A 72089-nucleotide genomic window follows, 5' to 3' on the forward strand; every position below is an offset into this window, starting at 1 on the left:
AATGGAATGGAATGGATTTGAATGGAATGGAATGGAATACAATGGAATCAACCCGAGTAGAATGGAATGGAATGGAATGGAATGGAATGGAATGGAGTGGAATGGAATGGAATGGAACGGAACGGAACGGAATGGAACGCAACGGAACGGAATGGAACGGAATTCAAAGGAATGGAGCGGAATTCAATGGAATGGAACGGAATGGAACGGAATGGAATGGAATGGAACGGAATGGAATGGAATGGAATGGAACGGAATTAAATGGAATGGAATTCAATGGAATTCAATGGAATGGAATGGAATGGAATGGAATGGAATGGAATGGACTTCAATGGAATGGAATGGAATGGAATGGAATGGAATCGAATGGAATCGAATGGAATCGAATGGAATGGAATGGAATAGAATGGAATCAACCCGAGTAGAACGGAAGGGAACGGAACGGAACGGAACGGAACGGAACGGAACGGAATGGAATGGTATAGAATGGAATCAACCCGAGTAGAACGGAACGGAACGCAACGGAACGGAACGGAACGGAACGGAACGGAACGGAACGGAATGGAACGGAATGGAACGGAATTCAATGGAATGGAATGGAATGAAATGGAATTCAATGGAACGGAATGGAATGGAATGGAATGGAATGGAATGGAATTCAATGGAATGGAATGGAATGGAATGGAATGGAATGGAATGGAATGGAATTCAATGGAATTGAATGGAATGGAATTCAATGGAATGGAATTCAATGGAATTCAATGGAACGGAATGGAATGGAATGGAATGGAACGGAATTCAATGGAATGGAATGGAATGGAATGGAATTCAATGGAATCGAATGGAATGGAATGGAATGGAAAGGAATAGAATGGAATCAACCCGAGTAGAACGGAACGGAATGCAACGGAACGGAACGGAACGGAATGGAACGGAACGGAATGGAATGGAATGGAACGGAATTCAATGGAATGGAATGGAATGAAATGGAATTCAATGGAATGGAATGGAATGGAATGGAATGGAATGGAATGGAATTCAATGGAATGGAATGGAATGGAATGGAATGGAATGGAATTCTATGGAATTGAATGGAATGGAATTCAATGGAATGGAATTCAATGGAATTCAATGGAATGGAATGGAATGGAATAGAATGGAATCAACCCGAGTAGAACGGAACGGAACGGAACGGAACGGAACGAAACGGAACGGAATGTTATGATCAACCCGAGTGGAATGGAATGGAATGGAATGGAATGCAATGGAATAGAATGGAATCAACCCGAGTAGAACGGAACGGAATGCAACGGAACGGAACGGAACGGAACGGAACGGAACGGAATGGAATGGAATGGAACGGAATTCAATGGAATGGAATGGAATGAAATGGAATTCAATGGAATGGAATGGAATGGAATGGAATGGAATGGAATGGAATGTAATTCAATGGAATGGAATGGAATGGAATGGAATGGAATGGAATGGAATGGAATGGAATGGAATGGAATTCAATGGAATTGAATGGAATGGAATTCAATGGAATGGAATTCAATGGAATTCAATGGAATGGAATGGAATGGAATAGAATGGAATCAACCCGAGTAGAACGGAACGGAACGGAACGGAACGGAACGAAACGGAACGGAATGTTATGATCAACCCGAGTGGAATGGAATGGAATGGAATGGAATGCAATGGAATAGAATGGAATCAACCCGAGTAGAACGGAACGGAATGCAACGGAACGGAACGGAACGGAACGGAACGGAATGGAATGGAATGTAACGGAATTCAATGGAATGGAATGGAATGAAATGGAATTCAATGGAATGGAATGGAATGGAATGGAATGGAATGGAATGGAATGGAATTCAATGGAATGGAATGGAATGGAAAGGAATGGAATGGAATGGAATGGAATGGAATTCAATGGAATGGAATGGAATGGAAAGGAATGGAATGGAATGGAATTCAATGGAATAGAATGGAATGGAATTGAATGGAATCGAATGGAATCGAATGGAATCGAATGGAATCGAATGGAAAGGAATGGTATAGAATGGAATCAACCCGAGTAGAACAGAATCGAATGGAATGAAATGGAATGGAATGGAATGGAATGGAATTCAATGGAATTCAATGGAATGGAATGGAATGGAATGGAGTGGAGTGGAGTGGATTGGAGTGGAGTGGAGTGGAGTGGAGTGGAGTGGAATGGAATGGAGTGGAATGGAATGGAATGGAATGGAATCGAATGTAATCGAATGGAATCGATTGGAATCGAATGGAATGGAATGGAATAGAATGGAATCAACCCGAGTAGAGCGGAACGGAACGGAACGGAACGGAACGGAATGGAATGGAATTCAATGGAATGGAATTCAATGGAATTCAATGGAATGGAATGGAATGGAATGGAATGGAATGGAATGGAATGGAATGGAATGGAATTCAATGGAATGGAATGGAATGGAACGGAATTCAATGGAATGGAATGGAATGGAATGGAATTCAATGGAATCGAATGGAATGGAATGGAGTGGAATGGAATTCAATGGAATCGAATGGAATGGAATGGAATGGAATTAAATGGAATGGAATTCAATGGAATTCAATGGAATCGAATGGAATGGAATGGAATGCAATGGAATGGATTTCAATGGAATGGAATGGAATGGAATCGAATGGAATCGAATGGAATCGAATGGAATGGAATGGAATAGAATGGAATCAACCCGAGTAGAACGGAAGGGAACGGAACGGAACGGAATGGAACGGAACGGAATGGAATGGAATAGAATGGTATCAACCCGATTAGAACGGAATGGAATGGAATGGAATGGAACGGAATGGAACAGAATGGAATGGAACGGAACGGAACGGAAAGGAATGGAATGGAATGAACCCGAGTAGAACGGAATGGAATGGAATGGAATGGAATGGATTCGAATGGAATGGAATGGAATACAATGGAATCAACCCGAGTAGAATGGAATGGAATGGAATGGAATGGAATGGAATGGAATGGAATGGAATGGAATGGAATGGAACGGAATGGAATGGAACGGAATGGAACGGAATGGAACGGAATTCATAGGAATGGAACGGAATTCAATGGAATGGAACGGAATGGAACGGAATGGAATGGAATGGAACGGAATGGAATGGAATGGAATGGAACGGAATTCAATGGAATGGAATGGAATGGAATGGAATTCAATGGAATCGAATGGAATGGAATGGAGTGGAATGGAATTCAATGGAATCGAATGGAATGGAATGGAATGGAATTAAATGGAATGGAATTCAATGGAATTCAATGGAATGGAATGGAATGGAATGGAATGGAATTCAATGGAATGGAATGGAATGGAATTCAATGGAATGGAATGGAATGGAATCGAATGGAATCGAATGGAATCGAATGGAATCGAATAGAATGGAATGGAATAGAATGGAATCAACCCGAGTAGAACGGAACGGAATGCAACGGAACGGAACGGAACGGAACGGAACGGAAAGGAACGGAATGGAATGGAATGGAACGGAATCAACCCGATTAGAACGGAATGGAATGGAATGGAATGGAATGGAACTGAATGGAACAGAATGGAATGGAACGGAACGGAACGGAAAGGAATGGAATGGAATGAACCCGAGTAGAACGGAATGGAATGGAATGGAATGGAATGGAATGGATTCGAATGGAATGGAATGGAATACAATGGAATCAACCCGAGTAGAATGGAATGGAATGGAATGGAATGGAATGGAATGGAATGGAATGGAATTCAAAGGAATGGAAGGGAATTCAATGGAATGGAACGGAATGGAACGGAATGGAATCGAATGGAACGGAATGGAATGGAATGGAATGGAACGGAATTCAATGGAATGGAATGGAATGGAATGGAATTCAATTTAATCGAATGGAATGGAATGGAGTGGAATGGAATTCAATGGAATCGAATGGAATGGAATGGAATGGAATTAAATGGAATGGAATTCAATGGAATTCAATGGAATGGAATGGAATGGAATGGAATGGAATGGAACGGAATTCAATGGAATGGAATGGAATGAAATGGAATTCAATGGAATGGAATGGAATGGAATGGAATGGAATGGAATGGAATTCAATGGAATGGAATGGAATGGAATGGAATGGAATGGAATTCTATGGAATTGAATGGAATGGAATTCAATGGAATGGAATTCAATGGAATTCAATGGAATGGAATGGAATGGAATAGAATGGAATCAACCCGAGTAGAACGGAACGGAACGGAACGGAACGGAACGAAACGGAACGGAATGTTATGATCAACCCGAGTGGAATGGAATGGAATGGAATGGAATGCAATGGAATAGAATGGAATCAACCCGAGTAGAACGGAACGGAATGCAACGGAACGGAACGGAACGGAACGGAACGGAACGGAATGGAATGGAATGGAACGGAATTCAATGGAATGGAATGGAATGAAATGGAATTCAATGGAATGGAATGGAATGGAATGGAATGGAATGGAATGGAATGTAATTCAATGGAATGGAATGGAATGGAATGGAATGGAATGGAATGGAATGGAATGGAATGGAATTCAATGGAATTGAATGGAATGGAATTCAATGGAATGGAATTCAATGGAATTCAATGGAATGGAATGGAATGGAATAGAATGGAATCAACCCGAGTAGAACGGAACGGAACGGAACGGAACGGAACGAAACGGAACGGAATGTTATGATCAACCCGAGTGGAATGGAATGGAATGGAATGGAATGCAATGGAATAGAATGGAATCAACCCGAGTAGAACGGAACGGAATGCAACGGAACGGAACGGAACGGAACGGAACGGAATGGAATGGAATGTAACGGAATTCAATGGAATGGAATGGAATGAAATGGAATTCAATGGAATGGAATGGAATGGAATGGAATGGAATGGAATGGAATTTAATGGAATGGAATGGAATGGAAAGGAATGGAATGGAATGGAATGGAATGGAATTCAATGGAATGGAATGGAATGGAAAGGAATGGAATGGAATGGAATTCAATGGAATAGAATGGAATGGAATTGAATGGAATCGAATGGAATCGAATGGAATCGAATGGAATCGAATGGAAAGGAATGGAATAGAATGGAATCAACCCGAGTAGAACAGAATCGAATGGAATGAAATGGAATGGAATGGAATGGAATGGAATGGAATTCAATGGAATTCAATGGAATGGAATGGAATGGAATGGAGTGGAGTGGAGTGGATTGGAGTGGAGTGGAGTGGAGTGGAGTGGAGTGGAATGGAATGGAGTGGAATGGAATGGAATGGAATGGAATCGAATGTAATCGAATGGAATCGATTGGAATCGAATGGAATGGAATGGAATAGAATGGAATCAACCCGAGTAGAGCGGAACGGAACGGAACGGAACGGAACGGAATGGAATGGAATTCAATGGAATGGAATTCAATGGAATGGAATGGAATGGAATGGAATGGAATGGAATGGAATGGAATGGAATGGAATGGAATGGAATTCAATGGAATGGAATGGAATGGAACGGAATTCAATGGAATGGAATGGAATGGAATGGAATTCAATGGAATCGAATGGAATGGAATGGAGTGGAATGGAATTCAATGGAATCGAATGGAATGGAATGGAATGGAATTAAATGGAATGGAATTCAATGGAATTCAATGGAATCGAATGGAATGGAATGGAATGCAATGGAATGGATTTCAATGGAATGGAATGGAATGGAATCGAATGGAATCGAATGGAATCGAATGGAATGGAATGGAATAGAATGGAATCAACCCGAGTAGAACGGAAGGGAACGGAACGGAACGGAACGGAACGGAACGGAATGGAATGGAATAGAATGGTATCAACCCGATTAGAACGGAATGGAATGGAATGGAATGGAACGGAATGGAACAGAATGGAATGGAACGGAACGGAACGGAAAGGAATGGAATGGAATGAACCCGAGTAGAACGGAATGGAATGGAATGGAATGGAATGGATTCGAATGGAATGGAATGGAATACAATGGAATCAACCCGAGTAGAATGGAATGGAATGGAATGGAATGGAATGGAATGGAATGGAATGGAATGGAATGGAATGGAACGGAATGGAATGGAACGGAATGGAACGGAATGGAACGGAATTCATAGGAATGGAACGGAATTCAATGGAATGGAACGGAATGGAACGGAATGGAATGGAATGGAACGGAATGGAATGGAATGGAATGGAACGGAATTCAATGGAATGGAATGGAATGGAATGGAATTCAATGGAATCGAATGGAATGGAATGGAGTGGAATGGAATTCAATGGAATCGAATGGAATGGAATGGAATGGAATTAAATGGAATGGAATTCAATGGAATTCAATGGAATGGAATGGAATGGAATGGAATGGAATTCAATGGAATGGAATGGAATGGAATTCAATGGAATGGAATGGAATGGAATCGAATGGAATCGAATGGAATCGAATGGAATCGAATAGAATGGAATGGAATAGAATGGAATCAACCCGAGTAGAACGGAACGGAATGCAACGGAACGGAACGGAACGGAACGGAACGGAAAGGAACGGAATGGAATGGAATGGAACGGAATCAACCCGATTAGAACGGAATGGAATGGAATGGAATGGAATGGAACTGAATGGAACAGAATGGAATGGAACGGAACGGAACGGAAAGGAATGGAATGGAATGAACCCGAGTAGAACGGAATGGAATGGAATGGAATGGAATGGAATGGATTCGAATGGAATGGAATGGAATACAATGGAATCAACCCGAGTAGAATGGAATGGAATGGAATGGAATGGAATGGAATGGAATGGAATGGAATTCAAAGGAATGGAAGGGAATTCAATGGAATGGAACGGAATGGAACGGAATGGAATCGAATGGAACGGAATGGAATGGAATGGAATGGAACGGAATTCAATGGAATGGAATGGAATGGAATGGAATTCAATTTAATCGAATGGAATGGAATGGAGTGGAATGGAATTCAATGGAATCGAATGGAATGGAATGGAATGGAATTAAATGGAATGGAATTCAATGGAATTCAATGGAATGGAATGGAATGGAATGGAATGGAATGGAACGGAATTCAATGGAATGGAATGGAATGAAATGGAATTCAATGGAATGGAATGGAATGGAATGGAATACAATGGAATGGAACGGAACGGAACGGAAAGGAATGGAATGGAATGAACCCGAGTAGAACGGAATGGAATGGAATGGAATGGAATGGAATGGATTCGAATGGAATGGAATGGAATACAATGGAATCAACCCGAGTAGAATGGAATGGAATGGAATGGAATGGAATGGAATGGAATGGAATGGAATGGAATGGAATGGAATGGAATGGAACGGAATTTAATCGAATGGAACGGAATGGAATGGAATGGAATGGAACGGAATTCAATGGAATGGAATGGAATGGAATGGAATTCAATTTAATCGAATGGAATGGAATGGAGTGGAATGGAATTCAATGGAATCGAATGTAATGGAATTGAATGGAATTAAATGGAATGGAATTCAATGGAATTCAATGGAATGGAATGGAATGGAATGGAACGGAATTCAATGGAATGGAATGGAATGAAATGGAATTCAATGGAATGGAATGGAATGGAATGGAATTCAATGGAATGGAATGGAATGGAATGGAATGGAATGGAATGGAATGGAATGGAATGGAATTCAATGGAATTGAATGGAATGGAATAGAATGGAATCAACCCGAGTAGAACGGAACGGAACGGAACGGAACGGAACGAAACGGAACGGAATGTTATGATCAACCCGAGTGGAATGGAATGGAATGGAATGGAATGGAATGGAATAGAATGGAATCAACCCGAGTAGAACGGAACGGAATGCAACGGAACGGAACGGAACGGAACGGAACGGAATGGAATGGAATGTAACGGAATTCAATGGAATGGAATGGAATGAAATGGAATTCAATGGAATGGAATGGAATGGAATGGAATGGAATGGAATGGAATTCAATGGAATGGAATGGAATGGAAAGGAATGGAATGGAATGGAATGGAATGGAATGGAATGGAATGGAATGGAACGGAACGGAACGGAATGGAACGGAACGGAACGGAATGGAACGGAATTCAAAGGAATGGAAGGGAATTCAATGGAATGGAACGGAATGGAACGGAATTTAATCGAATGGAACGGAATGGAATGGAATGGAATGGAACGGAATTCAATGGAATGGAATGGAATGGAATGGAATTCAATTTAATCGAATGGAATGGAATGGAGTGGAATGGAATTCAATGGAATCGAATGTAATGGAATGGAATGGAATTAAATGGAATGGAATTCAATGGAATTCAATGGAATGGAATGGAATGGAATGGAACGGAATTCAATGGAATGGAATGGAATGAAATGGAATTCAATGGAATGGAATGGAATGGAATGGAATTCAATGGAATGGAATGGAATGGAATGGAATGGAATGGAATGGAATGGAATGGAATGGAATTCAATGGAATTGAATGGAATGGAATAGAATGGAATCAACCCGAGTAGAACGGAACGGAACGGAACGGAACGGAACGAAACGGAACGGAATGTTATGATCAACCCGAGTGGAATGGAATGGAATGGAATGGAATGGAATGGAATAGAATGGAATCAACCCGAGTAGAACGGAACGGAATGCAACGGAACGGAACGGAACGGAACGGAACGGAATGGAATGGAATGTAACGGAATTCAATGGAATGGAATGGAATGAAATGGAATTCAATGGAATGGAATGGAATGGAATGGAATGGAATGGAATGGAATTCAATGGAATGGAATGGAATGGAAAGGAATGGAATGGAATGGAATGGAATGGAATTCAATGGAATGGAATGGAATGGAAAGGAATGGAATGGAATGGAATTCAATGGAATAGAATGGAATGGAATGGAATGGAATCGAATGGAATCGAATGGAATCGAATGGAATCGAATGAAAAGGAATGGAATAGAATGGAATCAACCCGAGTAGAACGGAATCGAATGGAATGAAATGGAATGGAATGGAATGGAATGGAATGGAATTCAATGGAATTCAATGGAATGGAATGGAATGGAATGGAGTGGAGTGGAGTGGATTGGAGTGGAGTGGAGTGGAGTGGAGTGGAGTGGAATGGAATGGAGTGGAATGGAATGGAATGGAATGGAATCGAATGTAATCGAATGGAATCGAATGGAATCGAATGGAATGGAATGGAATAGAATGGAATCAGCCCAAGTAGAGCGGAACGGAACGGAACGGAACGGAACGGAATGGAATGGAATTCAATGGAATGGAATTCAATGGAATTCAATGGAATGGAATTCTATGGAATTCAATGGAATGGAATGGAATGGAATGGAATGGAATGGAATGGAATGGAATGGAACGGAATGGAATGGAATGGAATGGAATGGAATGGAATGGAATGGAACGGAATGGAATTCAATGGAATTCAATGGAATGGAATGGAATGGAATGGAGTGGAGTGGAGGGAATTGGAGTGGAGTGGAGTGGAGTGGAGTGGAATGGAATGGAGTGGAATGGAATGGAATGGAATGGAATGGAATAGAATGGAATGGAATAGAATGGAATTCAATGGAATGGAATGGAATGGAATAGAATGGAATGGAATTCAATGGAATGGAATGGAATGGAATCGAATGGAATCGAATGGAATCGAATGCAATGGAATGGAATGGAATGGAATAGAATGGAATCAAACCGAGTAGAACGGAACGGAATGCAACGGAACGGAACGGAACAGAACGGAACGGAACGGAATGGAATGGAACGGAATTCAATGGAATGGAATGGAATGGAATGGAATTCAATGGAATGGAATGGAATTCCATGGAATGGAATGGAACGGAATGTAATGGAACGGAATTAAATGGAATGGAATGGAATGGAATGGAATGGAATGGAATGGAATGGAATCGAATGGAATCGAATGGAATCGAATGGAATCGAATGGAATGGAATGGAATGGAATGGAATAGAATGGAATCAACCCCAGTAGAACGGAAGGGAACGGAACAGAACGGAACGGAACGGAACGGAGCGGAACGGAATGGAATGGAATAGAATGGTATCAACCCGATTAGAACGGAATGGAATGGAATGGAATGGAATGGAACGGAATGAAACAGAATGGAATGGAACGGAACGGAACGGAAAGGAATGGAATGGAATGAACCCGAGTAGAACGGAATGGAATGGAATGGAATGGAATGGAATGGAATGGAATGCAATGGATTCGAATGGAATGGAATGGAATACAATGAAATCAACCCGAGTAGAATGGAATGGAATGGAATGGAATAGAATGGAATGGAATGGAATGGAATGGAATGGAATGGAACGGAACGGAACGGAACGGAATGGAACGGAATGGAACGGAATGGAACGGAATTCAAAGGAATGGAACGGAATTCAATGGAATGGATCAGAATGGAACGGAATGGAACGGAATGGAACGGAATGGAATGGAATGGAATGGAACGGAATTCAATGGAATGGAATGGAATGGAATGGAATTCAATGGAATCGAATGGAATGGAATGGAGTGGAATGGAATTCAATGGAATCGAATGGAATGGAATGGAATGGTATTAAATGGAGTGGAATTCAATGGAATTCAATGGAATGGAATGGAATGGAATGGAATGGAATGGAATGCAATGGAATGGAATTCAATGGAATGGAATGGAATGGAATCGAATGGAATCGAATGGAATCGAATGGAATCGAATGGAATGGAATGGAATAGAATGGAATCAACCCGAGTAGAACGGAACGGAATGCAACGGAACGGAACGGAACGGAACGGAACGGAACGGAATGGAATGGAATGGAACGGAATCAACCCGATTAGAACGGAATGGAATGGAATGGAATGGAATGGAACGGAATGGAACAGAATGGAATGGAACGGAACGGAACGGAAAGGAATGGAATGGAATGAACCCGAGTAGAACGGAAGGGAATGGAACGGAATGGAATGGATTTGAATGGAATGGAATGGAATACAATGGAATCAACCCGAGTAGAATGGAATGGAATGGAATGGAATGGAATGGAATGGAATGGAATGGAATGGAATGGAATGGAACGGAACGGAACGGAATGGAACGGAACGGAACGGAATGGAACGGAATTCAAAGGAATGGAGCGGAATTCAATGGAATGGAACGGAATGGAACGGAATGGAACGGAATGGAACGGAATGGAATGGAATGGAATGGAACGGAATTCAATGGAATGGAATGGAATGGAATGGAATGGATTTCAATGGAATGGAATGGAATGGAATCGAATGGAATCGAATGGAATCGAATGGAATGGAATGGAATAGAATGGAATCAACCCGAGTAGAACGGAAGGGAACGGAACGGAACGGAACGGAACGGAACGGAACGGGATGGAATGGAATAGAATGGTATCAACCCGATTAGAACGGAATGGAATGAAATGGAATGGAATGCAACGGAATGGAACAGAATGGAATGGAACGTAACGGAACGGAAAGGAATGGAATGGAATGAACCCGAGTAGAACGGAATGGAATGGAATGGAATGGAATGGATTCGAATGGAATGGAATGGAATACAATGGAATCAACCCGAGTAGAATGGAATGGAATGGAATGGAATGGAATGGAATGGAATGGAATGGAACGGAACGGAATGGAACGGAATGGAACGGAAAGGAACGGAATTCAAAGGAATGGAACGGAATTCAATGGAATGGAACGGAATGGAACGGAATGGAACGGAATGGAACGGAATGGAATGGAATGGAATGGAACGGAATTCAATGGAATGGAATGGAATGGAATGGAATTCAATGGAATGGAATGGAATTCCATGGAATGGAATGGAACGGAATGTAATGGAACGGAATTAAATGGAATGGAATGGAATGGAATGGAATGGAATGGAATGGAATCGAATGGAATCGAATGGAATCGAATGGAATCGAATGGAATCGAATGGAATGGAATGGAATAGAATGGAATCAACCCCAGTAGAACGGAAGGGAACGGAACGGAACGGAACGGAACGGAATGGAGCGGAACGGAATGGAATGGAATAGAATGGTATCAACCCGATTAGAACGGAATGGAATGGAATGGAATGGAATGGAACGGAATGAAACAGAATGGAATGGAACGGAACGGAACGGAAAGGAATGGAATGGAATGAACCCGAGTAGAACGGAATGGAATGGAATGGAATGGAATGGAATGGAATGGAATGGAATGGAATGCAATGGATTCGAATGGAATGGAATGGAATACAATGAAATCAACCCGAGTAGAATGGAATGGAATGGAATGGAATAGAATGGAATGGAATGGAATGGAATGGAATGGAATGGAATGGAACGGAACGGAACGGAATGGAATGGAACGGAATGGAACGGAATGGAACGGAATTCAAAGGAATGGAACGGAATTCAATGGAATGGATCGGAATGGAACGGAATGGAACGGAATGGAACGGAATGGAATGGAATGGAATGGAACGGAATTCAATGGAATGGAATGGAATGGAATGGAATTCAATGGAATCGAATGGAATGGAATGGAGTGGAATGGAATTCAATGGAATCGAATGGAATGGAATGGAATGGTATTAAATGGAGTGGAATTCAATGGAATTCAATGGAATGGAATGGAATGGAATGGAATGGAATGGAATGGAATGGAATGCAATGGAATGGAATTCAATGGAATGGAATGGAATGGAATCGAATGGAATCGAATGGAATCGAATGGAATCGAATGGAATGGAATGGAATAGAATGGAATCAACCCGAGTAGAACGGAACGGAATGCAACGGAACGGAACGGAACGGAACGGAACGGAACGGAATGGAATGGAATGGAACGGAATCAACCCGATTAGAACGGAATGGAATGGAATGGAATGGAATGGAACGGAATGGAACAGAATGGAATGGAACGGAACGGAACGGAAAGGAATGGAATGGAATGAACCCGAGTAGAACGGAAGGGAATGGAACGGAATGGAATGGATTTGAATGGAATGGAATGGAATACAATGGAATCAACCCGAGTAGAATGGAATGGAATGGAATGGAATGGAATGGAATGGAATGGAATGGAATGGAACGGAACGGAACGGAATGGAACGGAACGGAACGGAATGGAACGGAATTCAAAGGAATGGAGCGGAATTCAATGGAATGCAACGGAATGGAACGGAATGGAACGGAATGGAACGGAATGGAATGGAATGGAATGGAACGGAATTCAATGGAATGGAATGGAATGGAATGGAATTCAATGGAATCGAATGGAATGGAATGGAGTGGAATGGAATTCAATGGAATCGAATGGAATGGAATGGAATGGAATTAAATGGAATGGAATTCAATGGAATTCAATGGAATGGAATGGAATGGAATGGAATGCAATGGAATGGATTTCAATGGAATGGAATGGAATGGAATCGAATGGAATCGAATGGAATCGAATGGAATGGAATGGAATAGAATGGAATCAACCCGAGTAGAACGGAAGGGAACGGAACGGAACGGAACGGAACGGAACGGAACGGAACGGAACGGGATGGAATGGAATAGAATGGTATCAACCCGATTAGAACGGAATGGAATGGAATGGAATGGAATGGAACGGAATGGAACAGAATGGAATGGAACGTAACGGAACGGAAAGGAATGGAATGGAATGAACCCGAGTAGAACGGAATGGAATGGAATGGAATGGAATGGATTCGAATGGAATGGAATGGAATACAATGGAATCAACCCGAGTAGAATGGAATGGAATGGAATGGAATGGAATGGAATGGAATGGAACGGAACGGAATGGAACGGAATGGAACGGAATGGAACGGAATTCAAAGGAATGGAACGGAATTCAATGGAATGGAACGGAATGGAACGGAATGGAACGGAATGGAACGGAATGGAATGGAATGGAATGGAACGGAATTCAATGGAATGGAATGGAATGGAATGGAATTCAATGGAATCGAATGGAATGGAATGGAGTGGGATGGAATTCAATGGAATCGAATGGAATGGAATGGAATGGAATTAAATGCAATGGAATTCAATGGAATTCAATGGAATGGAATGGAATGGAATGGAATGGAATGGAATGGAATTCAATGGAATGGAATGGAATGGAATTCAATATAATGGAATGGAAAGGAATCGAATGGAATCGAATGGAATCGAATGGAATCGAATGGAATGGAATGGAATAGAATGGAATCAACCCGAGTAGAACGGAACGGAATGCAACGGAACGGAACGGAACGGAACGGAACGGAAAGGAACGGAATGGAATGGAATGGAACGGAATCAACCCGATTAGAACGGAATGGAATGGAATGGAATGGAATGGAACGGAATGGAACAGAATGGAATGGAACGGAACGGAACGGAAAGCAATGGAATGGAATGAACCCGAGAAGAACGGAATGGAATGGAATGGAATGGAATGGAATGGAATGGATTCGAATGGAATGGAATGGAATACAATGGAATCAACCCGAGTAGAATGGAATGGAATGGAATGGAATGGAATGGAATGGAATGGAATGTAATGGAATGGAATGGAACGGAACGGAACGGAATGGAACGGAACGGAACGGAATGGAACGGAATTCAAAGGAATGGAAGGGAATTCAATGGAATGGAAAGGAATGGAACGGAATGGAATCGAATGGAACGGAATGGAATGGAATGGAATGGAACGGAATTCAATGGAATGGAATGGAATGGAATGGAATTCAATTTAATCGAATGGAATGGAATGGAGTGGAATGGAATTCAATGGAATCGAATGGAATGGAATGGAATGGAATGGAATGGAACGGAATTCAATGGAATGTAATCGAATGGAATCGAATGGAATCGAATGGAATCGAATGGAATGGAATGGAATGGAATGGAATAGAATTGAATCAACCCGAGTAGAACGGAACGGAATGCAACGGAACGGAACGGAACGGAACGGAACGGAACGGAATGGAATGGAATGGAACGGAATTCAATGGAATGGAATGGAATGAAATGGAATTCAATGGAATGGAATGGAATGGAATGGGATGGAATGGAATGGAATGGAATGTAATTCAATGGAATGGAATGGAATGGAATGGAATGGAATGGAATGGAATGGAATGGAATTCAATGGAATGGAATGGAATGGAATGGAATGGAATCGAATGGAATCGAATGGAATCGAATGGAATGGAATGGAATAGAATGGAATCAACCCGAGTAGAACGGAACGGAATGCAACGGAACGGAACGGAACGGAACGGAACGGAATGGAATGGAACGGAATTCAATGGAATGGAATGGAATGGAATGGAATGGAATGGAATCGAATGGAATCGAATGGAATCGAATGGAATCGAATGGAATGGAATGGAATGGAACGGAATTCAATGGAATGGAATGGAATGGAATGGAATTCAATTTAATCGAATGGAATGGAATGGAGTGGAATGGAATTCAATGGAATCGAATGGAATGGAATGGAATGGAATTAAATGGAATGGAATTCAATGGAATTCAATGGAATGGAATGGAATGGAATGGAATGGAACGGAATTCAATGGAATGGAATGGAATGAAATGGAATTCAATGGAATGGAATGGAATGGAATGGAATACAATGGAATGGAATGGAATGGAATTCTATGGAATGGAATTCAATGGAATTCAATGGAATGGAATGGAATGGAATAGAATGGAATCAACCCGAGTAGAACGGAAAGGAACGGAACGGAACGGAACGAAACGGAACGGAATGTTATGATCAACCCGAGTGGAATGGAATGGAATGGAATGGAATGGAATGGAATGGAATAGAATGGAATCAACCCGAGTAGAACGGAACGGAATGCAACGGAACGGAATGGAACGGAACGGAACGGAACGGAATGGAATGGAATGTAACGGAATTCAATGGAATGGAATGGAATGAAATGGAATTCAATGGAATGGAATGGAATGGAATGGAATTCAATGGAATGGAATGGAATGGAAAGGAATGGAATGGAATGGAATGGAATGGAATTCAATGGAATGGAATGGAATGGAAAGGAATGGAATGGAATGGAATTCAATGGAATATAATGGAATGGAATTGAATGGAATCGAATGGAATCGAATGGAATCGAATGGAATCGAATGAAAAGGAATGGAATAGAATGGAATCAACCCGAGTAGAACGGAATCGAATGGAATGAAATGGAATGGAATGGAATGGAATGGAATGGAATTCAATGGAATTCAATGGAATGGAATGGAATGGAATGTAGTGGAGTGGAGTGGATTGGAGTGGAGTGGAGTGGAGTGGAGTGGAGTGGAATGGAATGGAGTGGAATGGAATGGAATGGAATGGAATCGAATGTAATCGAATGGAATCGAATGGAATCGAATGGAATGGAATGGAATAGAATGAAATCAACCCGAGTAGAGCGGAACGGAACGGAACGGAACGGAATGGAATGGAATTCAATGGAATGGAATTCAATGGAATTCAATGGAATGGAATTCAATGGAAATCAATGGAATGGAATTCAATGGAATTCAATGGAATGGAATGGAATGGAATGGAATGGAATGGAATGGAATGGAATTCAATGGAATGGAATGGAATGGAACGGAATGGAATGGAATGGAATGGAATGGAATGGAATGGAATGGAACGGAATGGAATTCAATGGAATTCAATGGAATGGAATGGAATGGAGTGGAGTGGAGGGGATTGGAGTGGAGTGGAGTGGAGTGGAGTGGAATGGAATGGAATGGAATGGAATGGAATGGAATGGAATAGAATGGAATTCAATGGAATGGAATGGAACGGAATGGAATGGAATGGAATGGAATGGAATTCAATGGAATGGAATGGAATGGAATGGAATGGAATGGAATGGAATGGAATTCAATGGAATGGAATGGAATGGAATCGAATGGAATCGAATGGAATCGAATGGAATGGAAAGGAATGGAATGGAATATAATGGAATCAAACCGAGTAGAACGGAACGGAATGCAACGGAACGGAACGGAACAGAACGGAACGGAACGGAATGGAATGGAACGGAATTCAATGGAATGGAATGGAATGGAATGGAATTCAATGGAATGGAATGGAATTCCATGGAATGGAATGGAACGGAATGGAATGGAACGGAATTAAATTGAATGGAATGGAATGGAATGGAATGGAATGGAATGGAATCGAATGGAATCGAATGGAATCGAATGGAATCGAATGGAATCGAATGGAATGGAATGGAATAGAATGGAATCAACCCCAGTAGAACGGAAGGGAACGGAACGGAACGGAACGGAACGGAACGGAGCGGAACGGAATGGAATGGAATAGAATGGTATCAACCCGATTAGAACGGAATGGAATGGAATGGAATGGAATGGAACGGAATGAAACAGAATGGAATGGAACGGAACGGAACGGAAAGGAATGGAATGGAATGAACCCGAGTAGAACGGAATGGAATGGAATGGAATGGAATGGAATGGAATGCAATGGATTCGAATGGAATGGAATGGAATACAATGAAATCAACCCGAGTAGAATGGAATGGAATGGAATGGAATAGAATGGAATGGAATGGAATGGAATGGAATGGAACGGAACGGAATGGAACGGAATGGAACGGAATGGAACGGAATGGAACGGAATTCAAAGGAATGGAACGGAATTCAATGGAATGGATCGGAATGGAACGGAATGGAACGGAATGGAACGGAATGGAATGGAATGGAATGGAACGGAATTCAATGGAATGGAATGGAATGGAATGGAATTCAATGGAATCGAATGGAATGGAATGGAGTGGAATGGAATTCAATGGAATGGAATGGAATGGAATGGAATGGTATTAAATGGAGTGGAATTCAATGGAATTCAATGGAATGGAATGGAATGGAATGGAATGGAATGGAATGGAATTCAATGGAATGGAATGGAATGGAATCGAATGGAATCGAATGGAATCGAATGGAATGGAATGGAATAGAATGGAATCAACCCGAGTAGAACGGAACGGAATGCAACGGAACGGAACGGAACGGAACGGAACGGAACGGAATGGAATGGAATGGAACGGAATCAACCCGATTAGAACGGAATGGAATGGAATGGAATGGAATGGAACGGAATGGAACAGAATGGAATGGAACGGAACGGAACGGAAAGGAATGGAATGGAATGAACCCGAGTAGAACGGAAGGGAATGGAACGGAATGGAATGGATTTGAATGGAATGGAATGGAATACAATGGAATCAACCCGAGTAGAATGGAATGGAATGGAATGGAATGGAATGGAATGGAATGGAATGGAATGGAATGGAACGGAAAGGAACGGAATGGAACGGAACGGAACGGAATGGAACGGAATTCAAAGGAATGGAGCGGAATTCAATGGAATGGAACGGAATGGAACGGAATGGAACGGAATGCAATGGAATGGAATGGAACGGAATTCAATGGAATGGAATGGAATGGAATGGAATTCAATGGAATCGAATGGAATGGAATGGAGTGGAATGGAATTCAATGGAATCGAATGGAATGGAATGGAATGGAATAAAATGGAATGGAATTCAATGGAATTCAATGGAATGGAATGGAATGGAATGGAGTGGAATGCAATGGAATGGATTTCAATGGAATGGAATGGAATGGAATCGAATGGAATCGAATGGAATCGAATGGAATGGAATGGAATAGAATGGAATAAACCCGAGTAGAACGGAAGGGAACGGAACGGAACGGAACGGAACGGAACGGAATGGAATGGAATAGAATGGTATCAACCCGATTAGAACGGAATGGAATGGAATGGAATGGAATGGAACGGAATGGAACAGAATGGAATGGAACGTAACGGAACGGAAAGGAATGGAATGGAATGAACCCGAGTAGAACGGAATGGAATGGAATGGAATGGAATGGATTCGAATGGAATGGAATGGAATACAATGGAATCAACCCGAGTAGAATGGAATGGAATGGAATAGAATGGAATGGAATGGAATGGAATGGAATGGAATGGAACGGAACGGAATGGAACGGAATGGAATGGAATGGAACGGAATGGAACGGAATTCAAAGGAATGGAACGGAATTCAATGGAATGGATCGGAATGGAACGGAATGGAACGGAATGGAACGGAATGGAATGGAATGGAATGGAACGGAATTCAATGGAATGGAATGGAATGGAATGGAATTCAATGGAATCGAATGGAACGGAATGGAGTGGAATGGAATTCAATGGAATCGAATGGAATGGAATGGAATGGTATTAAATGGAGTGGAATTCAATGGAATTCAATGGAATGGAATGGAATGGAATGGAATGGAATGGAATGGAATTCAATGGAATGGAATGGAATGGAATCGAATGGAATCGAATGGAATCGAATGGAATCGAATGGAATGGAATGAAATAGAATGGAATCAACCCGAGTAGAACGGAACGGAATGCAACGGAACCGAACGGAACGGAACGGAACGGAACGGAATGGAATGGAATGGAACGGAATCAACCCGATTAGAACGGAATGGAATGGAATGGAATGGAATGGAACGGAATGGAACAGAATGGAATGGAACGGAACGGAACGGAAAGGAATGGAATGGAATGAACCCGAGTAGAACGGAAGGGAATGGAACGGAATGGAATGGATTTGAATGGAATGGAATGGAATACAATGGAATCAACCCGAGTAGAATGGGATGGAATGGAATGGAATGGAATGGAATGGAATGGAATGGAATGGAACGGAATGGAATGGAATGGAACGGAACGGAACGGAATGGAACGGAATTCAAAGGAATGGAGCGGAATTCAATGGAATGGAACGGAATGGAACGGAATGGAACGGAATGGAATGGAATGGAATGGAACGGAATTCAATGGAATGGAATGGAACGGAATGGAATTCAATGGAATGGAATGGAATGGAATGGAATGGAATGGAATTCAATGGAATGGAATGGAATGGAAAGGAATGGAATCGAATGGAATCGAATGGAATCGAATGGAATCGAATGGAATGGAATGGAATAGAATGGAATCTACCCGAGTAGAATGGAACGGAACGCAACGGAACGGAACGGAACGGAACGGAACGGAATGGAACGGAACGGAACGGAATGGAACGGAACGGAACGGAATGGAACGGAATTCATAGGAATGGAACGGAATTCAATGGAATGGAACGGAATGGAACGGAATGGAACGGAATGGAACGGAATGGAATGGAATGGAATGGAACGGAATTCAATGGAATGGAATGGAATGGAATGGAATGGAATTCAATGGAATCGAATGGAATGGAATGGAGTGGAATGGAATTCAATGGAATCGAAAGGAATGGAATGGAATGGAAATAAATGGAATGGAATTCAATGGAATTCAATGGAATGGAATGGAATGGAATGGAATAGAATGGAATGGAATGGAATGGAATTCAATGGAATGGAATGGAATGGAATCGAATGGAATCGAATGGAATCGAAAGGAATGGAATTCAATGGAATGGAATCGAATGGAATAGAATGGAATCGAATGGAATCGAATGGAATGGAATGGAATAGAATGGAATCAACCCGAGTAGAACGGAACGGAATGCAACGGAACGGAACGGAACGGAACGGAACGGAACGGAATGGAATGGAATGGAACGGAATTCAATGGAATGTAATGGAGTGTAATGGAATTCAATGGAATGGAATGGAATGGAATGGAATGGTATGGAATGGAATTCAATGGAATGGAATGGAATGGAATGGAATGGAATGGAATGGAATTCAATGGAATGGAATGGAAAGGAATCGAATGGAATTGAGTGGAATCGAATGGAATCGAATGGAATCGAATGGAATGGAATGGAATGGAATGGAATCCACCCGAGTAGAACGGAAAGGAACGCAACGGAACGGAAGGGAACGGAACGGAACGGAATGGAATGCAACGGAATTCAATGCAATGGAATGGAATGGAATGGAATGGAATGGAATGGAATGGAATGGAATGGAATCGAATGGAATCGAATGGAATGGAATGGAGTAGAATGGAATCAACCCCAGTAGAACGCAAGGGAACGGAACGGAACGGAACGGAACGGAATGGAATGGAATAGAATGGAATCAACCCGATTAGAATGGAATGGAATGGAATGGAATGGAATGGAACGGAATGGAACAGAATGGAATGGAACGGAACGGAACGGAAAGAATGGAATGGAATGAACCCGAGTAGAACGGAATGGAATGGAATGGAATGGAATGGATTCGAATGGAATGGAATGGAATACAATGGAATCAACCAGAGTAGAATGGAATGGAATGGAATGGAATGGAATGGAATGGAATGCAACGGAATGGAACGGAACGGAACGGAATGGAACGGAACGGAACGGAATGGAACGGAATTCAAAGGAATGGAACGGAATTCAATGGAATGGAAAGGAATGGAACGGAATGGAACGGAATGGAACGGAATGGAATGGAATGGAATGGAACGGAATTCAATGGAATGGAATGGAATGGAATGGAATTCAATGGAATCGAATGAAATGGAATGGAGTGGAATGGAATTCAATGGAATCGAATGGAATGGAATGGAATGGAATTAAATGGAATGGAATTCAAAGGAATTCAATGGAATGTAATGGAATGGAATGGAATGGAATGGAATGGAATGGAATGGATTTCAATGGAATGGAATGGAATGGAATCGAATGGAATCGAATGGAATCGAATGGAATGGAATGGAATGGAATGGAATAGAATGGAATCAACCCGAGTAGAACGGAAAGGAATGCAACGGAACGGAACGGAATGGAATGGAATGGAATGGAACGGAATTCAATGGAATGGAATGGAATGAAATGGAATTCAATGGAATGGAATGGAATGGAATGGAATGGAATGGAATTCAATGGAATGGAATGGAATGGAATCGAATGGAATCGAATGGAATCGAATGGAATTGATTGGAATGGAATGGAATCGAATGGAATGGAATGGAATATAATGGAATCAACCCGAGTAGAACCGTATGGAATGGAATGGAATGGAATGGAATGGAATGGAATGGATTGGAATTCAATGGAATGGAATGAAATGGAATGGAATCGAATGGAATGGAATGGAATAGAATGGAATCAACCCGAGTAGAACGGAATGGAATGGAATGGAATGGAATGGAATGGAATGGAATGGAATGGAATGGATTGGAATTCAATGGAATGGAATGGAATCGAATGGAATAGAATGGAATGGAATTAAATGGAATGGAATTCAATGGAATTCAATGGAATGGAATGGAATGGAATGGAATGGAATGGAATGGAATGAAATTCAATGGAATGGAATGGAATCGAATGGAATCGAATGGAATCGAATGGAATCGAATGGAATCTAATGGAATGGAATGGAATAGAATGGAATCAACCCGAGTAGAACGGAACGGAACGCAACGGAACGGAACGGAACGGAACGGAACGGAATGGAATGGAACGGAATTCAATGGAATGGAATGGAATGGAATGGAATTCTATGGAATGAAATGGAATGGAATGGAATGGAATGGAAAGGAATGGAATGGAATGGAATGGAATGGAATGGAATTCAATGAAATGGAATGGAATGGAATAGAATGGAATCGAATGGAATCGAAAGGAATCGAATGGGATCTAACGGAATGGAATGGAATGGAATGGAATGGAATGGAATTCAATGGAAAGGAATTCCATGGAATTCAATGGAATGGAATGGAATGGAATGGAATGGAATGGCATGGAATTCAATGGAATTGAATGGAATGGAATGGAATCGAATGGAATGGAATGGAAACGAATGGAATCGAATGGAATCGAATGGAATCGAATGGAATCGAATGGAATCGAATGGAATCTAATGGAATGGAATGGAATAGAATGGAATCAACCCAAGTAGAACGGAACGGAACGCAACGGAACGGAACGGAGCGGAACGGAACGGAATGGAATGGAATGGAATGGAACGGAATTCAATGGAATGGAATGGAATGGAATGGAATTCTATGGAATGGAATGGAATGGAATGGAATGGAATGGAATGGAATGGAATGGAATGGAATGGAATGGAATGGAATGGAATTCAATGGAATGGAATGGAATGGAATGGAATGGAATGGAATAGAATGGAATCGAATATAATCGAAAGGAATCGAATGGGATCTAATGGAATGGAATGGAATGGAATGGAATGGAATGGAACGGAATTCTATGGAATGGAATGGAATGGAATGGAATTCAATGGAATGGAATGGAATGGAATGGAATGGAATGGAATGGAATGGAATGGAATGGAATTCAATGGAAAGGAATTCAATGGAATTCAATGGAATGGAATGGAATGGAATGGAATGGAATGGCATGGAATTCAATGGAATTGAATGGAATGGAATGGAATGGAATCGAATGGAATGGAATGGAAACGAATGGAATCGAATGGAATCGAATGGAATCGAATGGAATGGAATGGAATTGAATGGAATCAACCCAAGTGGAACGGAACAGAACGGAACGGAACGGAACGGAACGGAACGGAATGGAGTGGAACAGAATGGAATCAAACCGAGTAGAACGGAATGGAATGGAATGGAATTGAATGGAACGTAATGGAACATAACAGAATTGAACGGAACGGAACGGAACGGAATGGAATGGAATGAACCCGAGTAGAACGGAATGGAATGGAATGGAATGGAATGGAATGGAATGGAATGGAATCGAATGGAATGGAATGGAATAGAATGGAGTCAACCTGAGTAGAACGGAATGGAACGGAATGGAACGGAATGGAACGGAATGGAATGGAATTCAATGGAATCGAACGGAATGGAATGGATTTCAATGGAATGGAACGGAATTCAATGGAGTGGAACGGAATGGAATGGAACGGAACGGAACGGAATGGAACGGAACGGAACGGAATGGAATTCAATGGAATGGAATGGAATGGAATGGAATGGAATGGAATGGAATGGAATCGAATGGAATCGAATGGAATCGAATGGAATCGAATGGAATCGAATGTTATCGAATGGAATGGAATGGAATAGAATGGAATCAACCCCAGTAGAACGGAAGGGAACGGAACGGAACGGAACGGAACGGAACGGAATGGAAGGGAATAGAATGGAATCAACCCGATTAGAACGGAATGGAATGGAATGGAATGGAATGGAACGGAATGGAACAGAATGGAATGGAACGGAACGGAACGGAAAGGAATGGAATGGAATGAACCCGAGTAGAACGGAATGGAATGGAATGGAATGGAATGGAATGGAATGGAATGGATTCGAATGGAATGGAATGGAATACAATGGAATCAACCCGAGTAGAATGGAATGGAATGGAATGGAATGGAATGGAATGGAAAGGCACGGAACGGAACAGAACGGAACGGAATGGAACGCAATTCAAAGGAATGGAACGGAATTCAATGAAATGGAACGGAAAGGAACGGAATGGAACGGAATGGAACGGAATGGAATGGAATGGAATGGAATTCAATGGAATCGAATGGAATGGAATGGAGTGGAATGGAATTCAATGGAATCGAATTGAATGGAATGGAATGGAATTAAATGGAATGGAATTCAATGGAATTCAATGGAATGGAATGGAATGGAATGGAATGGAATGGAATGGAATGGAATGGAATGGAATGGAATTCAATGGAATGGAATGGAATGGAATCGAATGGAATCGAATGGAATCGAATGGAATCGAATGGAATGGAATGGAATAGAATGGAATCAACCCGAGTAGAACGGAACGGAATGCAACGGAACAGAACGGAACAGAACGGAACGGAATGGAATGGAATGGAACGGAATTCAGTGGAATGGAATGGAATGGAATCGAATGGAATCGAGTGGAATCGAATGGAATCGAATGGAATCGAATGGAATCGAATGGAATGGAATGGAATAGAATGGAATCAACCCGAGTAGAACGGAACGGAACGCAACGGAACGGAACGGAACGGAACGGAACGGAACGGAATGGAACGGAATTCAATGGAATGGAATGGAATGGAATGGAATGGAATCGAATGGAATCGAATGGAATCGAATGGAATCGAATGGAATCAACACGAGTAGAACGGAACGGAACGCAACGGAACGGAACGGAACGCAATGGAATGGAACGGAATTCAATGGAATGGAATGGAATGGAATGGAATGGAATGGAATCGAATGGAATTGAATGGAATCGAATGGAATCGAATGGAATGGAATGGAATAGAATGGAATCAACCCCAGTAGAACGCAAGGGAACGGACCGGAACGGAACGGAACGGAATGGAATGGAATAGAATGGAATCAACCTGATTAGAACGGAATGGAATGGAATGGAATGGAATGGAATAGAACGGAATGGAACAGAATGGAATGGAACGGAACGGAACGGAAAGGAATGGAATGGAATGAACCCGAGTAGAACGGAATGGAATGGAGTGGAATGGAATGGATTCGAATGGAATGGAATGGAATACAATGGAATCAACCCGAGTAGAATGGAATGGAATGGAATGGAATGGAATGGAACGGAACGGAACGGAATGGAACGTAACGGAACGGAATGGAACGGAATTCAAAAGAATGGAACAGAATTCAATGGAATGGAAAGGAATGGAACGGAATGGAACGGAATGGAACGGAATGGAATGGAATGGAATGGAACGGAATTCAATGGAATGGAATGGAATGGAATGGAATTCAATGGAATCGAATGGAATGGAAAGGAGTGGAATGGAATTCAATGGAATCGAATGGAATGGAATGGAATGGAATTAAATGGAATGGAATTCAATGGAATTCAATGGAATTCAATGGAATGGAATGGAATGGAATGGAATGGAATGGAATGGAATCGAATGGAATCGAATGGAATCGAATGGAATGGAATGGAATGGAATGGAATAGAATGGAATCAACCCGAGTAGAACGGAAAGGAATGCATCGGAACGGAACGGAACGGAACGGAACGGAACGGAATGGAATGGAACGGAATTCAATGGAATGGAATGGAATGAAATGGAATTCAATGGAATGGAATGGAATGGAATGGAATGGAATTCAATGGAATGGAATGGAATGGAATCGAATGGAATCGAATGGAATCGAATGGAATCGATTGGAATGGAATGGAATGGAATCGAATGGAATGGAATGGAATAGAATGGAATCAACCCGAGTAGAACGGAATGGAATGGAATGTAATGGAATGGAATGGAATGGAATGGATTCGAATGGAATGGAATGGAATACAATGGAATCAACCCGAGTAGAATGGAATGGAATGGAATGGAATGGAATGGAATGGAATGGAATGGAACGGAACGGAACGGAATGGAACGGAACGGAACGGAAAGGAACGGAATTCAAAGGAATGGAACGGAATTCAATGGAATGGAAAGGAATGGAACGGAATGGAACGGAATGGAACGGAATGGAATGGAATGGAATGGAACGGAATTCAATGGTATGGAAAGGAATGGAATGGAATTCAATGGAATCGAATGGAATGGAATGGAGTGGAATGGAATTCAATGGAATCGAATGGAATGGAATGGAATGGAATGGAATGGAATGGAATTCAATGGAATTCAATGGAATTCAATGGAATGGAATGGAATGGAATGGAATGGAATGGAATCGAATGGAATCGAATGGAATCGAATGGAATCGATTGGAATGGAATGGAATGGAATGGAATCGAACGGAATGGAATGGAATAGAATGGTATCAACCCGATTAGAACGGAATGGAATGGAATGGAATGGAATGGAACGGAATGGAACAGAATGGAATGGAACGGAACGGAACGGAAAGGAATGGAATGGAATGAACCCGAGTAGAACGGAATGGAATGGAATGGAATGGAATGGAATGGATTCGAATGGAATGGAATGGAATACAATGGAATCAACCCGAGTAGAATGGAATGGAATGGAATGGAATGGAATGGAATGGAATGGAATGGAATGGAACGGAACGGAACGGAATGGAACGGAACGGAACGGAATGGAACGGAATTCAAAGGAATGGAACGGAATTCAATGGAATGGAACGGAATGGAACGGAATGGAACGGAATGGAACGGAACGGAATGGAATGGAATGGAACGGAATTCAATGGAATGGAATGGAATGGAATCGAATGGAATGGAATGGAATGGAATGGAATGGAATGGAATGGAATGGAATGGAATAGAATGGAATCAACCCGAGTAGAACGGAACGGAATGCAACGGAACGGAACGGAACCGAACGGAACGGAACGGAATGGAATGGAATGGAACGGAATTCAATGGAATGGAATGGAATGAAATGGAATTCAATGGAATGGAATGGAATGGAATGGAATGGAATTCTATGGAATGGAATGGAATGGAATGGAAAGGAATTCAATGGAATGGAATGGAATGGAATCGAATGGAATCGAGTGGAATCGAATGGAATCGAATGGAATCGAATGGAATGGAATGGAATAGAATGGAATCAACCCGACTAGAACGGAACGGAACGCAACGGAACGGAACGGAACGGAACGGAACGGAACGAAACGCAATGGAATGGAACGGAATTCAATGGAATGGAATGGAATGGAATGGAATGGAATGGAATGGAATCGAATGGAATCGAATGGAATCGAATGGAATCGAATGGAATGCAATGGAATAGAATGGAATCAACCCCAGTAGAACGCAAGGGAACGGAACGGAACGGAACGGAATGGAATGGAATAGAATGGAATCAACCCGATTAGAACGGAATGGAATGGAATGGAATGGAATGGAATGGAACGGAATGGAACAGAATGGAATGGAACGGAACGGAACGGAAAGGAATGGAATGTAATGAACCCGAGTAGAACGGAATGGAATGGAATGGAATGGAATGGAATGGAATGGAATGGAATGGAATGGAATGGAATGGAATTCAATGGAATGGAATGGAATGAAATGGAATTCAATGGAATGGAATGGAATGGAATTCAATGGAATGGAATGGAAAGGAATCGAATGGAATCGAATGGAATCGAATGGAATCGATTGGAATGGAATGGAATGGAATGGAATCGAATGGAATGGAATGGAATAGAATGGAATCAACCCGAGTAGAACGGAATGGAATGGAATGGAATGGAATGGAATGGAATGGATTGGAATTCAATGGAATGGAATGGAATGGAATGGAATGGAATGGAATGGAATGGAATCGAATGGAATGGAATGGAATAGAATGGAATCAACCCGAGTAGAACGGAACGGAACGCAACGGAACGGAACGGAACGGAACGGAACGGAATGCAATGGAATGGAATGGAACGGAATTCAATGGAATGGAATGGAATGGAATGGAATTCTATGGAATGGAATGGAATGGAATGGAATGGAATGGAATGGAATGGAATGGAATTCCATGGAATGGAATGGAATGGAATGGAATGGAATGGAATTCAATGGAATGGAATGGAATGGAATGGAATGGAATAGAATGGAATCGAATGGAATCGAAAGGAATCGAATGGGATCTAATGGAATGGAATGGAATGGAATGGAATGGAATGGAACGGAATTCTATGGAATGGAATGGAATGGAATTCAATGGAATGGAATGGAATGGAATGGAATGGAATGGAATGGAATGGAATGGAATGGAATTCAATGGAAAGGAATTCAATGGAATTCAATGGAATGGAATGGAATGGAATGGCATGGAATTCAATGGAATTGAATGGAATGGAATGGAATGGAATCGAATGGAATGGAATGGAAACGAATGGAATCGAATGGAATCGAATGGAATCGAATGGAATGGAATGGAATTGAATGGAATCAACCCAAGTGGAACGGAACAGAACGGAACGGAACGGAACGGAACGGAACGGAATGGAGTGGAACAGCATGGAATCAAACCGAGTAGAACGGAATGGAATGGAATGGAATTGAATGGAACGGAATGGAACAGAACGGAATGGAACGGAACGGAACGGAATGGAATGGAATGAACCCGAGTAGAACGGAATGGAATGGAATGGAATGGAATGGAATGGAATGGAATCGAATGGAATGGAATGGAATAGAATGGAGTCAACCTGAGTAGAACGGAATGGAACGGAATGGAACGGAATGGAACGGAATGGAACGGAATTCAATGGAATCGAACGGAATGGAATGGATTTCAATGGAATGGAACGGAATTCAATGGAGTGGAACCGAATGGAATGGAACGGAACGGAACGGAATGGAACGGAACGGAACGGAATGGAATTCAATGGAATGGAATGGAATGGAATGGAATGGAATGGAATGGAATGGAATGGAATCGAATGGAATCGAATGGAATCGAATGGAATCGAATGTTATCGAATGGAATGGAATGGAATAGAATGGAATCAACCCCAGTAGAACGGAAGGGAACGGAACGGAACGGAACGGAACGGAACGGAATGGAAGGGAATAGAATGGAATCAACCCGATTAGAACGGAATGGAATGGAATGGAATGGAATGGAACAGAATGGAACAGAATGGAATGGAACGGAACGGAACGGAAAGGAATGGAATGGAATGAACCCGAGTAGAACGGAATGGAATGGAATGGAATGGAATGGAACGGAATGGAACAGAATGGAATGGAACGGAACGGAACGGAAAGGAATGGAATGGAATTAACCCGAGTAGAACGGAATGGAATGGAATGGAATGGATTGGATTGGATTCGAATGGAATGGAAGGGAATACAATGGAATCAACCCGAGTAGAATGGAATGGAATGGAATGGAATGGAATGGAATGGAATGGAATGGAATGGAACGGAACGGAATGGAACGTAACGGAACGGAATGGAACGGAATTCAAAGGAATGGAAAGGAATTCAATGGAATGGAACGGAAAGGAACGGAATGGAACGGAATGGAACGGAATGGAATGGAATGGAATGGAATTCAATGGAATCGAATGGAATGGAATGGAGTGTAATGGAATTCAATGGAATCGAACTGAATGGAATGGAATGGAATTAAATGGAATGGAATTCAATGGAATTCAATGGAATGGAATGGAATGGAATGGAATGGAATGGAATGGAATGGAATGGAATGGAATGGAATGGAATGGAATGGAATTCAATGGAATGGAATCGAATGGAATCGAATGGAATCGAATGGAATCGAATGGAATCGAATGGAATGGAATGGAATAGAATGGAATCAACCCGAGTAGAACGGAACGGAATGCAACGGAACGGAACGGAACGGAACGGAACGGAACGGAATGAAATGGAATGGAACGGAATTCAATGGAATGGAATGGAATGAAATGGAATTCAACGGAACGGAATGGAATGGAATGGAATGGAATGGAATGGAATGGAATGGAATGGAATTAAATGGAATGGAATGGAATTCAATGGAATGGAATGGAATGGAATGGAATGGAATGGAATGGAATGGAATGGAATCGAATAGAATCGAATGGAATCGAATGGAATCGAATGGAATCGAATGGAATGGAATGGAATAGAATGGAATCAACCCCAGTAGAACGGAAGGGAACGGAACGGAACGGAACGGAACGGAACGGAACGGAATGGAAGGGAATAGAATGGAATCAACCCGATTAGAACGGAATGGAATGGAATGGATTGGAATGGAACTGAATGGAACAGAATGGAATGGAACGGAATGGAACGGAAAGGAATGGAAAGGAATGAACCCGAGTAGAACGGAATGGAATGGAATGGAATGGAATGGAATGCAATGGATTCGAATGGAATGGAATGGAATACAATGGAATCAACCCGAGTAGAATGGAATGGAATGGAATGGAATGGAATGGAATGGAATGGAACGGAACGGAACGGAACAGAACGGAACGGAATGGAACGCAATTCAAAGGAATGGAACGGAATTCAATGAAATGGAACGGAAAGGAACGGAATGGAACGGAATGGAACGGAATGGAATGGAATGGAATGGAATTCAATGGAATCGAATGGAATGGAATGGAGTGGAATGGAATTCAATGGAATCGAATTGAATGGAATGGAATGGAATTAAATGGAATGGAATTCAATGGAATTCAATGGAATGGAATGGAATGGAATGGAATGGAATGGAATGGAATGGAATGGAATTCAATGGAATGGAATGGAATGGAATCGAATGGAATCGAATGGAATCGAATGGAATCGAATGGAATGGAATGGAATAGAATGGAATCAACCCGAGTAGAACGGAACGGAATGCAACGGAACAGAACGGAACAGAACGGAACGGAATGGAATGGAATGGAACGGAATTCAGTGGAATGGAATGGAATGGAATCGAATGGAATCGAGTGGAATCGAATGGAATCGAATGGAATCGAAAGGAATCGAATGGAATGGAATGGAATAGAATGGAATCAACCCGAGTAGAACGGAACGGAACGCAACGGAACGGAACGGAACGGAACGGAGCGGAACGGAATGGAACGGAATTCAATGGAATGGAATGGAATGGAATGGAATGGAATCGAATGGAATCGAATGGAATCGAATGGAATCGAATGGAATCAACCCGAGTATAACGGAACGGAACGCAACGGAACGGAACGGAACGCAATGGAATGGAACGGAATTCAATGGAATGGAATGGAATGGAATGGAATGGAATCGAATGGAATCGAATGGAATCGAATGGAATCGAATGGAATGGAATGGAATAGAATGGAATCAACCCCAGTAGAACGCAAGGGAACGGAACGGAACGGAACGGAACGGAATGGAATGGAATAGAATGGAATCAACCTGATTAGAACGGAATGGAATGGAATGGAATGGAATGGAATAGAACGGAATGGAACAGAATGGAATGGAACGGAACGGAACGGAAAGTAATGGAATGGAATGAACCCGAGTAGAACGGAATGGAATGGAATGGAATGGAATGGAATGGAATGGATTCGAATGGAATGGAATGGAATACAATGTAATCAACCCGAGTAGAATGGAATGGAATGGAATGGAATGGAATGGAATGGAATGGAACGGAACGGAACGGAACAGAACGGAACGGAATGGAACGCAATTCAAAGGAATGGAACGGAATTCAATGAAATGGAACGGAAAGGAACGGAATGGAACGGAATGGAACGGAATGGAATGGAATGGAATGGAATTCAATGGAATCGAATGGAATGGAATGGAGTGGAATGGAATTCAATGGAATCGAATTGAATGGAATGGAATGGAATTAAATGGAATGGAATTCAATGGAATTCAATGGAATGGAATGGAATGGAATGGAATGGAATGGAATGGAATGGAATGGAATGGAATGGAATGGAATTCAATGGAATGGAATGGAATGGAATCGAATGGAATCGAATGGAATCGAATGGAATCGAATGGAATGGAATGGAATAGAATGGAATCAACCCGAGTAGAACGGAACGGAATGCAACGGAACAGAACGGAACAGAACGGAACGGAATGGAATGGAATGGAACGGAATTCAATGGAATGGAATGGAATGGAATCGAATGGAATCGAGTGGAATCGAATGGAATCGAATGGAATCGAATGGAATCGAATGGAATGGAATGGAATAGAATGGAATCAACCCGAGTAGAACGGAACGGAACGCAACGGAACGGAACGGAACGGAACGGAACGGAACGGAACGGAATGGAACGGAATTCAATGGAATGGAATGGAATGGAATGGAATGGAATGGAATGGAATGGAACGGAACGGAACGGAATGGAACGGAACGGAACGGAATGGAACGGAATTCAAAGGAATGGAACAGAATTCAATGGAATGGAAAGGAATGGAACGGAATGGAACGGAATGGAACGGAATGGAATGGAATGGAATGGAACGGAATTCAATGGAATGGAATGGAATGGAATGGAATTCAATGGAATCGAATGGAATGGAAAGGAGTGGAATGGAATTCAATGGAATCGAATGGAATGGAATGGAATGGAATTAAATGGAATGGAATTCAATGGAATGGAATGGAATGGAATGGAATGGAATGGAATGGAATGGAATCGAATGGAATCGAATGGAATCGAATGGAATGGAATGGAATGGAATGGAATAGATTGGAATCAACCCGAGTAGAAAGGAAAGGAATGCATCGGAACGGAACGGAACGGAACGGAACGGAATGGAATGGAACGGAATTCAATGAAATGGAATGGAATGAAATGGAATTCAATGGAATGTAATGGAATGGAATGGAATGGAATTCAATGGAATGGAATGGAATGGAATCGAATGGAATCGAATGGAATCGAATGGAATCGATTGGAATGGAATGGAATGGAATGGAATCGAATAGAATGGAATGGAATAGAATGGAATCAACCCGAGTAGAACGGAATGGAATGGAATGGAATGGAATGGAATGGAATGGAATGGATTCGAATGGAATGGAATGGAATACAATGGAATCAACCCGAGTAGAATGGAATGGAATGGAATGGAATGGAATGGAATGGAATGGAATGGAATGGAATGGAACGGAAAGGAACGGAATGGAACGGAACGGAACGGAAAGGAACGGAATTCAAAGGAATGGAACGGAATTCAATGGAATGGAAAGGAATGGAACGGAATGGAACGGAATGGAACGGAATGGAATGGAATGGAATGGAACGGAATTCAATGGTGTGGAATGGAATGGAATGGAATTCAATGGAATCGAATGGAATGGAATGGAGTGGAATGGAATTCAATGGAATCGAATGGAATGGAATGGAATGGAATTGAATGGAATGGAATTCAATGGAATTCAATGGAATTCAATGGAATGGAATGGAATGGAATGGAATGGAATGGAATGGAATGGAATGGATTTCAATGGAATGGAATGGAATGGAATCGAATGGAATCGAATGGAATCGAATGGAATGGAATGGAATGGAATGGAATAGAATGGAATCAACCCGAGTAGAACGGAAAGGAATGCAACGGAACGGAACGGAACGGAACGGAACGGAATGGAATGGAATGGAACGGAATTCAATGGAATGGAATGGAATGAAATGGAATTCAATGGAATGGAATGGAATGGAATGGAATGGAATGGAATTCAATGGAATGGAATGGAATGGAATCGAATGGAATCGAATGGAATCGAATGGAATCGATTGGAATGGAATGGAATGGAATGGAATCGAACGGAATGGAATGGAATAGAATGGTATCAACCCGATTAGAACGGAATGGAATGGAATGGAATGGAATGGAACGGAATGGAACAGAATGGAATGGAACGGAACGGAACGGAAAGGAATGGAATGGAATGAACCCGAGTAGAACGGAATGGAATGGAATGGAATGGAATGGAATGGATTCGAATAGAATGGAATGGAATACAATGGAATCAACCCGAGTAGAATGGAATGGAATGGAATGGAATGGAATGGAATGGAATGGAATGGAATGGAATGGAATGGAACGGAATGGAACGGAACGGAACGGAATGGAACGGAATTCAAAGGAATGGAACGGAATTCAATGGAATGGAACGGAATGGAATGGAATGGAATGGAATGGAATGGAACGGAATGGAATGGAATGGAACGGAATTCAATGGAATGGAATGGAATGGAATAGAATGGAATGGAATGGAATGGAATGGAATGGAATGGAATGGAATGGAATGGAATGGAATGGAATAGAATGGAATCAACCCGAGTAGAACGGAACGGAATGCAACGGAACGGAACGGAACGGAACGGAACGGAACGGAATGGAATGGAGTGGAACGGAATTCAATGGAATGGAATGGAATGAAATGGAATTCAATGGAATGGAATGGAATGGAATGGAATGGAATTCTATGGAATGGAATGGAATGGAATGGAATGGAATGGAATTCAAAGGAATGGAATGGAATGGAATCGAATGGAATCGAGTGGAATCGAATGGAATCGAATGGAATCGAATGGAATGGAATGGAATAGAATGGAATCAACCCGACTAGAACGGAACGGAACGCAACGGAACGGAACGGAACGGAACGGAACGGAACGGAACGAAACGCAATGGAATGGAACGGAATTCAATGGAATGGAATGGAATGGAATGGAATGGAATGGAATGGAATGGAATGGAATCGAATGGAATCGAATGGAATCGAATGGAATGCAATGGAATAGAATGGAATCAACCCCAGTAGAACGCAAGGGAACGGAACGGAACGGAACGGAATGGAATGGAATAGAATGGAATCAACCCGATTAGAACGGAATGGAATGGAATGGAATGGAATGGAATGGAACGGAATGGAACAGAATGGAATGGAACGGAACGGAACGGAAAGGAATGGAATGTAATGAACCCGAGTAGAACGGAATGGAATGGAATGGAATGGAATGGAATGGAATGGAATGGAATGGAATGGAATTCAATGGAATGGAATGGAATGGAATGGAATAGAATGGAATCAACCCGAGTAGAACGGAATGGAATGGAATGGAATGGAATGGAATGGAATGGATTGGAATTCAATGGAATGGAATGGAATGGAATGGAATGGAATGGAATGGAATCGAATGGAATGGAATGGAATAGAATGGAATCAACCCGAGTAGAACGGAATGGAATGGAATGGAATGGAATGGAATGGAATGGAATGGATTGGAATTCAATGGAATGGAATGGAATCGAATGGAATGGAATGGAATGGAATTAAATGGAATGGAATTCAATGGAATTCAATGGAATGGAATGGAGTGGAATGGAATGGAATGGAATGGAATGGAATGGAATGGAATGGAATGGAGTGGAATGAAATTCCATGGAATCGAATGGAATCGAATGGAATCGAATGGAATCGAATGGAATCTAATGGAATGGAATGGAATAGAATGGAATCAACCCGAGTAGAACGGAACGGAACGCAACGGAACGGAACGGAACGGAACGGAACGGAATGGAATGGAATGGAATGGAACGGAATTCAATGGAATGGAATGGAATGGAATGGAATTCTATGGAATGGAATGGAATGGAATGGAATGGAATGGAATGGAATGGAATTCCATGGAATGGAATGGAATGGAATGGAATGGAATTCAATGGAATGGAATGGAATGGAATGGAATGGAATAGAATGGAATCGAATGGAATCAAAAGGAATCGAATGGGATCTAATGGAATGGAATGGAATGGAATGGAATGGAATGGAACGGAATTCTATGGAATGGAATGGAATGGAATTCAATGGAATGGAATGGAATGGAATGGAATGGAATGGAATGGAATGGAATGGAATTCAATGGAAAGGAATTCAATGGAATTCAATGGAATGGAATGGAATGGAATGGAATGGAATGGCATGGAATTCAATGGAATTGAATGGAATGGAATGGAATGGAATCGAATGGAATGGAATGGAAACGAATGGAATCGAATGGAATCGAATGGAATCGAATGGAATGGAATGGAATTGAATGGAATCAACCCAAGTGGAACGGAACAGAACGGAACGGAACGGAACGGAACGGAACGGAATGGAGTGGAACAGAATGGAATCAAACCGAGTAGTACGGAATGGAATGGAATGGAATTGAATGGAACGGAATGGAACAGAACGGAATGGAACGGAACGGAACGGAACGGAATGGAATGGAATGAACCCGAGTAGAACGGAATGGAATGGAATGGAATGGAATGGAATGGAATGGAATCGAATGGAATGGAATGGAATAGAATGGAGTCAACCTGAGTAGAACGGAATGGAACGGAATGGAACGGAATGGAACGGAATGGAACGGAATTCAATGGAATCGAACGGAATGGAATGGATTTCAATGGAATGGAACGGAATTCAATGGAGTGGAACGGAATGGAATGGAACGGAACGGAACGGAATGGAACGGAACGGAACGGAATGGAATTCAATGGAATGGAATGGAATGGAATGGAATGGAATGGAATGGAATGGAATCGAATGGAATCGAATGGAATCGAATGGAATCGAATGTTATCGAATGGAATGGAATGGAATAGAATGGAATCATCCCCAGTAGAACGGAAGGGAACGGAACGGAACGGAACGGAACGGAACGGAATGGAAGGGAATAGAATGGAATCAACCCGATTAGAACGGAATGGAATGGAATGGAATGGAATGGAACGGAATGGAACAGAATGGAATGGAACGGAACGGAACGGAAAGGAATGGAAAGGAATGAACCCGAGTAGAACGGAATGGAATGGAATGGAATGGATTGGAATGGATTCGAATGGAATGGAATGGAATACAATGGAATCAACCCAAGTAGAATGGAATGGAATGGAATGGAATGGAATGGAATGGAATGGAATGGAACGGAACGGAACGGAATGGAACGTAACGGAACGGAATGGAACGGAATTCAAAGGAATGGAAAGGAATTCAATGGAATGGAACGGAAAGGAACGGAATGGAACGGAATGGAACGGAATGGAATGGAATGGAATGGAATTCAATGGAATCGAATGGAATGGAATGGAGTGGAATGGAATTCAATGGAATCGAACTGAATGGAATGGAATGGAATTAAATGGAATGGAATTCAATGGAATTCAATGGAATGGAATGGAATGGAATGGAATGGAATGGAATGGAATGGAGTGGAATGGAATGGAATTCAATGGAATGGAATCGAATGGAATCGAATGGAATCGAATGGAATCGAATGGAATCGAATGGAATGGAATGGAATAGAATGGAATCAACCCGAGTAGAACGGAACGGAATGCAACGGAACGGAACGGAACGGAACGGAATGGAACGGAATGAAATGGAATGGAACGGAATTCAATGGAATGGAATGGAATGAAATGGAATTCAACGGAACGGAATGGAATGGAATGGAATGGAATGGAATGGAATGGAATGGAATTCAATGGAATGGAATGGAATTCAATGGAATGGAATGGAATGGAATGGAATGGAATGGAATGGAATGGAATGCAATGGAATCGAATAGAGTCGAATGGAATCGAATGGAATCGAATGGAATCGAATGGAATGGAATGGAATAGAATGGAATCAACCCCAGTAGAACGGAAGGGAAAGGAACGGAACGGAACGGAACGGAATGGAAGGGAATAGAATGGAATCAACCTGATTAGAACGGAATGGAATGGAATGGAATGGAATGGAACGGAATGGAACAGAATGGAATGGAACGGAACGGAACGGAAAGGAATGGAATGGAATGAACCCGAGTAGAACGGAATGGAATGGAATGGAATGGAATGGAATGGAATGGAATGGAATGGATTCGAATGGAATGGAATGGAATACAATGGAATCAACCCGAGTAGAATGGAATGGAATGGAATGGAATGGAATGGAATGGAATGGAACGGAACGGAACGGAACAGAACGGAACGGAATGGAACGCAATTCAAAGGAATGGAACGGAATTCAATGAAATGGAACGGAAAGGAACGGAATGGAACGGAATGGAACGGAATGGAATGGAATGGAATGGAATTCAATGGAATCGAATGGAATGGAATGGAGTGGAATGGAATTCAATGGAATCGAATTGAATGGAATGGAATGGAATTAAATGGAATGGAATTCAATGGAATTCAATGGAATGGAATGGAATGGAATGGAATGGAATGGAATGGAATGGAATTCAATGGAATGGAATGGAATGGAATCGAATGGAATCGAATGGAATCGAATGGAATCGAATGGAATGGAATGGAATAGAATGGAATCAACCCGAGTAGAATGGAACGGAATGCAACGGAACAGAACGGAACAGAACGGAACGGAATGGAATGGAATGGAACGGAATTCAGTGGAATGGAATGGAATGGAATCGAATGGAATCGAGTGGAATCGAATGGAATCGAATGGAATCGAATGGAATCGAATGGAATGGAATGGAATAGAATGGAATCAACCCGAGTAGAACGGAACGGAACGCAACGGAACGGAACGGACCGGAACGGAACGGAATGGAACGGAATTCAATGGAATGGAATGGAATGGAATGGAATGGAATCGAATGGAATCGAATGGAATCGAATGGAATCGAATGGAATCAACCCGAGTAGAACGGAACGGAACGCAACGGAACGGAACGGAACGCAATGGAATGGAACGGAATTCAATGGAATGGAATGGAATGGAATGGAATGGAATGGAATGGAATCGAATGGAATCGAATGGAATCGAATGGAATCGAATGGAATGGAATGGAATAGAATGGAATCAACCCCAGTAGAACGCAAGGGAAAGGAACGGAACGGAACGGAACGGAATGGAATGGAATAGAATGGAATCAACCTGATTAGAACGGAATGGAATGGAATGGAATGGAATGGAATAGAACGGAATGGAACAGAATGGAATGGAACGGAACGGAACGGAAAGGAATGGAATGGAATGAACCCGAGTAGAACGGAATGGAATGGAATGGAATGGAATGGAATGGAATGGAATGGATTCGAATGGAATGGAATGGAATACAATGGAATCAACCCGAGTAGAATGGAATGGAATGGAATGGAATGGAATGGAATGGAACGGAACGGAACGGAACAGAACGGAACGGAATGGAACGCAATTCAAAGGAATGGAACGGAATTCAAAGAAATGGAACGGAAACGAACGGAATGGAACGGAATGGAACGGAATGGAATGGAATGGAATGGAATTCAATGGAATCGAATGGAATGGAATGGAGTGGAATGGAATTCAATGGAATCGAATTGAATGGAATGGAATGGAATTAAATGGAATGGAATTCAATGGAATTCAATGGAATGGAATGGAATGGAATGGAATGGAATGGAATGGAATCGAATGGAATCGAATGGAATCGAATGGAATCGAATGGAATGGAATGGAATAGAATGGAATCAACCCGAGTAGAACGGAACGGAATGCAACGGAACAGAACGGAACAGAACGGAACGGAATGGAATGGAATGGAACGGAATTCAATGGAATGGAATGGAATGGAATCGAATGGAATCGAGTGGAATCGAATGGAATCGAATGGAATCGAATGGAATCGAATGGAATGGAATGGAATAGAATGGAATCAACCCGAGTAGAACGGAACGGAACGCAACGGAAAGGAATGGAACGGAATGGAACGGAACGGAACGGAATGGAACGGAATTCAATGGAATGGAATGGAATGGAATGGAATGGAATCGAATGGAATCGAATGGAATCGAATGGAATCGAATGGAATCGAATGGAATCAACCCGAGTAGAACGGAACGGAACGCAACGGAACGGAACGGAACGGAATGGAATGGAACGGAATTCAATGGAATGGAATGGAATGGAATGGAATGGAATGGAATCGAATGGAATCGAATGGAATCGAATGGAATCGAATGGAATGGAATGGAATAGAATGGAATCAACCCCAGTAGAACGCAAGGGAACGGACCGGAACGGAACGGAACGGAATGGAATGGAATAGAATGGAATCAACCTGATTAGAACGGAATGGAATGGAATGGAATGGAATGGAATGGAATAGAACGGAAAGGAACAGAATGGAATGGAACGGAACGGAACGGAAAGGAATGGAATGGAATGAACCCGAGGAGAACGGAATGGAATGGAGTGGAATGGAATGGATTCGAATGGAATGGAATGGAATACAATGGAATCAACCCGAGTAGAATGGAATGGAATGGAATGGAATGGAATGGAATGGAATGGAACGGAACGGAACGGAACAGAACGGAACGGAATGGAACGCAATTCAAAGGAATGGAACGGAATTCAATGAAATGGAACGGAAACGAACGGAATGGAACGGAATGGAACGGAATGGAATGGAATGGAATGGAATTCAATGGAATCGAATGGAATGGAATGGAGTGGAATGGAATTCAATGGAATCGAATTGAATGGAATGGAATGGAATTAAATGGAATGGAATTCAATGGAATTCAATGGAATGGAATGGAATGGAATGGAATGGAATGGAATGGAATTCAATGGAATGGAATGGAATTCAATGGAATGGAATGGAATGGAATCGAATGGAATCGAATGGAATCGAATGGAATCGAATGGAATGGAATGGAATAGAATGGAATCAACCCGAGTAGAACGGAACGGAATGCAACGGAACAGAACGGAACAGAACGGAACGGAATGGAATGGAATGGAACGGAATTCAATGGAATGGAATGGAATGGAATCGAATGCAATCGAGTGGAATCGAATGGAATCGAATGGAATCGAATGGAATCGAATGGAATGGAATGGAATAGAATGGAATCAACCCGAGTAGAACGGAACGGAACGCAACGGAACGGAACGGAACGGAACGGAACGGAACGGAATGGAACGGAATTCAATGGAATGGAATGGAATGGAATGGAATGGAATCGAATGGAATCGAATGGAATCGAATGGAATCGAATGGAATCAACCCGAGTAGAACGGAACGGAACGCAACGGAACGGAACGGAACGGAATGGAATGGAACGGAATTCAATGGAATGGAATGGAATGGAATGGAATCGAATGGAATCGAATGGAATCGAATGGAATCGAATGGAATGGAATGGAATAGAATGGAATCAACCCCAGTAGAACGCAAGGGAACGGACCGGAACGGAACGGAACGGAATGGAATGGAATAGAATGGAATCAACCTGATTAGAACGGAATGGAATGGAATGGAATGGAATGGAATGGAATGGAATAGAACGGAATGGAACAGAATGGAATGGAACGGAACGGAACGGAAAGGAATGGAATGGAATGAACCCGAGTAGAACGGAATGGAATGGAGTGGAATGGAATGGATTCGAATGGAATGGAATGGAATACAATGGAAACAACCCGAGTAGAATGGAATGGAATGGAATGGAATGGAATGGAATGGAATGGAATGGAATGGAACGGAACGGAACGGAATGGAACGGAACGGAACGGAATGGAACGGAATTCAAAGGAATGGAACAGAATTCAATGGAATGGAAAGGAATGGAACGGAATCGAACGGAATGGAACGGAATGGAATGGAATGGAATGGAACGGAATTCAATGGAATGGAATGGAATGGAATGGAATTCAATGGAATCGAATGGAATGGAAAGGAGTGGAATGGAATTCAATGGAATCGAATGGAATGGAATGGAATGGAATTAAATGGAATGGAATTCAATGGAATTCAATGGAATGGAATGGAATGGAATGGAATGGAATGGAATGGAATGGAATGGAATCGAATGGAATCGAATGGAATCGAATGGAATGGAATGGAATGGAATGGAATAGAATGGAATCAACCCGAGTAGAATGGAATGGAATGGAATGGAATGGAATGGAATGGAATGGAATGGAACGGAACGGAACGGAACAGAACGGAACGGAATGGAACGCAATTCAAAGGAATGGAACGGAATTCAATGAAATGGAACGGAAAGGAACGGAATGGAACGGAATGGAACGGAATGGAATGGAATGGAATGGAATTCAATGGAATCGAATGGAATGGAATGGAGTGGAATGGAATTCAATGGAATCGAATTGAATGGAATGGAATGGAATTAAATGGAATGGAATTCAATGGAATGGAATGGAATGGAATGGAATGGAATGGAATGGAATGGAATGGAATGGAATTCAATGGAATGGAATGGAATGGAATCGAATGGAATCGAATGGAATCGAATGGAATCGAATGGAATGGAATGGAATAGAATGGAATCAACCCGAGTAGAACGGAACGGAATGCAACGGAACAGAACGGAACAGAACGGAACGGAATGGAATGGAATGGAACGGAATTCAGTGGAATGGAATGGAATGGAATCGAATGGAATCGAGTGGAATCGAATATAATCGAATGGAATCGAATGGAATCGAATGGAATGGAATGGAATAGAATGGAATCAACCCGAGTAGAACGGAACGGAACGGAACGGAACGGAACGGAACGGAATGGAACGGAATTCAATGGAATGGAATGGAATGGAATGGAATGGAATCGAATGGAATCAAATGAAATCGAATGGAATCGAATGGAATCAACCCGAGTAGAACGGAACGGAACGCAACGGAACGGAACGGAACGCAATGGAATGGAACGGAATTCAATGGAATGGAATGGAATGGAATGGAATGGAATGGAATCGAATGGAATCGAATGGAATCGAATGGAATCGAATGGAATGGAATGGAATAGAATGGAATCAACCCCAGTAGAACGCAAGGGAACGGAACGGAACGGAACGGAACGGAATGGAATGGAATAGAATGGAATCAACCTGATTAGAACGGAATGGAATGGAATGGAATGGAATGGAATAGAACAGAATGGAACAGAATGGAATGGAACGGAACGGAACGGAAAGGAATGGAATGGAATGAACCCGAGTAGAACGGAATGGAATGGAATGGAATGGAATGGAATGGAATGGAATGGATTCGAATGGAATGGAATGGAATACAATGGAATCAACCCGAGTAGAATGGAATGGAATGGAATGGAATGGAATGGAATGGAATGGAACGGAACGGAACGTAACAGAACGGAACGGAATGGAACGCAATTCAAAGGAATGGAACGGAATTCAATGAAATGGAACGGAAACGAACGGAATGGAACGGAATAGAACGGAATGGAATGGAATGGAATGGAATTCAATGGAATCGAATGGAATGGAATGGAGTGGAATGGAATTCAATGGAATCGAATTGAATGGAATGGAATGGAATTAAATGGAATGGAATTCAATGGAATTCAATGGAATGGAATGGAATGGAATGGAATGGAATGGAATGGAATGGAATGGAATGGAATTCAATGGAATGGAATGGAATGGAATCGAATGGAATCGAATGGAATCGAATGGAATCGAATGGAATGGAATGGAATAGAATGGAATCAACCCGAGTAGAACGGAACGGAATGCAACGGAACAGAACGGAACAGAACGGAACGGAATGGAATGGAATGGAACGCAATTCAATGGAATGGAATGGAATGGAATCGAATGGAATCGAGTGGAATCGAATGGAATCGAATGGAATCGAATGGAATCGAATGGAATGGAATGGAATAGAATGGAATCAACCCGAGTAGAACGGAACGGAACGCAACGGAACGGAACGGAACGGAACGGAACGGAACGGAATGGAACGGAATTCAATGGAATGGAATGGAATGGAATGGAATGGAATGGAATCGAATGGAATCGAATGGAATCGAATGGAATCGAATGGAATCAACCCGAGTAGAACGGAACGGAACGCAACGGAACGGAACGGAACGGAATGGAATGGAACGGAATTCAATGGAATGGAATGGAATGGAATGGAATGGAATGGAATCGAATGGAATCGAATGGAATCGAATGGAATCGAATGGAATGGAATGGAATAGAATGGAATCAACCCCAGTAGAACGCAAGGGAACGGACCGGAACGGAACGGAACGGAATGGAATGGAACAGAATGGAATCAACCTGATTAGAACGGAATGGAATGGAATGGAATGGAATGGAATAGAACGGAATGGAACAGAATGGAATGGAACGGAACGGAACGGAAAGGAATGGAATGGAATGAACCCGAGTAGAACGGAATGGAATGGAGTGGAATGGAATGGATTCGAATGGAATGGAATGGAATACAATGGAATCAACCCGAGTAGAATGGAATGGAATGGAATGGAATGGAATGGAATGGAATGGAATGGAATGGAACGGAACGGAACGGAATGGAACGGAACGGAACGGAATGGAACGGAATTCAAAGGAATGGAACAGAATTCAATGGAATGGAAAGGAATGGAACGGAATGGAACGGAATGGAACGGAATGGAATGGAATGGAATGGAACGGAATTCAATGGAATGGAATGGAATGGAATGGAATTCTATGGAATCGAATGGAATGGAAAGGAGTGGAATGGAATTCAATGGAATCGAATGGAATGGAATGGAATGGAATTAAATGGAATGGAATTCAATGGAATTCAATGGAATGGAATGGAATGGAATGGAATGGAATGGAATGGAATGGAATGGAATGGAATGGAATGGAATCGAATGGAATCGAATGGAATCGAATGGAATGGAATGGAATGGAATGGAATAGAATGGAATCAACCCGAGTAGAACGGAAAGGAATGCATCGGAACGGAACGGAACGGAACGGAACGGAACGGAATGGAATGGAACGGAATTCAATGGAATGGAATGGAATGAAATGGAATTCAGTGGAATGGAATGGAATGGAATGGAATGGAATGGAATTCAATGGAATGGAATGGAATGGAATCGAATGGAATCGAATGGAATCGAATGGAATCGATTGGAATGGAATGGAATGGAATGCAATCGAATGGAATGGAATGGAATAGAATGGAATCAACCCGAGTAGAACGGAATGGAATGGAATGGAATGGAATGGAATGGAATGGATTCGAATGGAATGGAATGGAATACAATGGAATCAACCCGAGTAGAATGGAATGGAATGGAATGGAATGGAATGGAATGGAATGGAATGGAATGGAATGGAATGGAACGGAACGGAACGGAATGGAACGGAACGGAACGGAAAGGAACGGAATTCAAAGGAATGGAACGGAATTCAATGGAATGGAAAGGAATGGAACGGAATGGAACGGAATGGAACGGAATGGAATGGAATGGAATGGAACGGAATTCAATGGTATGGAATGGAATGGAATGGAATTCAATGGAATCGAATGGAATGGAATGGAGTGGAATGGAATTCAATGGAATCGAATGGAATGGAATGGAATGGAATTGAATGGAATGGAATTCAATGGAATTCAATGGAATTCAATGGAATGGAATGGAATGGAATGGAATGGAATGGAATGGAATGGAACGGAACGGAACGGAACAGAACGGAACGGAATGGAACGCAATTCAAAGGAATGGAACGGAATTCAATGAAATGGAACGGAAAGGAACGGAATGGAACGGAATGGAACGGAATGGAATGGAATGGAATGGAATTCAATGGAATCGAATGGAATGGAATGGAGTGGAATGGAATTCAATGGAATCGAATTGAATGGAATGGAATGGAATTAAATGGAATGGAATTCAATGGAATTCAATGGAATGGAATGGAATGGAATGGAATGGAATGGAATGGAATGGAATGGAATGGAATTCAATGGAATGGAATGGAATGGAATCGAATGGAATCGAATGGAATCGAATGGAATCGAATGGAATGGAATGGAATAGAATGGAATCAACCCGAGTAGAACGGAACGGAATGCAACGGAACAGAACGGAACAGAACGGAACGGAATGGAATGGAATGGAACGGAATTCAGTGGAATGGAATGGAATGGAATCGAATGGAATCGAGTGGAATCGAATGGAATGGAATGGAATCGAATGGAATCAAATGGAATCGAATGGAATCGAATGGAATCAACCCGAGTAGAACGGAACGGAACGCAACGGAACGGAACGGAACGCAATGGAATGGAACGGAATTCAATGGAATGGAATGGAATGGAATGGAATGGAATGGAATGGAATCGAATGGAATCGAATGGAATCGAATGGAATCGAATGGAATGGAATGGAATAGAATGGAATCAACCCCAGTAGAACGCAAGGGAACGGAACGGAACGGAACGGAACGGAATGGAATGGAATAGAATGGAATCAACCTGATTAGAACGGAATGGAATGGAATGGAATGGAATGGAATAGAACGGAATGGAACAGAATGGAATGGAACGGAACGGAACGGAAAGGAATGGAATGGAATGAACCCGAGTAGAACGGAATGGAATGGAATGGAATGGAATGGAATGGAATGGATTCGAATGGAATGGAATGGAATACAATGGAATCAACCCGAGTAGAATGGAATGGAATGGAATGGAATGGAATGGAATGGAATGGAACGGAACGGAACGGAACAGAACGGAACGGAATGGAACGCAATTCAAAGGAATGGAACGGAATTCAATGAAATGGAACGGAAACGAACGGAATGGAACGGAATAGAACGGAATGGAATGGAATGGAATGGAATTCAATGGAATCGAATGGAATGGAATGGAGTGGAATGGAATTCAATGGAATCGAATTGAATGGAATGGAATGGAATTAAATGGAATGGAATTCAATGGAATTCAATGGAATGGAATGGAATGGAATGGAATGGAATGGAATTCAATGGAATGGAATGGAATGGAATCGAATGGAATCGAATGGAATCGAATGGAATCGAATGGAATGGAATGGAATAGAATGGAATCAACCCGAGTAGAACGGAACGGAATGCAACGGAACGGAACGGAACGGAAAGGAACGGAACGGAACGGAATGGAATGGAATGGAACTGAATTCAATGGAATGGAATGGAATGAAATGGAATTCAATGGAATGGAATGGAATGGAATGGAATGGAATGGAATGGAATGGAATGGAATGGAATGGAATTCAATGCAATGGAACGGAATTCAATGGAATGGAACGGAATGGAATGGAACGGAACGGAACGGAATGGAATGGAATGAACCCGAGTAGAACGGAATGGAATGGAATGGAATGGAATGGAATGGAATGGAATCGAATGGAATGGAATGGAATAGAATGGAGTCAACCTGAGTAGAACGGAATGGAACGGAATGGAACGGAGTGGAACGGAATGGAACGGAATTCAATGGAATGGAACGGAATGGAATGGATTTCAATGGAATGGAACGGAATTCAATGGAATGGAACGGAATGGAATGGAACGGAACGGAACTGAGTGGAATTCAATTGAATGGAATGGAATGGAATGGAATGGAATGGAATTCAATGGAATGGAATGGAATTCAATGGAATGGAATGGAATGGAATGGAATGGAATGGAATGGAATGGAATCGAATAGAATCGAATGGAATCGAATGGAATCGAATGGAATCGAATGGAATGGAATGGAATAGAATGGAATCAACCCCAGTAGAACGGAAGGGAACGGAACGGAACGGAACGGAACGGAACGGAACGGAATGGAAGGGAATAGAATGGAATCAACCCGATTAGAACGGAATGGAATGGAATGGAATGGAATGGAACGGAATGGAACAGAATGGAATGGAACAGAACGGAACGGAAAGGAATGGAATGGAATGAACCCGAGTAGAACGGAATGGAATGGAATGGAATGGAATGGATTCGAATGGAATGGAATGGAATACAATGGAATCAACCCGAGTAGAATGGAATGGAATGGAATGGAATGGAATGGAATGGAACGGAACGGAATGGAACAGAACGGAACGGAATGGAACGCAATTCAAAGGAATGGAACGGAATTCAATGAAATGGAACGGAAAGGAACGGAATGGAACGGAATGGAACGGAATGGAATGGAATGGAATGGAATTCAATGGAATCGAATGGAATGGAATGGAGTGGAATGGAATTCAATGGAATCGAATTGAATGGAATGGAATGGTATTAAATGGAGTGGAATTCAATGGAATTCAATGGAATGGAATGGAATGGAATGGAATGGAATGGAATGGAATGGAATTCAATGGAATGGAATGGAATGGAATCGAATGGAATCGAATGGAATCGAATGGAATCGAATGGAATGGAATGGAATAGAATGGAATCAACCCGAGTAGAACGGAACGGAATGCAACGGAACGGAACGGAACGGAACGGAACGGAATGGACCGGAATGGAATGGAATGGAACGGAATCAACCCGATTAGAACGGAATGGAATGGAATGGAATGGAATGGAACGGAATGGAACAGAATGGAATGGAACGGAACGGAACGGAAAGGAATGGAATGGAATGAACCCGAGTAGAACGGAATGGAATGGAATGGAATGGAATGGATTTGAATGGAATGGAATGGAATACAATGGAATCAACCCGAGTAGAATGGAATGGAATGGAATGGAATGGAATGGAATGGAATGGAATGGAATGGAATGGAACGGAACGGAGCGGAATGGAACGGAACGGAACGGAATGGAACGGAATTCAAAGGAATGGAGCGGAATTCAATGGAATGGAACGGAATGGAACGGAATGGAACGGAATGGAATGGAATGGAATGGAACGGAATTCAATGGAATGGAATGGAATGGAATGGAATTCAATGGAATCGAATGGAATGGAATGGAGTGGAATGGAATTCAATGGAATCGAATGGAATGGAATGGAATGGAATTAAATGGAATGGAATTCAATGGAATTCAATGGAATGGAATGGAATGGAATGGAATGCAATGGAATGGATTTCAATGGAATGGAATGGAATGGAATGGAATGGAATCGAATGGAATCGAATGGAATCGAATGGAATGGAATGGAATAGAATGGAATCAACCAGAGTAGAACGGAAGGGAACGGAACGGAACGGAACGGAACGGAACGGAACGGAATGGAATGGAATAGAATGGAATCAACCCGAGTAGAACGGAACGGAACGCAACGGAACGGAACGGAAGGGAACGGAACGGAATGGAATGGAATGGAACGGAATTCAATGGAATGGAATGGAATGAAATGGAATTCAATGGAACGGAATGGAATGGAATGGAATGGAATGGAATGGAATTCAATGGAATGGAATGGAATGGAATGGAATGGAATGGAATGGAATTCAATGGAATTGAATGGAATGGAATTCAATGGAATGGAATTCAATGGAATTCAACGGAACGGAATGGAATGGAATGGAATGGAACGGAATTCAATGGAATGGAATGGAATGGAATGGAATTCAATGGAATCGAATGGAATGGAATGGAATGGAAAGGAATAGAATGGAATCAACCCGAGTAGAACGGAACGGAACGCAACGGAACGGAACGGAAAGGAATGGAACGGAATGGAATGGAATGGAATGGAACGGAATTCAATGGAATGGAATGGAATGAAATGGAATTCAATGGAATGGAATGGAATGGAATGCAATGGAATGGAATGGAATTCAATGGAATGGAATGGAATGGAATGGAATGGAATGGAATTCAATGGAATTGAATGGAATGGAATTCAATGGAATGGAATTCAATGGAATTCAATGGAATGGAATGGAATGGAATAGAATGGAATCAACCCGAGTAGAACGGAACGGAACGGAACGGAACAGAACGAAACGGAACGGAATGTTATGATCAACCCGAGTGGAATGGAATGGAATGGAATGGAATGCAATGGAATAGAATGGAATCAACCCGAGTAGAACGGAACGGAATGCAACGGAACGGAACGGAACGGAACGGAACGGAATGGAATGGAATGTAACGGAATTCAATGGAATGGAATGGAATGAAATGGAATTCAATGGAATGGAATGGAATGGAATGGAATGGAATGGAATGGAATTCAATGGAATGGAATGGAATGGAATGGAATGGAATGGAATTCAATGGAATAGAATGGAATGGAATGGAATGGAATCGAATGGAATCGAATGGAATCGAATGGAATCGAATGGAAAGGAATGGAATAGAATGGAATCAACCCGAGTAGAACGGAATCGAATGGAATGAAATGGAATGGAATGGAATGGAATGGAATGGAATTCAATGGAATTCAATGGAATGGAATGGAATGGAATGGAGTGGAGTGGAGTGGATTGGAGTGGAGTGGAGTGGAGTGGAGTGGAGTGGAATGGAATGGAGTGGAATGGAATGGAATGGAATGGAATCGAATGTAATCGAATGGAATCGAATGGAATGGAATGGAATGGAATGGAATAGAATGGAATCAACCCGAGTAGAGCGGAACGGAACGGAACGGAACGGAACGGAATGGAATGGAATTCAATGGAATGGAATTCAATGGAATTCAATGGAATGGAATTCAATGGAATTCAATGGAATGGAATGGAATGGAATGGAATGGAATGGAATGGAATGGAATGGAATGGAATTCAATGGAATGGAATGGAATGGAACGGAATTCAATGGAATGGAATGGAATGGAATGGAATTCAATGGAATCGAATGGAATGGAATGGAGTGGAATGGAATTCAATGGAATCGAATGGAATGGAATGGAATGGAATTAAATGGAATGGAATTCAATGGAATTCAAAGGAATCGAATGGAATGGAATGGAATGCAATGGAATGGATTTCAATGGAATGGAATGGAATGGAATCGAATGGAATCGAATGGAATCGAATGGAATGGAATGGAATAGAATGGAATCAACCCGAGTAGAACGGAAGGGAACGGAACGGAACGGAACGGAACGGAACGGAACGGAATGGAATGGAATAGAATGGTATCAACCCGATTAGAACGGAATGGAATGGAATGGAATGGAATGGAACGGAATGGAACAGAATGGAATGGAAAGTAACGGAACGGAAAGGAATGGAATGGAATGAACCCGAGTAGAACGGAATGGAATGGAATGGAATGGAATGGATTCGAATGGAATGGAATGGAACGGAATGGAACGGAAGTCAAAGGAATGGAACGGAATTCAATGGAATGGAAAGGAATGGAACGGAATGGAATGGAATGGAACGGAATGGAATGGAATGGAATGGAACGGAATTCAATGGAATGGAATGGAATGGAATGGAATTCAATGGAATCGAATGGAATGGAATGGAGTGGAATGGAATTCAATGGAATCGAATGGAATGGAATGGAATGGAATTAAATGGAATGGAATTCAATGGAATCGAATGGAATGGAATGGAATGGTATTAAATGGAGTGGAATTCAATGGAATTCAATGGAATGGAATGGAATGGAATGGAATGGAATGGAATGGAATGGAATTCAATGGAATGGAATGGAATGGAATGGAATGGAATCGAATGGAATCGAATGGAATCGAATGGAATCGAATGGAATCGAATGGAATCGAATGGAATGGAATGGAATAGAATGGTATCAACCCCAGTAGAACGGAAGGGAACGGAACGGAACGGAACGGAACGGAGCAGAACGGAATGGAATGGAATAGAATGGTATCAACCCGATTAGAACGGAATGGAACGGAATGGAATGGAATGGAACGGAATGAAACAGAATGGAATGGAACGGAACGGAACGGAAAGGAATGGAATGGAATGAACCCGAGTAGAACGGAATGGAATGGAATGGAATGGAATGGAATGGAATGGATTCGAATGGAATGGAATGGAATACAATGAAATCAACCCGAGTAGAATGGAATGGAATGGAATGGAATGGAAAAGAATGGAATGGAATGGAATGGAATGGAATGGAATGGAATGGAACGGAACGGAACGGAATGGAACGGAATGGAACGGAATGGAACAGAATTCAAAGGAATGGAACGGAATTCAATGGAATGGAACGGAATGGAACGGAATGGAACGGAATGGAACGGAATTGAATGGAATGGAATGGAACGGAATTCAATGGAATGGAATGGAATGGAATGGAATGGAATTCAATGGAATCGAATGGAATGGAATGGAGTGGAATGGAATTCAATGGAATCGAATGGAATGGAATGGAATGGTATTAAATGGAGTGGAATTCAATGGAATGGAATGGAATGGAATGGAATGGAATGGAATGGAATGGAATGGAATGGAATTCAATGGAATGGAATGGAATGGAATCGAATGGAATCGAATGGAATCGAATGGAATCGAATGGAATGGAATGGAATAGAATGGAATCAACCCGAGTAGAACGGAACGGAATGCAACGGAACGGAACGGAACGGAACGGAACGGAATGGACCGGAATGGAATGGAATGGAACGGAATCAACCCGATTAGAACGGAATGGAATGGAATGGAATGGAATGGAACGGAATGGAACAGAATGGAATGGAACGGAACGGAACGGAAAGGAATGGAATGGAATGAACCCGAGTAGAACGGAATGGAATGGAATGGAATGGAATGGATTTGAATGGAATGGAATGGAATACAATGGAATCAACCCGAGTAGAATGGAATGGAATGGAATGGAATGGAATGGAATGGAATGGAATGGAATGGAATGGAACGGAACGGAGCGGAATGGAACGGAACGGAACGGAATGGAACGGAATTCAAAGGAATGGAGCGGAATTCAATGGAATGGAACGGAATGGAACGGAATGGAACGGAATGGAATGGAATGGAATGGAACGGAATTCAATGGAATGGAATGGAATGGAATGGAATTCAATGGAATCGAATGGAATGGAATGGAGTGGAATGGAATTCAATGGAATCGAATGGAATGGAATGGAATGGAATTAAATGGAATGGAATTCAATGGAATTCAATGGAATGGAATGGAATGGAATGGAATGCAATGGAATGGATTTCAATGGAATGGAATGGAATGGAATGGAATGGAATCGAATGGAATCGAATGGAATCGAATGGAATGGAATGGAATAGAATGGAATCAACCAGAGTAGAACGGAAGGGAACGGAACGGAACGGAACGGAACGGAACGGAACGGAATGGAATGGAATAGAATGGAATCAACCCGAGTAGAACGGAACGGAACGCAACGGAACGGAACGGAAGGGAACGGAACGGAATGGAATGGAATGGAACGGAATTCAATGGAATGGAATGGAATGAAATGGAATTCAATGGAACGGAATGGAATGGAATGGAATGGAATGGAATGGAATTCAATGGAATGGAATGGAATGGAATGGAATGGAATGGAATGGAATTCAATGGAATTGAATGGAATGGAATTCAATGGAATGGAATTCAATGGAATTCAACGGAACGGAATGGAATGGAATGGAATGGAACGGAATTCAATGGAATGGAATGGAATGGAATGGAATTCAATGGAATCGAATGGAATGGAATGGAATGGAAAGGAATAGAATGGAATCAACCCGAGTAGAACGGAACGGAACGCAACGGAACGGAACGGAAAGGAATGGAACGGAATGGAATGGAATGGAATGGAACGGAATTCAATGGAATGGAATGGAATGAAATGGAATTCAATGGAATGGAATGGAATGGAATGCAATGGAATGGAATGGAATTCAATGGAATGGAATGGAATGGAATGGAATGGAATGGAATTCAATGGAATTGAATGGAATGGAATTCAATGGAATGGAATTCAATGGAATTCAATGGAATGGAATGGAATGGAATAGAATGGAATCAACCCGAGTAGAACGGAACGGAACGGAACGGAACAGAACGAAACGGAACGGAATGTTATGATCAACCCGAGTGGAATGGAATGGAATGGAATGGAATGCAATGGAATAGAATGGAATCAACCCGAGTAGAACGGAACGGAATGCAACGGAACGGAACGGAACGGAACGGAACGGAATGGAATGGAATGTAACGGAATTCAATGGAATGGAATGGAATGAAATGGAATTCAATGGAATGGAATGGAATGGAATGGAATGGAATGGAATGGAATTCAATGGAATGGAATGGAATGGAATGGAATGGAATGGAATTCAATGGAATAGAATGGAATGGAATGGAATGGAATCGAATGGAATCGAATGGAATCGAATGGAATCGAATGGAAAGGAATGGAATAGAATGGAATCAACCCGAGTAGAACGGAATCGAATGGAATGAAATGGAATGGAATGGAATGGAATGGAATGGAATTCAATGGAATTCAATGGAATGGAATGGAATGGAATGGAGTGGAGTGGAGTGGATTGGAGTGGAGTGGAGTGGAGTGGAGTGGAGTGGAATGGAATGGAGTGGAATGGAATGGAATGGAATGGAATCGAATGTAATCGAATGGAATCGAATGGAATGGAATGGAATGGAATGGAATAGAATGGAATCAACCCGAGTAGAGCGGAACGGAACGGAACGGAACGGAACGGAATGGAATGGAATTCAATGGAATGGAATTCAATGGAATTCAATGGAATGGAATTCAATGGAATTCAATGGAATGGAATGGAATGGAATGGAATGGAATGGAATGGAATGGAATGGAATTCAATGGAATGGAATGGAATGGAACGGAATTCAATGGAATGGAATGGAATGGAATGGAATTCAATGGAATCGAATGGAATGGAATGGAGTGGAATGGAATTCAATGGAATCGAATGGAATGGAATGGAATGGAATTAAATGGAATGGAATTCAATGGAATTCAAAGGAATCGAATGGAATGGAATGGAATGCAATGGAATGGATTTCAATGGAATGGAATGGAATGGAATCGAATGGAATCGAATGGAATCGAATGGAATGGAATGGAATAGAATGGAATCAACCCGAGTAGAACGGAAGGGAACGGAACGGAACGGAACGGAACGGAACGGAACGGAATGGAATGGAATAGAATGGTATCAACCCGATTAGAACGGAATGGAATGGAATGGAATGGAATGGAACGGAATGGAACAGAATGGAATGGAAAGTAACGGAACGGAAAGGAATGGAATGGAATGAACCCGAGTAGAACGGAATGGAATGGAATGGAATGGAATGGATTCGAATGGAATGGAATGGAACGGAATGGAACGGAAGTCAAAGGAATGGAACGGAATTCAATGGAATGGAAAGGAATGGAACGGAATGGAATGGAATGGAACGGAATGGAATGGAATGGAATGGAACGGAATTCAATGGAATGGAATGGAATGGAATGGAATTCAATGGAATCGAATGGAATGGAATGGAGTGGAATGGAATTCAATGGAATCGAATGGAATGGAATGGAATGGAATTAAATGGAATGGAATTCAATGGAATTCAATGGAATGGAATGGAATGGAATGGAATGGAATGGAATTCAATGGAATGGAATGGAATGGAATCGAATGGAATCGAATGGAATCGAATGGAATGGAATGGAATGGAATGGAATAGAATGGAATCAACCCGAGTAGAACGGAACGGAATGCAACGGAACGGAACGGAACGGAACGGAACGGAAAGGAACGGAATGGAATGGAATGGAACGGAATCAACCCGATTAGAACGGAATGGAATGGAATGGAATGGAATGGAACGGAATGGAACAGAATGGAATGGAACGGAACGGAACGGAAAGGAATGGAATGGAATGAACCCGAGTAGAACGGAATGGAATGGAATGGAATGGAATGGAATGGATTCGAATGGAATGGAATGGAATACAATGGAATCAACCCGAGTAGAATGGAATGGAAAGGAATGGAATGGAATGGAATGGAATGGAATGGAACGGAACGGAACGGAATGGAACGGAACGGAACGGAATGGAACGGAATTCAAAGGAATGGAAGGGAATTCAATGGAATGGAACGGAATGGAACGGAATGGAATCGAATGGAACGGAATGGAATGGAATAGAATGGAACGGAATTCAATGGAATGGAATGGAATGGAATGGAATTCAATTTAATCGAATGGAATGGAATGGAGTGGAATGGAATTCAATGGAATCGAATGGAATGGAATGGAATGGAATTAAATGGAATGGAATTCAATGGAATTCAATGGAATGGAATGGAATGGAATGGAATGGAACGGAATTCAATGGAATGGAATGGAATGAAATGGAATTCAATGGAATGGAATGGAATGGAATGGAATACAATGGAATGGAATGGAATGGAATGGAATGGAATGGAATGGAATGGAATTCCATGGAATTGAATGGAATGGAATTCTATGGAATGGAATTCAATGGAATTCAATGGAATGGAATGGAATGGAATGGAATGGAATGGAATTCAATGGAATTCAATGGAATGGAATGGAATGGAATGGAGTGGAGTGGAGTGGATTGGAGTGGAGTGGAGTGGAGTGGAGTGGAGTGGAATGGAATGGAGTGGAATGGAATGGAATGGAATGGAATCGAATGTAATCGAATGGAATCGAATGGAATCGAATGGAATGGAATGGAATAGAATGAAATCAACCCGAGTAGAGCGGAACGGAACGGAACGGAACGGAATGGAATGGAATTCAATGGAATGGAATTCAATGGAATTCAATGGAATGGAATTCAATGGAATTCAATGGAATGGAATGGAATGGAATGGAATGGAATGGAATGGAATGGAATTCAATGGAATGGAATGGAATGGAACGGAATGGAATGGAATGGAATGGAATGGAATGGAATGGAATGGAATGGAATGGAATGGAACGGAATGGAATTCAATGGAATTCAATGGAATGGAATGGAATGGAGTGGAGTGGAGGGGATTGGAGTGGAGTGGAGTGGAGTGGAGTGGAGTGGAATGGAATGGAATGGAATGGAATGGAATGGAATGGAATGGAATAGAATGGAATTCCATGGAATGGAATGGAATGGAATGGAATGGAATGGAATTCAATGGAATGGAATGGAATGGAATCGAATGGAATCGAATGGAATCGAATGGAATGGAATGGAATGGAATGGAATAGAATGGAATCAAACCGAGTAGAACGGAACGGAATGCAACGGAACGGAACGGAACAGAACGGAACGGAACGGAATGGAATGGAACGGAATTCAATGGAATGGAATGGAATGGAATGGAATTCAATGGAATGGAATGGAATTCCATGGAATGGAATGGAACGGAATGGAATGGAACGGAATTAAATGGAATGGAATGGAATGGAATGGAATGGAATCGAATGGAATCGAATGGAATCGAATGGAATCGAATGGAATCTAATGGAATGGAATGGAATAGAATGGAATCAACCCGAGTAGAACGGAACGGAACGCAACGGAACGGAACGGAACGGAACGGAACGGAATGGAATGGAACGGAATTCAATGGAATGGAATGGAATGGAATGGAATTCTATGGAATGAAATGGAATGGAATGGAATGGAATGGAATGGAATGGAATGGAATGGAATTCAATGGAATGGAATGGAATGGAATGGAATGGAATGGAATGGAATGGAATGGAATGGAATGGAATGGAATGGAATGGAATTCTATGGAATGGAATGGAATGGAATAGAATGGAATCGAATGGAATCGAAAGGAATCGAATGGGATCTAACGGAATGGAATGGAATGGAATGGAATGGAATGGAATGGAATTCAATGGAAAGGAATTCAATGGAATTCAATGGAATGGAATGGAATGGAATGGAATGGAATGGCATGGAATTCAATGGAATTGAATGGAATGGAATGGAATCGAATGGAATGGAATGGAAACGAATGGAATCGAATGGAATCGAATGGAATCGAATGGAATGGAATGGAATAGAATGGAATCAACCCAAGTGGAACGGAACGGAATGGAACGGAACGGAACGGAACGGAATGGAATGGAGTGGAATAGAATGGAATCAAACCGAGTAGAACGGAATGGAATGGAATGGAATTGAATGTAACGGAATGGAACAGAACGGAATGGAATGGAACGGAACGGAACGGAATGGAATGGAATGAACCCGAGTAGAACGGAATGGAATGGAATGGAATGGAATGGAATGGAATGGAATCGAATGGAATGGAATGGAATAGAATGGAGTCAACCAGAGTAGAACGGAATGGAACGGAATGGAACGGAATGGAACGGAATGGTACGGAATTCAATGGAATGGAACGGAATGGAATGGATTTCAATGGAATGGAACGGAATTCAATGGAAAGGAACGGAATGGAATGGAACGGAACGGAACGGAATGGAACGGAACGGAACGGAAAGGAATTCAATGGAATGGAATGGAATGGAATGGAATGGAATGGAATTCAATGGAATGGAATGGAATGGAATAGAATGGAATCGAATGGAATCGAAAGGAATCGAATGGGATCTAACGGAATGGAATGGAATGGAATGGAATGGAATGGAATGGAATTCAATGGAAAGGAATTCAATGGAATTCAATGGAATGGAATGGAATGGAATGGAATGGAATGGCATGGAATTCAATGGAATTGAATGGAATGGAATGGAATCGAATGGAATGGAATGGAAACGAATGGAATCGAATGGAATCGAATGGAATCGAATGGAATGGAATGGAATAGAATGGAATCAACCCAAGTGGAACGGAACGGAATGGAACGGAACGGAACGGAACGGAACGGAATGGAGTGGAATAGAATGGAATCAAACCGAGTAGAACGGAATGGAATGGAATGGAATTGAATGTAACGGAATGGAACAGAACGGAATGGAATGGAACGGAACGGAACGGAATGGAATGGAATGAACCCGAGTAGAACGGAATGGAATGGAATGGAATGGAATGGAATGGAATGGAATCGAATGGAATGGAATGGAATAGAATGGAGTCAACCAGAGTAGAACGGAATGGAACGGAATGGAAAGGAATGGAACGGAATGGAACGGAATTCAATGGAATGGAACGGAATGGAATGGATTTCAATGGAATGGAACGGAATTCAATGGAAAGGAACGGAATGGAATGGAACGGAACGGAACGGAATGGAACGGAACGGAACGGAATGGAATTCAATGGAATGGAATGGAATGGAATGGAATGGAATGGAATTCAATGGAATGGAATTCAATGGAATGGAATGAAATGGAATTCAATGGAATGGAATTCAATGGAATGGAATGGAATGGAACGGAATGGAATGGAATGGAATTTAATGGAATGGAATGGAACGGAATTCAATGGAATGGTATGGAATGGAATGGAATTCAATGGAATGGAATGGAATGGAAAGGAATGTAATGGAATGGAATGGAATGGAATGGAATGGAATGGAATCGAATGGAATCGAATGGAATCGAATGGAATCGAATGGAATCGAATGGAATGGAATGGAATAGAATGGAATCAACCCCAGTAGAACGCAAGGGAACGGAACGGAACGGAACGGAACGGAACGGAATGGAAGGGAATAGAATGGAATCAACCCGATTAGAACGGAATGGAATGGAATGGAATGGAATGGAACGGAATGGAACAGAATGGAATGGAACGGAACGGAACGGAAAAGAATGGAATGGAATGAACCCGAGTAGAACGGAATGGAATGGAATGGAATGGAATGGAATGGATTCGAATGGAATGGAAAGAAATACAATGGAATCAACCCGAGAAGAATGGAATGGAATGGAATGGAATGGAATGGAATGGAATGGAATGGAATGGAACGGAACGGAACGGAATGGAACGGAACGGAACGGAATGGAACGGAATTCAAAGGAATGGAACGGAAATCAATGGAATGGAACGGAAAGGAACGGAATGGAACGGAATGGAACGGAATGGAATGGAATGGAATGGAATTCAATGGAATCGAATGGAATGGAATGGAGTGGAATGGAATTCAATGGAATCGAATTGAATGGAATGGAATGGAATTAAATGGAATGGAATTCAATGGAATTCAATGGAATGGAATGGAATGGAATGGAATGGAATGGAATGGAATGGAATGGAATTCAATGGAATGGAATGGAATGGAATCGAATGGAATCGAATGGAATCGAATGGAATGGAATGGAATGGAATGGAATGGAACGGAACGGAACGGAATGGAACGGAATGGAACGGAATGGAACAGAATTCAAAGGAATGGAACGGAATTCAATGGAATGGAACGGAATGGAACGGAATGGAACGGAATGGAACGGAATGGAATGGAATGGAATGGAACGGAATTCAATGGAATGGAATGGAATGGAATGGAATGGAATTCAATGGAATCGAATGGAATGGAATGGAGTGGAATGGAATTCAATGGAATCGAATGGAATGGAATGGAATGGTATTAAATGGAGTGGAATTCAATGGAATTCAATGGAATGGAATGGAATGGAATGGAATGGAATGGAATGGAATGGAATTCAATGGAATGGAATGGAATGGAATGGAATGGAATCGAATGGAATCGAATGGAATCGAATGGAATCGAATGGAATCGAATGGAATCGAATGGAATGGAATGGAATAGAATGGTATCAACCCCAGTAGAACGGAATGGAACGGAACGGAACGGAACGGAACGGAGCAGAACGGAATGGAATGGAATAGAATGGTATCAACCCGATTAGAACGGAATGGAACGGAATGGAATGGAATGGAACGGAATGAAACAGAATGGAATGGAACGGAACGGAACGGAAAGGAATGGAATGGAATGAACCCGAGTAGAACGGAATGGAATGGAATGGAATGGAATGGAATGGAATGGATTCGAATGGAATGGAATGGAATACAATGAAATCAACCCGAGTAGAATGGAATGGAATGGAATGGAATGGAAAAGAATGGAATGGAATGGAATGGAATGGAATGGAATGGAATGGAACGGAACGGAACGGAATGGAACGGAATGGAACGGAATGGAACAGAATTCAAAGGAATGGAACGGAATTCAATGGAATGGAACGGAATGGAACGGAATGGAACGGAATGGAACGGAATTGAATGGAATGGAATGGAACGGAATTCAATGGAATGGAATGGAATGGAATGGAATGGAATTCAATGGAATCGAATGGAATGGAATGGAGTGGAATGGAATTCAATGGAATCGAATGGAATGGAATGGAATGGTATTAAATGGAGTGGAATTCAATGGAATTCAATGGAATGGAATGGAATGGAATGGAATGGAATGGAATGGAATTCAATGGAATGGAATGGAATGGAATCGAATGGAATCGAATGGAATCGAATGGAATCGAATGGAATGGAATGGAATAGAATGGAATCAACCCGAGTAGAACGGAACGGAATGCAACGGAACGGAACGGAACGGAACGGAACGGAATGGACCGGAATGGAATGGAATGGAACGGAATCAACCCGATTAGAACGGAATGGAATGGAATGGAATGGAATGGAACGGAATGGAACAGAATGGAATGGAACGGAACGGAACGGAAAGGAATGGAATGGAATGAACCCGAGTAGAACGGAATGGAATGGAATGGAATGGAATGGATTTGAATGGAATGGAATGGAATACAATGGAATCAACCCGAGTAGAATGGAATGGAATGGAATGGAATGGAATGGAATGGAATGGAATGGAATGGAATGGAACGGAACGGAGCGGAATGGAACGGAACGGAACGGAATGGAACGGAATTCAAAGGAATGGAGCGGAATTCAATGGAATGGAACGGAATGGAACGGAATGGAACGGAATGGAATGGAATGGAATGGAACGGAATTCAATGGAATGGAATGGAATGGAATGGAATTCAATGGAATCGAATGGAATGGAATGGAGTGGAATGGAATTCAATGGAATCGAATGGAATGGAATGGAATGGAATTAAATGGAATGGAATTCAATGGAATTCAATGGAATGGAATGGAATGGAATGGAATGGAATGGAATGGATTTCAATGGAATGGAATGGAATGGAATGGAATGGAATCGAATGGAATCGAATGGAATCGAATGGAATGGAATGGAATAGAATGGAATCAACCAGAGTAGAACGGAAGGGAACGGAACGGAACGGAACGGAATGGAATAGAATGGAATCAACCCGAGTAGAACGGAACGGAACGCAACGGAACGGAACGGAAGGGAACGGAACGGAATGGAATGGAATGGAACGGAATTCAATGGAATGGAATGGAATGAAATGGAATTCAATGGAACGGAATGGAATGGAATGGAATGGAATGGAATGGAATTCAATGGAATGGAATGGAATGGAATGGAATGGAATGGAATGGAATTCAATGGAATTGAATGGAATGGAATTCAATGGAATGGAATTCAATGGAATTCAACGGAACGGAATGGAATGGAATGGAATGGAACGGAATTCAATGGAATGGAATGGAATGGAATGGAATTCAATGGAATCGAATGGAATGGAATGGAAAGGAATAGAATGGAATCAACCCGAGTAGAACGGAACGGAACGCAACGGAACGGAACGGAAAGGAATGGAACGGAATGGAATGGAATGGAATGGAACGGAATTCAATGGAATGGAATGGAATGAAATGGAATTCAATGGAATGGAATGGAATGGAATGCAATGGAATGGAATGGAATTCAATGGAATGGAATGGAATGGAATGGAATGGAATGGAATTCAATGGAATTGAATGGAATGGAATTCAATGGAATGGAATTCAATGGAATTCAATGGAATGGAATGGAATGGAATAGAATGGAATCAACCCGAGTAGAACGGAACGGAACGGAACGGAACAGAACGAAACGGAACGGAATGTTATGATCAACCCGAGTGGAATGGAATGGAATGGAATGGAATGCAATGGAATAGAATGGAATCAACCCGAGTAGAACGGAACGGAATGCAACGGAACGGAACGGAACGGAACGGAACGGAATGGAATGGAATGTAACGGAATTCAATGGAATGGAATGGAATGAAATGGAATTCAATGGAATGGAATGGAATGGAATGGAATGGAATGGAATGGAATTCAATGGAATGGAATGGAATGGAAAGGAATGGAATGGAATGGAATGGAATGGAATTCAATGGAATGGAATGGAATGGAAAGGAATGGAATGGAATGGAATTCAATGGAATAGAATGGAATGGAATGGAATGGAATCGAATGGAATCGAATGGAATCGAATGGAATCGAATGGAAAGGAATGGAATAGAATGGAATCAACCCGAGTAGAACGGAATCGAATGGAATGAAATGGAATGGAATGGAATGGAATGGAATGGAATTCAATGGAATTCAATGGAATGGAATGGAATGGAATGGAGTGGAGTGGAGTGGATTGGAGTGGAGTGGAGTGGAGTGGAGTGGAGTGGAATGGAATGGAGTGGAATGGAATGGAATGGAATGGAATCGAATGTAATCGAATGGAATCGAATGGAATGGAATGGAATGGAATGGAATAGAATGGAATCAACCCGAGTAGAGCGGAATGGAACGGAACGGAACGGAACGGAATGGAATGGAATTCAATGGAATGGAATTCAATGGAATTCAATGGAATGGAATTCAATGGAATTCAATGGAATGGAATGGAATGGAATGGAATGGAATGGAATGGAATGGAATGGAATGGAATTCAATGGAATGGAATGGAATGGAACGGAATTCAATGGAATGGAATGGAATGGAATGGAATTCAATGGAATCGAATGGAATGGAATGGAGTGGAATGGAATTCAATGGAATCGAATGGAATGGAATGGAATGGAATTAAATGGAATGGAATTCAATGGAATTCAAAGGAATCGAATGGAATGGAATGGAATGCAATGGAATGGATTTCAATGGAATGGAATGGAATGGAATCAAATGGAATCGAATGGAATCGAATGGAATGGAATGGAATAGAATGGAATCAACCCGAGTAGAACGGAAGGGAACGGAACGGAACGGAACGGAACGGAACGGAACGGAATGGAATGGAATAGAATGGTATCAACCCGATTAGAACGGAATGGAATGGAATGGAATGGAATGGAACGGAATGGAACAGAATGGAATGGAACGTAACGGAACGGAAAGGAATGGAATGGAATGAACCCGAGTAGAACGGAATGGAATGGAATGGAATGGAATGGATTCGAATGGAATGGAATGGAACGGAATGGAACGGAAGTCAAAGGAATGGAACGGAATTCAATGGAATGGAAAGGAATGGAACGGAATGGAATGGAATGGAACGGAATGGAATGGAATGGAATGGAACGGAATTCAATGGAATGGAATGGAATGGAATGGAATTCAATGGAATCGAATGGAATGGAATGGAGTGGAATGGAATTCAATGGAATCGAATGGAATGGAATGGAATGGAATTAAATGGAATGGAATTCAATGGAATTCAATGGAATGGAATGGAATGGAATGGAATTCAATGGAATTCAATGGAATGGAATGGAATGGAATCGAATGGAATCGAATGGAATCGAATGGAATGGAATGGAATGGAATGGAATAGAATGGAATCAACCCGAGTAGAACGGAACGGAATGCAACGGAACGGAACGGAACGGAACGGAACGGAAAGGAACGGAATGGAATGGAATGGAACGGAATCAACCCGATTAGAACGGAATGGAATGGAATGGAATGGAATGGAACGGAATGGAACAGAATGGAATGGAACGGAACGGAACGGAAAGGAATGGAATGGAATGAACCCGAGTAGAACGGAATGGAATGGAATGGAATGGAATGGAATGGATTCGAATGGAATGGAATGGAATACAATGGAATCAACCCGAGTAGAATGGAATGGAATGGAATGGAATGGAATGGAATGGAATGGAATGGAACGGAACGGAACGGAATGGAACGGAACGGAACGGAATGGAACGGAATTCAAAGGAATGGAAGGGAATTCAATGGAATGGAACGGAATGGAACGGAATGGAATCGAATGGAACGGAATGGAATGGAATAGAATGGAACGGAATTCAATGGAATGGAATGGAATGGAATGGAATTCAATTTAATCGAATGGAATGGAATGGAGTGGAATGGAATTCAATGGAATCGAATGGAATGGAATGGAATGGAATTAAATGGAATGGAATTCAATGGAATTCAATGGAATGGAATGGAATGGAATGGAATGGAACGGAATTCAATGGAATGGAATGGAATGAAATGGAATTCAATGGAATGGAATGGAATGGAATGGAATACAATGGAATGGAATGGAATGGAATGGAATGGAATGGAATGGAATGGAATGGAATTCCATGGAATTGAATGGAATGGAATTCTATGGAATGGAATTCAATGGAATTCAATGGAATGGAATGGAATGGAATAGAATGGAATCAACCCGAGTAGAACGGAACGGAACGGAACGGAACGGAACGAAACGGAACGGAATGTTATGATCAACCCGAGTGGAATGGAATGGAATGGAATGGAATGGAATGGAATAGAATGGAATCAACCCGAGTAGAACAGAACGGAATGCAACGGAACGGAATGGAACGGAATGGAACGGAACGGAATGGAATGGAATGTAACGGAATTCAATGGAATGGAATGGAATGAAATGGAATTCAATGGAATGGAATGGAATGGAATGGAATGGAATGGAATTCAATGGAATGGAATGGAATGGAAAGGAATGGAATGGAATGGAATGGAATGGAATTCAATGGAATGGAATGGAATGGAAAGGAATGGAATGGAATGGAATTCAATGGAATAGAATGGAATGGAATTGAATGGAATCGAATGGAATCGAATGGAATCGAATGGAATCGAATGAAAAGGAATGGAATAGAATGGAATCAACCCGAGTAGAACGGAATCGAATGGAATGAAATGGAATGGAATGGAATGGAATGGAATGGAATTCAATGGAATTCAATGGAATGGAATGGAATGGAATGGAGTGGAGTGGAGTGGATTGGAGTGGAGTGGAGTGGAGTGGAGTGGAGTGGAATGGAATGGAGTGGAATGGAATGGAATGGAATGGAATCGAATGTAATCGAATGGAATCGAATGGAATCGAATGGAATGGAATGGAATAGAATGAAATCAACCCGAGTAGAGTGGAACGGAACGGAACGGAACGGAATGGAATGGAATTCAATGGAATGGAATTCAATGGAATTCAATGGAATGGAATTCAATGGAATTCAATGGAATGGAATGGAATGGAATGGAATGGAATGGAATGGAATGGAATGGAATGGAATGGAATGGAATTCAATGGAATGGAATGGAATGGAACGGAATGGAATGGAATGGAATGGAATGGAATGGAATGGAATGGAATGGAATGGAACGGAATGGAATTCAATGGAATTCAATGGAATGGAATGGAATGGAGTGGAGTGGAGGGGATTGGAGAGGAGTGGAGTGGAGTGGAGTGGAGTGGAATGGAATGGAATGGAATGGAATGGAATGGAATGGAATGGAATGGAATAGAATGGAATTCCATGGAATGGAATGGAATGGAATGGAATGGAATGGAATTCAATGGAATGGAATGGAATGGAATCGAATGGAATCGAATGGAATCGAATGGAATGGAATGGAATGGAATGGAATAGAATGGAATCAAACCGAGTAGAACGGAACGGAATGCAACGGAACGGAACGGAACAGAACGGAACGGAACGGAATGGAATGGAACGGAATTCAATGGAATGGAATGGAATGGAATGGAATTCAATGGAATGGAATGGAATTCCATGGAATGGAATGGAACGGAATGGAATGGAACGGAATTAAATGGAATGGAATGGAATGGAATGGAATGGAATCGAATGGAATCGAATGGAATCGAATGGAATCGAATGGAATCGAATGGAATGGAATGGAATAGAATGGAATCAACCCCAGTAGAACGGAAGGGAACGGAACGGAACGGAACGGAACGGAACGGAGCGGAACGGAATGGAATGGAATAGAATGGTATCAACCCGATTAGAACGGAATGGAATGGAATGGAATGGAATGGAACGGAATGAAACAGAATGGAATGGAACGGAACGGAACGGAAAGGAATGGAATGGAATGAACCCGAGTAGAACGGAATGGAATGGAATGGAATGGAATGGAATGGAATGCAATGGATTCGAATGGAATGGAATGGAATACAATGAAATCAACCCGAGTAGAATGGAATGGAATGGAATGGAATAGAATGGAATGGAATGGAATGGAATGGAATGGAACGGAACGGAATGGAACGGAATGGAACGGAATGGAACGGAATGGAACGGAATTCAAAGGAATGGAACGGAATTCAATGGAATGGATCGGAATGGAACGGAATGGAACGGAATGGAACGGAATGGAATGGAATGGAATGGAACGGAATTCAATGGAATGGAATGGAATGGAATGGAATTCAATGGAATCGAATGGAATGGAATGGAGTGGAATGGAATTCAATGGAATGGAATGGAATGGAATGGAATGGTATTAAATGGAGTGGAATTCAATGGAATTCAATGGAATGGAATGGAATGGAATGGAATGGAATGGAATGGAATTCAATGGAATGGAATGGAATGGAATCGAATGGAATCGAATGGAATCGAATGGAATGGAATGGAATAGAATGGAATCAACCCGAGTAGAACGGAACGGAATGCAACGGAACGGAACGGAACGGAACGGAACGGAACGGAATGGAATGGAATGGAACGGAATCAACCCGATTAGAACGGAATGGAATGGAATGGAATGGAATGGAACGGAATGGAACAGAATGGAATGGAACGGAACGGAACGGAAAGGAATGGAATGGAATGAACCCGAGTAGAACGGAAGGGAATGGAACGGAATGGAATGGATTTGAATGGAATGGAATGGAATACAATGGAATCAACCCGAGTAGAATGGAATGGAATGGAATGGAATGGAATGGAATGGAATGGAATGGAATGGAATGGAACGGAAAGGAACGGAATGGAACGGAACGGAACGGAATGGAACGGAATTCAAAGGAATGGAGCGGAATTCAATGGAATGGAACGGAATGGAACGGAATGGAACGGAATGCAATGGAATGGAATGGAACGGAATTCAATGGAATGGAATGGAATGGAATGGAATTCAATGGAATCGAATGGAATGGAATGGAGTGGAATGGAATTCAATGGAATCGAATGGAATGGAATGGAATGGAATAAAATGGAATGGAATTCAATGGAATTCAATGGAATGGAATGGAATGGAATGGAGTGGAATGCAATGGAATGGATTTCAATGGAATGGAATGGAATGGAATCGAATGGAATCGAATGGAATCGAATGGAATGGAATGGAATAGAATGGAATAAACCCGAGTAGAACGGAAGGGAACGGAACGGAACGGAACGGAACGGAACGGAATGGAATGGAATAGAATGGTATCAACCCGATTAGAACGGAATGGAATGGAATGGAATGGAATGGAACGGAATGGAACAGAATGGAATGGAACGTAACGGAACGGAAAGGAATGGAATGGAATGAACCCGAGTAGAACGGAATGGAATGGAATGGAATGGAATGGATTCGAATGGAATGGAATGGAATACAATGGAATCAACCCGAGTAGAATGGAATGGAATGGAATGGAATGGAATGGAATGGAATGGAATGGAATGGAACGGAACGGAACGGAATGGAACGGAATGGAACGGAATTCAAAGGAATGGAACGGAATTCAATGGAATGGAACGGAATGGAACGGAATGGAACGGAATGGAACGGAATGGAATGGAATGGAATGGAACGGAATTCAATGGAATGGAATGGAATGGAATGGAATTCAATGGAATCGAATGGAATGGAATGGAGTGGAATGGAATTCAATGGAATCGAATGGAATGGAATGGAATGGTATTAAATGGAGTGGAATTCAATGGAATTCAATGGAATGGAATGGAATGGAATGGAATGGAATCGAATGGAATCGAATGGAATCGAATGGAATCGAATGGAATCGAATGGAATGGAATGGAATAGAATGGAATCAACCCCAGTAGAACGGAAGGGAACGGAACGGAACAGAACGGAACGGAACGGAGCGGAACGGAATGGAATGGAATAGAATGGTATCAACCCGATTAGAACGGAATGGAATGGAATGGAATGGAATGGAACGGAATGAAACAGAATGGAATGGAACGGAACGGAACGGAAAGGAATGGAATGGAATGAACCCGAGTAGAACGGAATGGAATGGAATGGAATGGAATGGAATGGAATGCAATGGATTCGAATGGAATGGAATGGAATACAATGAAATCAACCCGAGTAGAATGGAATGGAATGGAATGGAATAGAATGGAATGGAATGGAATGGAATGGAATGGAATGGAATGGAACGGAACGGAATGGAACGGAATGGAACGGAATGGAACGGAATGGAACGGAATTCAAAGGAATGGAACGGAATTCAATGGAATGGTTCGGAATGGAACGGAATGGAACGGAATGGAACGGAATGGAATGGAATGGAGTGGAACGGAATTCAATGGAATGGAATGGAATGGAATGGAATTCAATGGAATCGAATGGAATGGAATGGAGTGGAATGGAATTCAATGGAATCGAATGGAATGGAATGGAATGGTATTAAATGGAGTGGAATTCAATGGAATTCAATGGAATGGAATGGAATGGAATGGAATGGAATGGAATGGAATGGAATGGATTTCAATGGAATGGAATGGAATGGAATCGAATGGAATCGAATGGAATCGAATGGAATCGAATGGAATGGAATGGAATAGAATGGAATCAACCCGAGTAGAACGGAACGGAATGCAACGGAACGGAACGGAACGGAACGGAACGGAACGGAATGGAATGGAATGGAACGGAATCAACCCGATTAGAACGGAATGGAATGGAATGGAATGGAATGGAACGGAATGGAACAGAATGGAATGGAACGGAACGGAACGGAAAGGAATGGAATGGAATGAACCCGAGTAGAACGGAAGGGAATGGAACGGAATGGAATGGATTTGAATGGAATGGAATGGAATACAATGGAATCAACCCGAGTAGAATGGAATGGAATGGAATGGAATGGAATGGAATGGAATGGAATGGAACGGAAAGGAACGGAATGGAACGGAACGGAACGGAATGGAACGGAATTCAAAGGAATGGAGCGGAATTCAATGGAATGGAACGGAATGGAACGGAATGGAACGGAATGCAATGGAATGGAATGGAATGGAATGGAATTCAATGGAATCGAATGGAATGGAATGGAGTGGAATGGAATTCAATGGAATCGAATGGAATGGAATGGAATGGAATAAAATGGAATGGAATTCAATGGAATTCAATGGAATGGAATGGAATGGAATGGAATGGAGTGGAATGCAATGGAATGGATTTCAATGGAATGGAATGGAATGGAATCGAATGGAATCGAATGGAATCGAATGGAATAGAATGGAATAGAATGGAATAAACCCGAGTAGAACGGAAGGGAACGGAACGGAACGGAACGGAACGGAACGGAACGGAATGGAATGGAATAGAATGGTATCAACCCGATTAGAACGGAATGGAATGGAATGGAATGGAATGGAACGGAATGGAACAGAATGGAATGGAACGTAACGGAACGGAAAGGAATGGAATGTAATGAACCCGAGTAGAACGGAATGGAATGGAATGGAATGGAATGGATTCGAATGGAATGGAATGGAATACAATGGAATCAACCCGAGTAGAATGGAATGGAATGGAATGGAATGGAATGGAATGGAATGGAATGGAATGGAATGGAATGGAATGGAACGGAACAGAATGGAACGGAATGGAACGGAATGGAACGGAATTCAAAGGAATGGAACGGAATTCAATGGAATGGAACGGAATGGAACGGAATGGAACGGAATGGAACGGAATGGAATGGAATGGAATGGAACGGAATTCAATGGAATGGAATGGAATGGAATGGAATTCAATGGAATCTAATGGAATGGAATGGAGTGGAATGGAATTCAATGGAATCGAATGGAATGGAATGGAATGGTATTAAATGGAGCGGAATTCAATGGAATTCAATGGAATGGAATGGAATGGAATGGAATGGAATCGAATGGAATCGAATGGAATCGAATGGAATCGAATGGAATCGAATGGAATGGAATGGAATAGAATGGAATCAACCCCAGTAGAACGGAAGGGAACGGAACGGAACAGAATGGAACGGAACGGAGCGGAACGGAATGGAATGGAATAGAATGGTAGCAACCCGATTAGAACGGAATGGAATGGAATGGAATGGAACGGAATGAAACAGAATGGAATGGAACGGAACGGAACGGAAAGGAATGGAATGGAATGAACCCGAGTAGAACGGAAAGGAATGGAATGGAATGGAATGGAATGGAATGCAATGGATTCGAATGGAATGGAATGGAATACAATGAAATCAACCCGAGTAGAATGGAATGGAATGGAATGGAATAGAATGGAATGGAATGGAATGGAATGGAATGGAATGGAACGGAACGGAACGGAACGGAATGGAACGGAATGGAACGGAATGGAACGGAATTCAAAGGAATGGAACGGAATTCAATGGAATGGATCAGAA

Source organism: Gorilla gorilla, chromosome 14 (genome assembly GCF_029281585.2).
Source record: "Gorilla gorilla gorilla isolate KB3781 chromosome 14, NHGRI_mGorGor1-v2.1_pri, whole genome shotgun sequence".
Taxonomy (NCBI): domain Eukaryota; kingdom Metazoa; phylum Chordata; class Mammalia; order Primates; family Hominidae; genus Gorilla; species Gorilla gorilla.